The sequence below is a fragment of the Pelodiscus sinensis genome, chromosome 24, assembly GCF_049634645.1.
Source record: "Pelodiscus sinensis isolate JC-2024 chromosome 24, ASM4963464v1, whole genome shotgun sequence".
Classification (NCBI taxonomy): Eukaryota; Metazoa; Chordata; order Testudines; family Trionychidae; genus Pelodiscus; species Pelodiscus sinensis.
The window spans coordinates 7,907,120-7,976,330 of NC_134734.1; the positions used below are offsets into that span (position 1 = coordinate 7,907,120).

Sequence of the window (69,211 nt, forward strand, 5' to 3'; positions counted from 1 at the left end):
CCTCCCCCTTCCCTCACTGCCCCTGCCCCCTTTGCCTTTTTTTCCCTGATGCCCACCCCCTCACCATCCTCTGCCCCTGTTCCCCTCATGCCCCTGTGCCCTCACACATGGCTTGCTCCAACCCCACCTTCCTCATGCCCTCCCCTTCTGTCAAGCCTTCTCCCAGCACCTCCCCCTCCAATCCCCAATGCCCTTCCCCTCTCCTCTTCCAGCATCATCCTGTCCCCCCTCCCACTGACACCTCCCTCCTGCCCTTTTCCTCATTGTCTCCACTTCACCCCTGGCATTTGTGTCTCCTCTACCCTGTCCCTTTGGTGCCTTCCTCTTTCTTCCTCCTCTCCCCTCCCCCTCCATACAAGCCCCTTCCGCCCCTTTCCCTTTCTTCCTCCTCCACCCTCCCTCACCGCAAAGGCCCCTTCCTTTCCCAACCCTTCCTCTTATTTCCTCCCCCACCCCCTTACCTTCAGCTTCTGCCTTACAGCTTGCAGGGCTGGAGTCAGAGTCAGCCCAAGCTGCAGGGTCAGGGAGGGGCGCCCTCGGGGCACTGCACAGTGCTGCAGGGTGGTGCGCCATGCAGTGCTGCCAGGACAGGTGGGGGTGCCCCCAGGGTGTTGCACCGTGCTGTAGGGCCGAGCAGGGGAGCTCCTGGATGCCTCAAGGGCACCGTGCTGTACTGCCGTGCCGGGCAGGGGTGTTCCTGTGTGCCTCAGGGGCGCCGTGCCGTGCTGCTCGGCCACACGGTGCTGCCAGGCTGGGTGGGGCCCAGGATGCAAAAATGGCTCAGGCTAGCCAGCCCAAGACATTAGGGTATGCCTGGGCACACCCGGCACACCCCATGCGCATGTCTATGATGCATAGGTTGGTGCATGATCCGTGGTCAGCAAGGCCCACACACGCTGTCCGTGGGCTCCTTCTCTTCCCCCCCAACCCACCCCACATAAGGGGACAGTGATGGCACTCACATGTCAAGTCCTCCCCAGCCTCGCAAGACAGTAGTGATATGGCTGCAGTTGTGCCTCAGGTGGGGAAGTCCTGCCAAAACACGCTGAGGTTCCCGGGGTAGGAGAGGCGGCTCCCACTCATGCCCTTGGTCACTTCCTACCTGGTTTGCTGGGGTCACCTCCCCTGTACTTACCTGGCTCTCTGCCTTTACAGCAGCGACATCTCCTCTGCGGGCAGCCTCTGCAATGTCCCCACTGGCCTTGGTGTCTCCGCAGGCTTCTACTGGGGTGGCCGGTCTCTGCAGGTCAGGAGCTTCCTCCTCCGGCTGCCAGCCAGACTGAGCCCTTCCCCAGGCTTTTATAGCTGAGCTGCAGCCTGTGCATGCCCAGTAGGGGTGCTGAGGAAGGGCTGTTATAGCCAGGTAACTCTGGCTGAGCCCAGCGACTTCAATGTGGGGCTGCTTTGCCCCGTCACACACCTTCCTCCTTAAAAGGGTCAGCAGTGGGGATCCTGCCGACTCCTCTTCACCTGTCCTTGAAAAGAAATCTGCATTAGTGTGGGCTTTACCCGGACGATGTACTACCTGAAAAACAAAAGGCTGTAGGGATAGGTACCAATGCATAATGTGCGCATTAGAGTCTTTCATGGCATGGAGCCATTTCAGTGGTGTACGGTCAGTTACCAAGATGAACCGGCTCCCGAGCAGGTAATATCTTAGGGTATGTCTACACTACAAAGTTAATTCGAACTAACAGATGTTAGTTTGAATTAACTTTGATAGGCGCTACACTAGCGCTCCGCTAGTTCGAACTTAATTCCAACTAGTGGAGCGCTTAATTCGAAGTAGGTAAACCTCATTCTACAAGGAGTAACGCCTAGTTCGAATTAACTAGTTCGAATTAAGGGCTGTGTAGCCACTTAATTCGAACTAGTGGGAGGCTAGCCCTCCCCAGCTTGCTCTGGTGCCCACTCTGGGCACCATCAGGAAAACTCGTCTGCCCCCCTCCCTGCCCCAGAGCCCTTAAAGGGGCACGGTCTGGCTACGGTGCCCGTGCCAGGTGCAAGCCTGCCAGCACCCAGCCAGCAGACCCTGCACCTGGCACGCCATGAGCCAGCCACCCGCTGCCACCCAACCCTCCGCCTCTTCCCAGGACCAGGCAGGAGGCTCCCGGGAGCCTTCCCGGGGCCACAAGAGGCGGGCGCCCGCCTGGTCTAATGTGGACATTGTGGACCTCATCGAGGTTTGGGAGGAAGCCTCCAACGTCCACGACCTCCTCACTAGGCACAGGAAAGTGGCCGCTACAGCAGGATAGCTGCCAGCCTGGCCACCCAGGAGCAGGTTTGCATGAAAATCAAGGTGGTTGAGTGAGACCCCGACCCTGAGCCCTGATCTTAGAACATAAAAACATAAGAATGGCCATACTGGGTCAGACCAAGGTCCATCTAGCCCAGTAGCCTGTCTGCCGACTGCGGCCAACACTAGATACCCTAGAGGGGATGGACCGAAGACAATGACCAAGCCATTTGTCTCGTGCCATCCATCTCCAGCCTTCCACAAACAGAGGCCAGGGACACCATTTCTACCCCCTGGCTAATACCACTCCATGGACCCAACCTTCATGAATTTATCTAACTTCTCTTTAAACTCTGTTATAGTTCTAGCCTTCACAGCCTCCTGCAGCAAGGAGTTCCACAGGTTGACTATTTGCTTTGTGAAGAAGAACTTTCTGTTATTAGTTTGAAGCCTGCTACCCATTCATTCCATTTGGTGTCCTCTAGTCCTTCTATTATGGGAACTAATGAAGAACTTTTCTTTATGCACCCTCTCCACACCACTCATGCTTTTATAGACCTCTATCATATCCCCCCTCAGTCTCCTCTTTTCTAAGCTGAAAAGTCCCAGTCTCTTTAGCCTCTCTTTATATGGGACCTGTTCCCAACCCCTGATCATTTTAGTTGCCCTCCCCTCTCCCAGCCTCTCTCTTCCCCTCTCCCACCTCCTTTTCCCAGTCTCCCCGAGTTTTGTTCAATAAAGAGAGTTTCTATTTTTGAACACGTGTGTCCTTTATTTTGTACATCAGGAAGGGGGCTAGGGAGGGGTAAGTGGAAGGAGGGGAGGGGTAAGTGGAAGGAGGTGAGGGAGGAATGGGGTATGAGCCCATATGGGGTGGACTGGGGTGGCTGTGCGGGCTCCTCGGGGTGGAAGCTCTCCTGCAGCCCCTCGATTGAAACCCCCCCTTCCCCCGATTGGCAGTCTGCGGCAAGTGCAGCCGGGCTGATGGCCGAGTGCTGTGATGTGCCGAGTGTGGGCACTCAGGGCACTCCAAGACAGGACTGCTTTGCTGTCCCTCATCGAGTTAGACAAGTGAGCGGGGAACCCCTGAGAACTGTCTGTCCAGGGTGGGGGTCGGGTCCCTTTAAGCACAGCCCTCGGCTAGCCTGAGACAGCAGCTCCACGCTCTAAGTCCTAACCTGATGCCCTTCCAGCACTGGTTCCGGCCAGCCTTAACTTCAGTTCAGGGTCCACTGAATGTGGACATGCTAGTTCGAATTAGCAAAACGCTAATTCGAACTAGATTTTAGGTCTAGATGCACTAGTTCGAATTAGCTTAGTTCGAATTAACTAATTTGAATTAAGTTAGTTCGAATTCGTGCTGTAGAGTAGACATACCCTCAGGGACTCTGTGGACCTTTTCACTGCAAGGGCCTCCTGCTCTATTGAGGAGTATTTAGTCTCTTGCAGAAATAGCTTCCAGCTAGGATACAGAATGGGGTGCTCCTCACCCTCTACCACCTGAGATAAAACTGCCCCCATCCCTACTCATCAGTCAGCAAAATAAATGGGTTATCAAAGTCAGGCTGAACAAGCACCAGTTCCCTGGCTAACTGCCCCTTCAATGTCCAAAAGGCAGCTTCACACTCTGGGGTCCACTCGATACAGCGTACCCGAGTATTCTTTGTGAAATCTGTAAGAGGTGCTGCGATGGTCACAAAGTTCAGAATAAAGCAACGATAGTGTCCTGCCAGCCCCAGGAATGGTCTCACCTGCCTCTTTGTGGTAGGTGTAGCGCTCTCCTGCAGTGGTTGAACTTTGTCCACCCAGGGTCGGAGCTGCCCTCCTCCGACTGTATAGCCCAGGTAGCTCACTTCCTGACGTCCCCAGTGTCACTTCACCACGTTGGCTGTGAGGTCAGCCTTTGCTAACGCCTGCAGCACCTGTGCCAGATATTGAAGGTGTTCCATCCAACTGCGGCTGTAAACCACAATATCATCGATATACGCCGCTGCATAATCATTATGTGGACTTTGTTCATGAGCTGCTGGAAAGTGGCTACTGCCCCGTGAAGGCCAAATGGCATTGTTGTAAATTGGAAGAGACCAAAAGGTGTCGAAAAGGCCATCTTTTCCCTTGATGCCGACGTCGGGGGATTTGTCAGTAGCCTTTGGCTAAATCGAGAGTGGATATGACTCTGGCATGACCTAATGGCTCCAACAGCTCATCCACTCGAGGCATCGGGTATTCATCGAAGCGGGAGATGGCGTTTACTTTCCTGAAAACTACACAAAACCTGATCGACCCATCCACTTTCAGTACTAAGACTATAGGGCTCTGGCAGTTGCTTCAAGATTTCTCTACCACTCCAAAGCTAGCATTTGGTTCAGCTCTTTCCAGGCAGTGTCTTATAGTTTCTAGGGAGCAGATGATTGTGGTCCCATACCTTCTGTCCTGGGAGGGTGGCCATGTGGTGGCACATTAAGCTCATCTTCCCAGGCTTGGATGACAGGACCAGGGGAAATTCATTCAGCATCTGGCAGAGTTGCTCCTGCTATTCTGAGTTGAGGTCAGGGCTGACCCTGAAGTGTGAGGGTGCGGAGTCGTCTTTGGCTGCTGGCCCTAACTCCAGTGCCATAGGATATGGGGTAATCAGGGCCTCCTGTTCCTTCCACCCCTTAAGAAGGTTCATGTGATATACCCGCACTTTTCTCCTCCTTCCTGGCAGCTGTACTTCATAATCCACTGGACCCACCTGCCTCACCGCCTCAAATGGTCCTTGCCACTTAGCCAAAAGAGCTTGGATTCTGGGGAAGGGAGCAACAGCAGCGCCTGCTCTCTTGGCTGGAAGGTTCGGGTCCGACCCCCCCTGTTCTAATGAGTCATTTGGACCCCCTGGGCTTCGCGCAAATGTTGTACTTAAAAGAAGTACTCGGGATCTTTTTCAGGGGGATAAGGCAACATGCCACATTTATTGATCACACATGGAATAATTAACAGTTATCATATGCATATGATATATATATATATATATATATATAGATAGATAGATATAGATATAGATATAGATATAGATATAGATATAGATATGTCACTCATGCACTCACACACACACACACAAGCACACTCCGTCTTGCTGTTGTTACCAACAAGTTGCTCCCCTTAACTGCACTGGCCAGGTGAGTTAGATGGGGGAGGGGTGGTGCCGGGCTTCTGCCGATCCGGATCGATGCTCCGATGGTGACAAGACGAAACCCGGGGTCCTCTGCAAGACACCTCACTTTTATAGCATCCCTCTCATATGCAAATATATATCCCAGATTCAAACTCTGGGTCTGTGTCCCTTGGTCCCTTTGTGCTGCAGAGAGGGTGTTTTCCAGAGAAGGTGCCTGCTTCTAATCTCCAAGGCTGTCAATATGTCTGCTCTTCTTTCTTCAGCCCACTTGACACCTTGGGTCTGGCTTCCACCCCCTCTTCAACTGGTGTAGCTGTCTGGAGGTGCTTGGCTCCCAAGTCTTACTCATTCACACCTCATTCATTCAACAGGGCAATTGATTACAGAGTGGGGGGAAGAGAGTGGGGGAAAAATCTTATTCTTCTACAAGTTTTCTATGTAGGGTTCTAATACAAAGTTACAAGGTTATATAGATTAATACAAAGTTTCAAGGTTATATGGAGAGGCACAATGTCAAGTCATATGAAGCAATGTATAATACATAGATTTATCTACATTGTCCCCCTTTTGACCTCTTAAGAACAATTCTTGAGTGGTCACCATTTAAATCTTATGTATCTGCTTTAAAGCTATGTATTGGGTCATGATTTCAGCCTGTGGTTTCAATTTAAAATACATTCGTTTCATCCAACAGCACATGCAGAGCATTAAAACTAGCATAACAGCCAAGATTATTACTAAAATAATAATGGGATGGAGGATTATATTAAAAAATGCTGACCAGGTAGAGGACCAACCCTTAAACACATCATACCAATGATGAATACTTAATTGTTTTGCCTGGTCAGCCACCCTAAGTATTTCTGCTCCCTCATGGAGGATGGCCAAACTTCTAGTTTGGATTTTTCTCCGAGTGGTTTTTGTTAATTTACTAATTTGTTCATTATTATAAATCCACTCATCTAGGCCTGTCCAATTAATACCCAAGGAGAAATTCGGATCAAGGTCCACCAGATCTGAGGTTTCTACATCAATTTGTTTTTCCAGACTTGAACTGATAGGAGTATGAAGATTCCCTGCAGTGTGTTGTTGGCCACTGGTATCTCCTGCGGTGTGTTCCAGCTAGTCCAATTATACCACTGAATTCCCCATCGCAAGTCCCGTTGCTGTTTTGGCTCCAGTGCGTGAATTGCCACCAGAGTTATTGGAATCCAAATGCTCCATGCCTCGAGTACCATTTCCAGGAATGTGGATATCTATAACTCAAGAAAACAGTTTTAATTGTGAGATATGAGCCCATTTTAATTTCCCATCTTTATCTATTTGGGACACCAAAGGACTAAGCCGGTCCACAATGGAATAGGGACCTATCCATTTGGATTCCAAATTGTGCTCCCTTCTATCCAATTTTAAATACATGACCAGATCTCCAGGCTCCCAGAGCTGGGAGTCACCATTTTTCTGCTTATGGAACGTATCGTTTATTTTATTAATGGCCTGGTTCACTCGATATTGCAGGGTCAATTTGTCCTCCTGTAATTGTTTGAGCCATTGAAAATAATCATGCTGCTATGTTACAACATCAGTTTCTCCTGATCCTAAACTTATCTGCGTGGGGTCTATCATCAGCCTCATCGACTGTCCAAACAGGATTTTAAAAGGCTGTATTTTTGTTCTCAACTGGTTGCTGCTACGAATAGCTGCCAAAATTAAAGGTAGCTTATCTGGCCAATTTTTGCCAGTATTGCTCACAACTTTCCTTAGGGCTTCTTTTGATAGTGCGATTCATGCGCTCTACTTGCCCTGATGATTGAGGGCAATAGGGGATGTGAAATTTTCGTTTAATGCCTAAGGCTCGTAACAAGCTAGTAAACATTTCCCCTACAAATGCCCCTCCATTGTCTGAATCTATTATCTCAGGAGTCCCATAACGACAGACCACCTCAGTAAATAACTTTTTTGCAGCTTCTGTGGTGGTGTTTCTTCTAGTGGGAAATGCTTCTACCCAGCCAGAGAAGGCATCTATGATTACCAGTAGATACCGGAATCCCTCTTGACTCCGTGGCAATTTGTCTATGTAATCAATTTGTATTCTGTGCCAGGGACCTACTCGTCTCTGGTGCATAAGGGGCTGGTAATGTGGTGGCCGGGCTTTATCCTGAGCACACCTAATGCAATTTTGAACCCAGGTTTTAACATCATCTTCCATACCTTTCCACTGGGCTACCTCTCTTAACCTCCTCAGTGTCCCTTCCACTCCCTCATGCATGAACTGATGTGCAACATTAACCAGTTCCTGCTTTTCTATCTTTCCCGGGGTCCTGTTTGGGGAGTTTGGACAGTTACTGTCATTAATAATTTCATCCATTGACTGTGGATCCCCCATTACCTTCCCTGCCTGACTCCTGGTTACTACTGCAGCTACATCATACTGCTGTGCTATACCATCTACTTTGTTGTTCCAGAAAGCCTCTGGAGTGTCCTGTCTGCTGTGTGCCTTTACATGTCTGACCTTTAAGCAGCCAGGGTGTTGTAGTACCCATTGGTAAATCCATTTCCATTCCTCTACATATGCCACACTTTTCCCATCTGCTGCCTTCCACCCATTTCTTTCCCAGTCATGCATCCAGTAGTGTATTCCCTTGACACAGAAATCACTATCTGCATAGATAAACACAGGTCTGGGGTTGTTCTCATATTGCTGTAGTACCTGATATATGGCATGGAGTTCAGCATGCTGGGCTGACCCATGATCCAAATATCCCTGTAGGATCTCCTCTTCTAAGTTAATGGCTGCATATTTAATTTTCCTTATACCTTTAATTACCATTGAGCTCCCATCTGTGAACCACACGTGTCCCTCTATCCCGATGGTGTCTAGTTCCTTAAAGGGCGGTGCCTGAACCAGGGCTATTCTCTGCTCTAAGGTAACCTCGGGGCAGTCATGTTTATTGCCTTTTTCAATGAGAGCGTGAGTCAGCATGTCAGGGCTAGACACGGTCTCCGTGGTGACCCCTCTGTTTATCAATGTGAGGGTCCACTGAGCCATGCGGGTGTTTGAGACCTTGCCCCCAACCAGTTTCTCGGACAGAATGTACTTTAAAGGGGTGTGGGTGCTTTGGATCGCTAGGGGAGCCGTCCCTGTCAGGGGTTCAAAGGACTGGACTGCCCACACCGCGGCCAAACATTCCCTCTCACAGGGATCAAAATTTCCTGGATTCGTAAGCTACGGGCACCAGCTTCTCTTCCTCGTTCCTCTGGAGGAGAATAGCTGCTAATGCCCGGTCGTTAGCTGCGAGTCTGATTACAAAGGGCTGGGACTCCTCTGAGAATTGCAGAGCAGGGGCCGTCAGAGCTTTTTGTTTAAGCACTGTAGTGAGCAAAACACTAACTCCTCTGAATTTGTGACCCATGGACCAGGAGCAAAAGGCCCCCGCCCAAGGCAAAACACCAGCATCCCCTGAGTCCGTTAGCAAGGAGGTAGCAAATTGAGAGATTTTTCTACCAAAAAACACAGTTCCTCTGAATTTGCAACCATCCAGCAAAGGGGTAGCAAGTCCTGAGCAGTTATAACGAATGTCATGTTTGTTTGACAGAAACTGTGACCGTCACAAAAACGGAGCGGTTTCACTTTTTGCCTGTACACCGGCATTTCTACCAGGGCTCTCACTTATCGTTGGTCTACCTGCCTCCCTTCCTTCCCTACAACAATGCCTAAATAAGTCACTTGAGACTGGACGAGCTGGGCTTTTTCTAAGCTGACCTTAAAACCAGTCTCTTGAATCAGAGCCAAAACATTCTCAGTTAACTGTTGTACCTGTGCCTCAGTTTCCCCCAAAATTAAAATATCATCTACACAGGAAAACACACAGGCCCAGTCGTGTGGGCTAAGGCGGTCTAGCATATCTAGAACATGTTTATGAGCGATAGCTGGGCTATTATGAAATCCCTGGGGTAAATGCTGGAATGCCCATTGCTGCCCATTTACCGTTGTGGGAGAAAAATCCAATAACTCCAATTGTGTCTAAAGGGGGGACTGTGCAGGAAATCAAAACTCTAAAAGAAAACTGCTGTAAGGGTTAAAAGTTTTCCAGGCCTCTCTCCCTGTAACAGAGAGAAATCAAATTAGCTCTAATCAAGACCCTTACAATGCCTCCTATCTCAAGTTCATGGATACTCCCAGTCTGTCACAATTTGTCATGTAAACCCTTATCTTTGTCACAGTTTGCCTTGTAGACTCCTCCACTCAAGTTCTCATGTGGCTTTGTTCTGTAAAACTTACTTCTAGCACTCCTGGGGTGAACAGAAGTCTCAGAGTACTTCTGCTGAGACTTTGATATGTTAAAGAAAAACAATCCACAAGTGAGCTGTCTGAACATACTGTATAAAGAATCCCTGAATCTGTCTGTCAGGGCTGCTTCACTCTTGGTGTGACAGCCTGCATGCATGCATCATAAAGTTTTCTCTTCTAGGTTTCTCTCCTGCCTCACTGATTTGACCTCCGGCCTCGGACCCTTCTGGGGGCTCTGTACCCCAGGGGAGCGAGATTTCCCCCTCACCATGAAGGCAAATCTATCCTGTGAGTCTGGGTGCAATGGGATGGCGAAGAAGCAGTTAGCCAGATCAATGACTGAGAAGTACTTTGAAGTAGCCTGCACCTTTTGAATGACCTGGGTCATATCAGCTACAATAGGAGCCATAGGGACTGTGCCTTTGTTAACACGCCTGTAGTCAATAGTTAAACGCCAGTGTTAACACGCCTGTAGTCAATAGTTAAACGCCAAGACTTGCTGTCTGCCTTGAGGACAGGCCATACAGGAGAGTTAAAAGGGGAGTTAGTTTTTCAAATGACCCCCTGCTGTTCTAAGACGTGTCTCAGCCTCATCGATAACCTCCCCAATAACACCATCCTTGCCACCATGGATGTAGAAGCTCTATATACCAACATCCCACATGAAGACGGATTACAAGCAATTAGAAACACTATCCCAGAGGACACTACTGCCAACCTGATAGCAGACCTATGTAACTTTGTTCTCACCCACAATTATTTCCAGTTTGAGAACAACTTATACCTCCAGATCAGCGGCACAGCCATGGGTACACGCATGGCCCCACAGTATGCTAACATCTTTATGGCTGACCTAGAACAACGTTTCCTCAACTCCCGTCCCCTTTCACCCCTTCTCTACCTACGGTACATCAATGACATCTTTATGATCTGGACGCATGGCCAAGAAACACTGGAGATATTCCACAGAGATTTCAACAACCTACACCCCACCATCAACCTCAGCCTGGACCATTCTACACGAGAAATCCACTTCCTGGACACCACAGTACAAATCAACAATTGAAAATTAGACACCACTCTCTACAGAAAACCCACCGACTCATACAGTTACCTACATGCTTCCAGCTCCCATCCAAAACACACCACGCGATCCATCGTCTATAGCCAAGCCTTTCGATACAACTGCATCTGCTCTAATCCCACTGACAGAGACCAGAAGCTTCAGGATCTCTACCAAGCATTTATAAACCTCAACTACCCACCCGGAGAAATAAAAAAGCAAATTGAAAGAGCCAGACGAATACCTAGAAACCATCTACAGGCAGTCCCCGGGTTACGTACAAGATAGGGACTGTAGGTTTGTTCTTAAGTTGAATTTGTATGTAAGTCGGAACTGGTACATATTGTAGGGGAAACTCTAGCCAAACATTTTTTTTAGTTTTGGATAGCATAGGGAAAGGTTAACTCCCCTCTAATGTTTGTTTTGCTGTCTGTTCCCCTGTTCAGAAGATTTCACATCTATTTCTGTCCCTGTGACAAACTCAGGACTAAAGGAGTAACTCATCAAATACCAAACAGCTCTGCACCATGCTTTGAGCTAATAGCTTTATTTCCACACACCGCCCAGGGTTCTAGGAGGAGGGTCCTTTTTTTGCTAACACAATGAGGCCAGCACTTTGTTTGTTTTGGTGGAGTCTTTGTTTGCCCAGGGAGCCCAGCATGTATAGGGGGAGGAGGGGCGGAGAGGCTGCTTTTGTCTTCTGTTCGGCAGCCTGTTGCTCAGGGGAGGGGGCAGCCTGTTGCTGGCAGGGGGGGAGGGGGGAGGCATGCAGGATGCGAGGCCGCGGGGGGGGGGGGCGGGCAGCGGGCGTGGGGAGGCACTTTTCCTCTGCCCCGCAGCTCTGCGGGATCCCTGTCCCTGTGGCCAGCTGCTGCAGGCAGAAGCCAGTTGGAGCCGGCCGAAGAGGAGGAGAAGGTAGATTCTAGGACCCAGGTGAGCGAGCCCCGGGGGGACGCTGCTGCGCTCCGGGAGCCCGGCATGTATAGAGGGGAGGAGGGGCAGAGAGGCTGCTTTTGTCTGTTCGGCAGCCTGTTGCTCAGGGGAGGGGGCAGCCTGTTGCTGGCAGGGGGGTGGGGGGGGCAGCGGGCGTGAGGAGGCACTTTTCCTCTGCCAGGCAGCTCTGCGGGACCCCAGTCGGAGCCGGCCCGAGGAGGAGGAGGATCCTAGGACCCAGGTGAGCGAGCCCCGGGAATGCTGCTGCGCATGTGCGGGAGTTGCCTCACCCCGTTCGTATCTAGGGATCCGACGTAAGTCGGATCCACGTAAGTCAGGGACTGCCTGTACTTCAAGACAGACCCAAGAAAACCAACAATAGAACACCACTTGTCATCACCTACAACCCCCAACTTAAACCTGTCCAACACATTATCAATAAACTACAGCCTATATTGGAACAGGATACCATACTCCAAGAGGCTCTGGGAGACAGACCCATAGTCTCCTAGGGTATGTCTACACTACAATGTTAGTTCGAACTAATGGACGTTCGAACTAGAGCTGTAGTATAGACATACCCCTATAGACAACCACCTAACCTCAAGATGATTCTTACCAACCACCACAGGACATACCACACTAATACCAACCCTGGTACCTTCCCTTGCAACAAACCCCGTTGCCAGCTTTGTCCACATATTCTGCTGATACCATTATTGGACCTAACCAAGTGAGTTATAAGATCAAGAACACATATTCCTGCGCATCCAGAAATATAATCTATGCTATCATGTGCCGAAAGTGTCCGTCTGCTATGTACATTGGACAAACATCTCAGACACTTCGCCAAAGGATTAATGCCCACAAAACAGATATCAGACAAGATCACAAAGAAAAAAAGGTTTCTTGCCATTTTAACCAGAAAGGACACTCTCTCAATGACTTACCCACCTGCATTCTGTTACAAAGACCTTTTACATCTGCACTTGAAAGGGAATCCTCTGAACTGTCATTCATGTTAAAATTCGACACTCTCCAAAGAGGATTGAACAAACACTTGAACTATCTTACCCATTATCAAGATAGCTTTCCCAATTATCACCTCTAATACCATTAACTCACAAACATCCCACTCTCCCCACCTCTAATATCATCAATTCACAGACACTTACCTTCCTTCCTCCCCCCCCCCCCCCCGCATCCCCCTCCTGTTCTGCAATGTGATTTGTCCTTTTCATATTTGTTCATTTTTTTTAATTGTATCCTTTGGTATATATGGTTGTGACTACTTTCTTCCACTATTTGATCTGAGGAAGTGGGTCTGGCCCACGAAAGCTCATCATCTAATAAACCATCTTGTTAGTCTTTAAAGTGCTACATTGTCCTGCATTTTCCTTAGGGTAGGGGTATTGTTTCCGAGGGGGCACCACATCCCCAACAATTTTTACACACGCCTGTATTTTCCTACAGTCCGTTTTCTTTTGAGTCCAGACAGTAGGGAATTTTGAGCGCCATACCACAGCTTGCTGAGTTACTGTGGCAGTGGCTACTGGTCCCCCTTTGGTTAAAGGGATCCTCTGTTCCACTTTTCCCTTATGGGGAGGGGGAATGTCCAGTTTCCATAAAGTGTCCCATGGTAAGTCAATCATTATGCAATTTTTAAACAACCAGTCTGTGCCCAGAATCATTTCATCTGTCATGTCTGGTGCAGCGCAAGGAGGTAGCAAATTGAGAGATTTTTCGACCAAAAAACACAGTTCCTCTGAATTTGCAACCAGCCAGCAAAGGTAGCAAGTCCTGAGCAGTTGTACCGAATGTCATGTATGCATGACAGAAACTGTGACGGTCACAAAAACTGAGAAGTTTCACTTTTTGCCTATACACCGGCAGGCGGCTGAGTTCTAATCAGTGAGGGTATGTCTACACTACAACATTAATTCGAACTAACTTAGTTCGAATTAGTTAATTCGAACTAAGCTAATTCGAACTATGGGTATGTCTACACTACCCTCCTAGTTCGAACTAGGAGGGTAATGTAGGCATACCGTACTTGCAAATGAAGCCCGGGATTTGAATTTCCCGGGCTTAATTTGCATAAGCGGGGAGCCGCCATTTTTAAAACCCCGCTGGTTCGAACCCCGTGCAGTGCAGCTACACGGGGCTCGAACTAGGTAGTTCGGACTAGGCTTCCTATTCCAAACTACTGAAACACCTCCGGTTGACCTCACAGCAGGACCAAGCACTCAGGGCTATTCAATACGCATGCTGCCCATGGCCGGTTTGTTTGTGGCTCATGGTGCAGTTTGGGTTTATGTGGGGATCAACACGTGGCCCATGGGTGGGAGCCAAAACAAAAAAGTAGTCAATGTAATGGTCTTCTGTTAAATTCTTGGACTGACATTGCTCGTGAAAAGTGCTGTCATATGGGTGGAAATCAGGTAATGTTTCATTTTATTAATATCAGCAGAACTGACTTAAAGGTGGCCTGTGTGTTGTGTAGTCTTGCCTTAATCTTTGTATTCATGCCCGTCAGTGTGAAGGAAGGTATTTTCATATTTTTGCATATTTATTTGCTTGTTTATGCAACCACACTTAAGTTGAGGCCCTCAGCATTTTCTGTGAGTATCAGTGAGGCCCCCAGGACTTCCAAAGTTGAGTTGTCCTTGCTCAGGGGTCACCAACCAGTAGATCAGGATCTACTGGTAGATTCTGGAGCCTTTGACAGGTGATCCTGACTAGTTTGGCCAAGAGGCCTCAAGTGCCAGCACTTCAGCTGCCTCTCCCCACACTGCTGCACAGCCCCTGCCCTTTGCCTTGGAGGGTGCCCGTGTCAGGGTGCCCTCCCACACTCTGGGTATGTCTACACTTGCACCCTCTTTCGAGAGAGGGATGCAAATGCAGCTGAGTGAAATTGCAAATGAAGCCAGGATTTAAATATCCTGCACTTCATTTGCATATTTGCGCTATGGCGCTATTTTGAAAAACAGGCACTGTTAAAACATGGCTATTGCAAGAGAAAACCCTTCTCTCAAAATAACTGGTAAACCTCATTGTATGAGGAATAAGGGTTATTTTGAGAGAAGGGTTTTCTCTCGAAATAACCGCTTCTTAACAGCATCTGTTATTTCGAAATAGCGCCATACTACGAATATGCAAATGAAGTGCAGGATATTTAAATCCCAGCTTCATTTGCAATTTCAAATGTCTTCATTTACATCCCTCTCTTGAAAGAGGGTGCAAGTGTAGACATAACCTCTGTATCTCATCTCCACAAGGCAGAGAGGGGACACAGCAGGATTTGGGAGGAGTTTGCTGGCTGCTTGTGGGAGTGGTGCAGAGCTAGGGCCAGGTTGAGCCTGCCTTAGCCCCACTGCACCACCACCCAGGAGCCACCTGAGGTCAGCTGGGCCCAGCCAGAGCCCATATCCTGAAACCCTACCCCAGTCATGAACCCCCTCCTGTACCCCAAGCCTCTGCCCCAGCCCCAAGCAGCCCTGCATCCAAACACCCTCCCAGAGCCTGCTCCTGAAACCCCCTCTAGCATCCCAACTGCCTGCCCCAAGCTCAGCTCAGAGCCTCTCTCATACTCCAGATTCCTTAATCCAAGACCAGAATCTGCACCCAACCCTCAGCCCCAGCTAGGTGCAAGAGAGGGAGGATGGAGTGCACCGGGACAGGGGACCTCAGAGAAGGGGCACAGAGAAGGCAGAGAAAGGATATTTGGGTCTGAAGTAGATCTTAGATTGCACGTAAATTCAAAAACTGATCTTGTGCTTAAAAAGGTTGGAGCCCACTGCCCTAGCTCATCCCTGACAGATGTCTGTGTAAGCTGCTCTTGGACATCTCCAGTGATGGAGATTTCACAACCTCCCTGGGCAATTTATTCCAGTGTTTGACCACCCTGACAGGTAGGAAGTTTTTCCTAATGTTCAACCTAAACCTCCTTTGCTGCAGTTTAAGCCCCTTGCTTCTTGTCCTATCCTCAGAGGTCAAGGAGAACCATTTTTCTCCCTCCTCCTTATGACATTCTTTTAGATACTTGAAAGCTGCTCTCATGTCCCCTTTCCAAACCAATTCCTTCAGCCTTGCCTCAGATCTCATGTTCTCTAGACCTTTCATCATTTGTGTTGATCTTCTCTGGACTTTCTTCAGCTTCTCCACATCTTTCCTCAAATGTGGTACCTAGAACTGGATACGATACTCCAGCTGGGGCCTGATGTAGATGGCTCATTCCCTGCCTAGGGGATGTGAGACTAGGTGGGTTAATTTCCAATCCTGTTTATTCTTTTCCTAAGCCAGGAGGGCACAGTGGTTCTGACAGAGGCTCTGCAGAAAGGCAGCCTGCACTGCCCCCTTCTTGAAACCCCTTGTGCAGGTGTTAAACAGCTGTCCAGCCCACCCCAGAGGTGACTGTATTTCAGCGTGCCTGAAGCAACACAGCACTAGCAATGAACAGGGGAATGGCTCCTGGGAATGGCTTGCTCATGACTGCGTCAGTCCCGTCGGATGGGCCTCAGCCCCTTTCCTTCCCCTCCCCCACTTTGCAGTGGGGCTGTAGACTCAGGAGGAGAGGGGTGGAGGCAGGCAGAGGTATCTCCCTACAGCAGATGTAGCTACACCTCTGTATTAATGGCGTCCTGTGGCACCTTATAGACTAACTGAAGTGTAGGAGCATAAGCTTTCGTGGGCAAAGACCCACATCGTCAGATGCTTCATCAGAAGCTTATGCTCCTACACTTCAGTTAGTCTATAAGGTACCACAGGACTCCTCGCCGCTTTTGCAGATTCAGACTAACACGGCTACCCCTCTGATACTCTGTATTAATCATTCTCACAATGAAGTTTTTTACATGGTAACTTTGTATTACATCTTGGTAGAATAGTCCCTAGGACAAGTGAGGCAGAGACTGTCCCTGTGGGGTGGATGAGGTGGGAATGGAGAAGGCGGAAGGCGAGCACCTCTGAGCAGTTGCAAGGATTGGAGAGGGGAGGGAAGCCAGATCCAAGACCAATGCCCTGGGAAGTGGACCCATTGAAAGGAGACTGGACCTGTGGATGCCTTGGGGGTCTGCAGCAAGGGCCTGCTTTGGGAAGCCCCCTCTTTGGAGGTGAATGTGGCAGCATTGAGACACCCCCCAGAAGCAGGCGCCCCAGATACTAACTGCAGATTCATGGGACAGCTCTCACAGATCTTCACATTTATAAAATGATAGATCTGCAGGAGGGGGTAGCTGTTTTGTAGCATGGGGACCGGAGGGGTCAGTTGCCCTGGGCACCATGCTAGGGAGGTGCCAGTTTAATCCCTTCTGCTCCCCCTGTCATCCCTTGGCTCGCCTGATCCTACTCCACCTGCAGCTGGCAGCCAGGGCCTTCTCCCTGCCTCTCTACTCCTAGCTCGACCCTCCTCCATCTCTGCCAGTGGGTTAGTGCATGTGGGAGCCCGGCCCCAAACTGGAGGAGGTGGGGGAAGATGAGGTACAAGTTCCCCTCCTCCCAGGGTCAGGCTCAGCTGTGCACCAGGTTTGGGGCCCTGCCACATGGCGGCAAGGGGGCACAAATTTTTCCTTTGCCCCCGTGCACATAACACTTGCTATGCCTCAGCCGGTGCCCACACTCACATCTTCCCTGAGGGTACATCTACACTACAGCACGAATTCGAACTAACTTAATTCGAATTAGTTAATTCGAACTAAGCTAATTCGAACTAGTGAATCTAGACCTAAAAACTAGTTCGAATTAGCATTTTGCTTATTCGAACTAGCATGTCCATATTGAGTGGACCCTGAACCGAAGTTAAGGCTGGCTGGAAGCAGTGCCGGCAGGGCATCAGGTTAGGATTTAGAGCATGGAGATGCTGTCTCAGGCTAGCCGAGGGCTGCGCTTAAAAGGTCCCGACCCCCACCCCGGACAGACAGTTCTCAGGGGTGCCCCGCTTGCAAAGCAGTCCTGGCTTGGATTGCCCAGAGTACCCACACTGGGCACATCACAGCACTCGGCCATCAGCACGGCTGCACTTGCCGCAGGCTGCCATCTCGGGAGAGGGGGCAATCAGGGGGCTGCAGGAGAGCTTCCACCCCCAGAAGCCCGCAGAGCCAGCCCAGTCCTCCCCATCGGGGGCTCGTGCCCCATTCCTCCCTCACCTCCTTCCACTTACCCTTCCCTAGCCCCCCTTCTTATTGATGTACAAAATAAAGATAACGTTTCTTCCAACATTGACTCTGTCTTTATTGAACAAAACTGGGGGAGACTGGGAAAAGGAGGTGGGAGAGGGGAAGAGAAAGGCTGGGAGAGGGGAGGGCAACTAACATGATCAGGGGTTGGGAACAGGTCCCAGATGAAGAGAGGCTACAGAGACTGGGACTGTTCAGCTTAGAAAAGAGGAGACGGAGGGGGGACAGGATAGAGGTCTCTAAAAGCAGGGGTTGGGTGGAGAGGATGCATTCAGAAAAGTTCTTCCTGAGTTCCCATAAAGAAGGACTAGAGGACACCAAAGGAAAGGAATGGGTATCAGGCTTGAAACTAGTAAGAGAAAGTTGTTCTTCTTGACAAAGCAAAGAGTTAACCTGTGGAACTCCTTGCTGCAGGAGGCTGTGAAGGATACAACTAAAACAGAGTTTAAAGGGAAGTGAGATCAATTCATGGAGGTGGCGTCCATGGAGTAGTCTTAGCCAGGGGGTAGGAGTGGTGTCCCTGCCCAAAGTTTGTGGAAGGCTGGAGAGGCTTGGTCACTGTCTTCGGTCCATCCCCTCCAGAGTCCCTAGGGTTGGCCACTGTCGGCAGACAGGCTACTGGGCTAGATGGACCTTTGGTCTGACCCAGGACGGCCATTGTAAGCTCAGGGCTCAGGGTCGGGGGTCTCAGTGGACCCCCTTGATTTTCATGCACACCTGCTCCTGGGTGGCCAGACTGGAAGCTCTCCTGCCCTAGACGGCCACTTTCCTGTGCCTAGTGCGGAGATTGTGGACAAGGTCCACGATGTCCGCACTAGCCCAGGAAGGTGCCCGCCTCTTGCGGTCCAGGGCAAGCTCCCAGGAGCCGCCAGCCTGGTCCCGGGAAGAGGGGGTGGGCTGGGGGACATCGGGTGGGTTGCTCTGTGCCGTGCCAGGTGCAGGGTCTGCTGGCTGGGTGCTGGCAGGCTTGCACCTGGCACAGGCACCGTAACCAGCCCGTGCCCCTTTAAGGGGTCCGGGGCTGGGAGGGGGGCATAGAGTTTCCCTGGTGTTGGCCAGAGTGGCCACCAGGGAAACCTGGGGAGGGCTAGCCTCCCACTAGTTTGAATTAAGGGGCTACACACCCCTTAATTCGAACTAGCTAGTTCGAACTAGGCTTAATCCTCGTAAAATGAGGTTTTCCTAGTTCGAACTAAGCGCTCCGCTAGTTCGATTCAAATTCGAACTAGCGGAGTGCTAGTGTAGCGGCTATGAATGTTAGTTCGAACTAACGTCCGTTAGTTCGAACTAACATTGTAGTGTAGACATACCCAGAGTACTTCTGCTGAGACTTTGATATGTTAAAGAAAAACAATCAACAACTGAACTGTCTAAGCATTCTGTATAAAGGATCCAAAAACCTGTAACTCAGGGCTGACTGCTATTGTTCTCTGGTAGCTGTCAGACTGCATGCATGCATAATAAAGTTTTTCCTTCTAGATTTCTCTCCTGCCTCACTGATTTGACTTCCAGCCTCGGACCCTTCTGGGGGCTCTGTACCCCAGGGGAACGAGATTTCCCCCTCACTTTGTAGTGTAGACATACCCTTACTGCTGCTACTATGCTCCTCTGGGCTCCCAAATGATTTCCAGCTTCTCAATTCACTGCCTGCAGGCTGTGTGATCTCTGCCTGTCTGGGCCCGATCCTTGTTTTCCTGTAACACTGCTCTGAAAGCTGCCTGTGTATCCCCCAGCTTCATTTGCAATGCAGAGAGCTCCCTATTCGGGCGTTCCACTGTCAGCTTTAGCCGTTCACACTCTCCCGCTTTTGTTTGCAGGGCTGTTGCATTCTGTAAAGCTGAACCTGCACTGGCACACTCAGATGCCTTATACTGAGCCAGATTGTCCTTGAGTATAGCCAAATCAAATTTGTAATCCGCCAGTTGCCTTTCTGGAGTGCTACCAGTATGGAGAGATTGGTGACTGTTTTCCACAATGCCCAGGCTGCTGCTGCTTTGACAGCCTGTTTCTTTGGTTTTGGTTTCATACATTTACCGAATGCTTCAAACCCTTTACAAAGATAATTCAGGGCATCCCTCCCTTGGAACAAATCTTATCCCCATGGGCATGGACACCAATCCGCTACCCATTTAGCAAGGAGAGGGGGCTCCTCAGCTAACACCCACACCTCCTGGTCCCTTTGCTTGGTTTCCATTCCCTCCTGTTGCTTCAGGATGAACATTCTGCCAAGCAGGCGGTGACCCTTAGACACAAAGCCACAAGTACTCTGCTATTACTGTGTTCAGCTAAATCAATTTGGTCCAAACGACCTTAGGCTGCCCACATTCTCCACCAAATTTGTTACCCACATAAATTTCTCTATCCCTGCCACACTTCAGGGACACTCACCCGTACCCAATTCCCAGGGCTCAGGGCAGAATTTCATGCGGGTTTACAGGATCTTTCGCCACTGAGCTGGAAGGGGGAGGCAAGGGGAGGAAGGGAAGGGAAAGCTCAGGGTTCAGGGTCTTGCTGACTCTCTCATTTCTCAGCACTGTGGGTGCAGAGGCATCGGGGGAGAGTGGGTGTGGAGGGTGGGGCAGGAGGGACGGGGCAGCCGGAGGAAGCAGGAGGGGCAGCAGGAGTGGGAGGAGGAGTGAGAGCTGGGGCGGCCGCAGGGGCTGGAGCAGGAGGAGGCAGGAACCTGTCCACCAGGGTTTGGAGGTGGCCTCAGAGGGCACGGCCCTGCTCCTCCAGTGCCTGCAAGCTCTGCTGCTGCAGCCGCAGGTCCTTGTGGACCCAGTGCTCCTGGTTGCGGAGCTGCTGCCCCAGTAGCCACAGGTACTGCCTCTGGTTCTCCTCCTGGTTGCGGGTACGCCTGCTGGCCCGGGTGCAGGTGGCTGGTCCAGGCGGGGTGGTGCGCCCTGCACTCGCAGGTGCTGTGGCTGTGGTGAAACAAGAGCAGTGGTCAGTTCTCCCTGGGGACACGGTGGGTGAAACCCAGCCCGCTCCTGCAAGGCGAAGTCAGCATGTGGGGAACAAGCCAGGGCCCCTGAATGATATCCAGGCTGGGCAGATCATCCAATGCAAAAGGTGCCTGCTGATGGAATCTCTCAGGCAGCAGGTGGCAGAGCTACAGGAGGAGGTGGCTAGGTTGAGGAGCACCCGAATCCACGAGCAATTCCTGGACCATGTTCAAGAGGAGACAGCTGAGGTAGCTGTCCCGGTACACAGGACTGCGGGCACACCACTGGTGGAGGCTCAGGGTGGACACTGGCAACTGGTTACTTCTGGCAGCAGGCACTGCTTCACCCCTGCTCCGAACCCTCCCACCATGGTACTAGGAAACCGTTATGCTCTTCTTTATACAGGAGATAAGGAATCACCCCCTACACCGGAGGAGGAGAAGCCTCGTACCCCCAAGGCTGGGAGGTCTGCTGCCACCACTGCGAATAGGAAACGTAGGGTAGTGGTGGTCGGAGACTCTCTTCTGAGGGGGATGGAGGCGCCCATCTGTCCTCCTGACATTTCATCTCGGGAGGTGCTGTCTGCCAGGGGCCCATATCCGAGATGTTACGGAGGCATTGTCGAGGATTATCTGGCCCTCTGACTTCGACCCCATGCTACTCATCCATGTGGGCACTAATGATACTGCGAGGTGTGACACTGAGCAGCTCAAGAGTGACTACTGGTCTTTGTCTAGACTGCATCCCTTTTCAGTAAAAGGGATGCAAATTAGACACATTGCAATTGCAAATGAAGTGGGGATTTAACCCCGCCCCTGCTTCATTTGCATAAACATGGCTGCCGCTTTTTTCCGGCTCGGAGCTTTGCCGGCAAAAAGTGCCAGTCTAGACGGGGATCTTTTGGAAAATAAGGCCTTTTCCGAAAGATCCTTTATTCCCTTTGATTTTCCAAAAGATCCCCGTCTAGACTGCCGCTTTTTGCCGGCAAAGCTCCAAGCCGGAAAAAAGCGGCAGCCATGTTTATGCAAATGAAGCGGTTGGGTTTAAATCCCCGCTTCATTTGCAATTGCAATGTGTCTAATTTGCATCCCTTTTACGAAAAAGGGATGCAGTCTAGACACAGCCCAGGGGTCTGGGAGTACGGGTGAAGGAGTTTGGAGCGCAGGTGGTATTCTCTTCAATCCTTCCTGTCGAAGGTAGGGCCCCGGGCAGAGACATCTGCATCCTGGAGGTGAATGCCTGGCTAGCAGGGGACCGGACTCGATGACCTCTCGAGGTCCCTTCCAGTCCTAGTATTCTATGATTCTATGATTCTGTGACACCCAACTGCTGCTCCATGGTGGGCAAGGCCCAGGCGCACGGTCCCTGGGATCCCTCTTCCTCCCCCGAAAGGGGACCATGATGGCACTCACCTGTGGAGCCCTCCCCAGCCTAGATGACACAGCTGATGGGCTCTGTGGGATGACTCAGGGGTCCTGGGTGCTGGGCAGGCTCCCTGCAGGCTCCTGGCTGTTGTCCTCCTTGTCTTCCTCCTTTTCCCCAGTTTCAGGGGCTGGGCCCTCTGCCCCGGGGACGATCACCAATGGGGGGAACTGACTGTGTGAGCCCCCAGGATGCGGTCCAGGGCCTTATAATGAGGGCAGGTGTCTGGGTCAGCCCCTGGTTGGGAGCCCCTGGCGTAGGCCTGCCGGAGGTCTTTAATTTTGTAGTGCACCTGCTCCTGGCTGTGCAGGTGGCCTCTGGTGGCCAGGCTGGCAGCCACGTGGCTGTAGACGGCCACATTCCTGTGCTTAGTGCGGAGATCATGGACATTGGAGGCCTCCCCCCAAACCTCAATGAGGTCCACGATCTCTGCACTAGACCAGATGGGCGCCTGTCTTTTTTGGCCTCTGGCAGGCTCCTGAGATCTGCTAACTTGGTCCTGGGAAGAGGCGGAGGGCTGGGTGGCAGCGGGTGGCTGGCTCATGCTGTGCCAGGTGCAGGGTCTGCTGGCTGGATGCCGGCAGGCTGGCAACTGGCACAGGCACTGTGGCCAGAATCTTCCCCTTTAAGGGCTCCGGGGCCGGGAGGGGGGCAGAGGAGTTTCCCAGGTTTGGCCCAGAGTGGCCACCAGGGGAACCTGGGAAGGGCTAGCCTCCAGCTAGTTTGAATTAAGCACTCCGCTAGTTCGATTTAAATTTGAACTAGTGGTTTGTATGTGTAGCCGCTATTAAAGTTAATTCGAACTAACGCCTGTTAGTTCGAATTAACTTTGTAGTGTAGACATACCCTTATGTAGGGTTGCCAGGTGTCTGGTATTGACCTGGACAGCCTGGTATTTTCACTTCCTGTCTGGTAAAAAAAAATTCAGAAAATACTGGACAACTAAAATGTCTGGTATTTTCTCATTTTTTCCTGGCCACAAGGCAAAAACCCCAGGTGCTTACCTGGTTCCGCAGGGGAGCTGTCCGGCCCAGAGCAGGAAGACAAGATGGCGGATGTCCGCCGCCATTCTGTTAGGGCCAAAAAGCCTCACATTTTTCAAAAATTTGTTTGCTTAATAACTCTCGGGGGCTTTTTTTTCTCAAAAACTTTGGTCTCCCCCCTTTTTTTTCCTCAACAGAATTTTTCCCCGGTGTTTTTTTTTTGGGGGGGGGGGGTATTTTTGGTTAAACCATCTGGCAACCCTACTGTTATGTTGCAGCCACAGCCTTGGACTGAGAGCCTTTGAGATTGAATCTAGCAGGCTGCTTCTCGGCAGCTGATTGCCCTAGAGGGGAGAGACTCTGGCTGTGCCTGTGGCTCAGGACTGCAGAACAACCAGCACACAGGAGGAGGCTGTAAGTAAATGGACTCTTTGGGGAAAGTGCTGCCTGGGACAGACCTGAGAGATATAAACTAACTCTGGGTCCAAAGAGAGGCCGAGTGTCCAACCCGGGAACCAGAACTGCTGGCATTTGGTGGAGCCTGGTCCAGTGGCAGAGGGGTTTGCAGCTGGCTGGACAGCTGGGACTAACACACTCACAGCCTACAGAGAACCTCCACTCCAGCTGCAGGTCTTCAAGCAAACCCACACAAAAAAGTGTTGGGGACTCTGAGGCCAGAGGAGTGCACACTCTGGGGTGGGATAAATGGTGGCAGTGCAAATGCCAGCTAGAGAGATTCCTATTACTTCTGTGTACTTTGTTAATTGATTTTATTCAGTGTTAAATCCTGTTCCTTTAAGTAAATGTTCATTTTAATGTAATCAGTTAGCTGTATATTATTGATAATTGTTGTCTTGGAGTTAGATACAGATTATTGCTGGAATAATTTTATTCCTAGAGGGTCACAGGGCACACCATTAAGTGTATAGAGGCCCGACAGGTGGAGGCACCACCATTGTATATTCTTTATGAGCAAGGGACTGCAGCAAGCAGATGGATAAGGAATCCCCAGCTAAACAACATAACCACTGGGGTACTCAGGATCTCCTCCTATGTTAAAACTCACACCTATGAGTGTGACCTGCTCCCAAGTAACCTGAGGAGGAAAAAGGGAGTTACACATAAACAAAGGGAAAGTTTAAACACAGATTTGGCCAGGTCAGGAAACTTTCTGGGCTTGTTTAGTTTAAATGCAGACGGTGACAAGTGGAGTTTTTCCTCTGCCTCGGATTGTTTGGAGGCTGGGCTCAGTCGACATTGGGGGTAAATGTTTGAAAGGAGCAGACAGTTGGGATCCAGTTTCAGTTTCCCAACTTCCCTTCCCAGGGCTTGATAACTCGGAGCTTCTCCGGTGCCTGGAACATCTCAGAAGGGCTGAGCTGGTGCCGCTCTCCTGCAGGCCAGAGACACAGCTGGGCCAGGCCTGCAGCCTGCAGTGTTGAGAGGTGGGGAAGAGTGGCTAGCCCCGCTCAGCCCCTGTAGTTCCATTAGCCGTGTCCCCGACGTGGGGAGACGGGGGGAGGGGCGTTGGAGGTGGGGCCAAGCTCGCGGAGAGCACAGAGGAAGGGGCACCCTGGGACAGGAGGAAGGAGGGTTTGTCCTGGATGGAGGATGGGGCTGGGAGGGATCCTGCCGCTAGCTCGTGAGCCCACGTGGGGTGGGGTGTGCTAGGGAACATGAGGTAGCTGGGGCGCCGCCCTGGCAGACTGAATACCCCGGCCCCACCTGGCACAGTGCAGGGGTGTCCCCCACATCCGCCCCTCAGAGAGAGAGCAGGGCCCGGCACAGCCCTCTCATTCCGGGTGGGAGTGTGAAGGGGGCCTGACCGGGACTGGCCAAAGGCTGGCAATCCCCAGCCCCAGGCTGCACCTGAACATGGCACAGCCCAGGGAGAGCCTGACCGCTTCTCGGCTTCCAGCTCTGGCCAAGCCCCTTGGACGAGACACTCAAGGGACCCAGAGGTACTGGGGAGATCCCCCCTTTACTGAATGCAGCCGCTGCTCAGCAATTCCAAGCCAAAGGCCATGGAGATGCCAGCCCTGCTGGTGGGTTGGAGGGACAGGACCCCGGCCCTTTTGTTGTCCGCTCGTCTCTCCAGCTCATAGAATCACAGAGCTGGAAGAAACCTCAGGAGGTCATCAAGTCCAGCCCCCTGCCCAAGGCAGGACTAATCCCAAATAAATCAACCCGGCCAGGGCTTTGACAAGCTGAGACTTAGAAACCTCTAGGGGTGGAGATTCCACCACCTCCATAGGTAACCTATTCCAGTGCTTCATCACCTGCCTAGTGAAATAGTTTTTCCCTCATATCCAGCCTAGACCTCCCCCACTGTAACTTGAGACCATTGCTCCTTGTTCTGCCATCTGTCACTACTGTGAACAGCCTCTCTCCATCCTCTTTGGAACCTCCCTTCAGGCAGTTGAAGGCTGCTCTCAAATCCCCCCTCACTCTTCTCTTCTGCAGAATAAAAAAACCCAAATCCCTCAGTCTCTCCTCATAGGTCATGCGCTCCGGCCCCCTAATCATTTTGGTCGCCCTCCACTGGACCCTCTCCAATGCGTCCATGTCCTTTCTATAGTGGGGGACCCAGAACTGGACACAATATTCCAGATGTGGCCTCACCAAAGCCAAATGAAGGGGAATAATCACTTTTCTGGATCTGCTTGCAATGCTCCTCCTAATGCACCCTAATATTCCATTAGCCTTCTTGGCTACAAGGGCACACTGTTGACTCATCCGGCTTCTCATCCACTGTAAACCCCAGGTCCTTTTCTACTGAACTGCTACTTAGCCAGTCAGTCCCCAGCCTGTAACAATGCTTGGGATTCTTCCATCTCAAGTGCAGGACTTTACATTTGTCCTTGTTGAACCTCATCAGATTTCTTTTGGCCTAATCCTCTAATCTGTCCAGCTCATTCTGGACCCTATCCCTGCCCTCCAGCGTATCTACCTCACCCCCTAGCTTAATGTCATCTGCAATCTTGCTGAGAGTACAATCCCTCACTCATCCAGGTCATTAATAAAGATATTGAACAAAACCGGTCCTAGAACTGAACCTTGGGGCACTCTGCTAGAAACCGACAGCCAACCTGACATCAAACCGTTAATCACTACCCATTGGGCCCAACAGCCAAGCCAGCTTTCTATCCATTTTACAATCCATTTATCCAATCCATACTCCCTTAGCTTGCTGGCAAGAATATTGTGGGAGACCGTATCAGAAACTTTGCTAAAGTCAAGGTATATCACATCCACTGACTTTCCCATATCCATAGAGCTAGTTACCTCATCATAGAAGCTAATCAAATTGGTGAGGGCATGACTTGCCCTTGGTGAATCCATGTTGACTATTCCTGATCACTTTCCCCTCTTCCAAGTGCTTCAAAATGGATTCCTTGAGGATTCCCTCCATGATTTTTCCAGGGACTGAGGTGAGACTGACTGGTCTGTAGTTCCCCGGATTGTCCTGTTTCCCTTTTTTAAAGATGGGCACTGCGTTTGTCTTTTTCCAGTCATCTGGGATCTCTCCCGATCTCCACTAGTTTTCAAAGATAATGGCCAAAGGCTCTGCAATGACATTTGCCAACTCCCTCAGTACCCTCGGATGCATTAAATCTGGGTCCATGGATTTGTGTATGTTTAGCTTTTCTAAATAGTTCCTAACTTGTTCTTTCCTCACTAAGGGCTGTCCACCTCCTTCCCATACTGCGTTGCCTAGTGCATTTCTCTGGGAGCTGACCTTGTCTGTGAATTCCTTGAAACCCACTTTGTGGACAGGCCCTAAGGGGAGCTGGTGCCACAGGGAGCAGGTGACACATGCATCTGGGAGCGTGTCTCCTCCTCTCCCCATTCAAAAGAGGGAAACTGAGGGAAGGGGCAACTCGGCTGGAATTAGAATTTCAGGGCTGCTGGGGTGTACCCTCCCCTACCCCCTGGTCCTGTCACCCCAGCACCACCAAACCTCTTTCCGGCTCATACGCTGCTACTGCCATTGTCCCGGAGCACAGTCCGGGAGGGAGCTGGCTTCAGGGTCTGTTGGGGAACCTGGGACAGAAAGACACACAGTCAGGTGACCCTCTACCCATGGCAAAGTGGGCATGCACACAGCCTGCCATGCGCTGGGCTGGAGCATGTGACTAAGGAGGAGAGGCTGAGGGAATTGGGCTTATTTTATCTGCAGAAGAGAAGAGAAGAGAAGAGTGAGGAGGGATTTGATAGCAGACGTCAGCTACCATGAAGGGGAGTTCCAAAGAGGATGGAGAGAGGCTGATCTCAGTGGTGACAGAAGCAGAACGAGGAGCAATGGTCTAAAGTTGCAGTGGGGGGGTGGGGGGTCTAGGTTGGATATCAGGAAAAACTATTTTCCTAGGCGGGTGGGGAAGCGCTGGGATGGGTCCCTAGGGAGGGGTTGGAATCTCCAGCCCTAGAGATTTTAAAGTCTCGGCTTGACAAAGCCCTGACTGGGATGATTCATTTGGGGTAGGTCCTGCTTGGACAGGGAGTTGGACCAGGTCATAGAGTCATAGACTGGAAGGAACCTCAGGAGCTCCTCAAGTCCAGTCCCCTGTCCTCACAGCAGGACCAAGCCCCATCTGAACCATCCCTGACAGGTGTCTGTCTAACCTGCTCCTAAAATCTCCAGTGATGGAGATTCCACAGCCTCCTTAGGCAATTTAATTCCAGTGTTTAGCCACCCTGACAGGCAGGACATTTTCCTAATGTCCAACCTAAACCTCCCTATTCTCAGAGGTTCAGGAGAATAATTTTCTCCGTTTTCCTTGTAATGACCTTTGAAATGCTTAAAAGCTGCTTCATGTCTTCTACTTTCCAAACTAAACAAGCCCAATTCTTTCAGTCTTCCCTTAGGGTATGTCTACACTAGCTCGTTAATTTGAGCTAGGTAGGCAAATCAGGCAACCGGAGTTGCAAATGAAGCCTGGGATTTAAATATCCCCGGCTTTATTTGCATGTTCCCGTCTGGCCACCATTTTTAAATCCCCCTTAGTTCAAACGAACTGCCCGCGGCTACATGCGGCAGTTTAAAGTTAATCCGAACTAAATCCTTAGTTTGGATTAACTGTTACACCTTATTCCACGAGGAGTAACAGTTAATCCGAACTAAGGATTTAGTTCAGATTTACTTTAAACTGCCGTGTTTAGCCGCGGGCAGTTCGTTTGAACTAAGGGGGATTTAAAAATGGCAGCCGGACAGGAACATGCAAATAAAGCCGGGGATATTTAATTCCCGGGCTTCGTTTGCAACTCTGGTTGCCTGATTTGCCTACCTAGTTCAAATTAATGAGCTAGTGTAGACATACCCTTCCAGGTCATCTTTTCTAGACATTTAATTATTTTTGTTGCTCTTCTCTGGACCCTCTCAAATTTCTCAACATCTTTCTTGAAATGAGGTTCCCAGAACTGGACACACTATTATAGTTGAGGCCTAATCAATGCAGAATAGAGCAGAATGGTCTGGTGTCTTGCTCACAACACTCCTGTTAATGCAGCCCAGTTTCTTGTTTGCTTTTTTTGCAACAGTATAACACTGTTAACTCATGTTTAACTTATTGTGCATGATGACGCCTAGATTCCTCTCTGCAGAACTCCTCCCTAGACAGTCGCTTCCCACTCTGCATATGTGACATGGATTATTGCTTCTCATGTGGAGCACTTTGCATTTGTCCTTAAACTTCATGCTATTTACATCAGAGCATTTCTCCAGTTGGCGCAGATCACTCTGCATTATAACCATGTCCTCCTGAGCACCAGCAAACCTGCCCATGTCGATCTCTTCCCACCCAAATGTTCCATAGCTCTATGAAAGGAGGGGGGCATTTTGCACCAGAGCTGAGTGGGCCACAAGCTGGGCAAAGCAACAAGTGGGTGAGCCGCTACCCCCTGCTCCGCTCTTAGGGCATCAGCCGGTCAGGACAGTGTGTCTCTGGACTGCCCTATCACTGCCACCCGCTGGCATGGCAGGGACCCCTGTCCTCCTAAACGGCCCCCACGCTGGTGCAGCCGTGCCGAGACCATCTGCAGGGCGCTGCCCCTTGAAATCTCGCAGGGAGGAGACTCATCTGCCACATGCTGCTCCTTTCTGTGCCCCTTCCCCCAGCCTCGGGCTGCTCCCTCACCCTTCCTTGCCCTGCCGTGAGAAGTCCTGGGGGCAGAGGCAACCTGCGTGGGATCCAATGCACTGGGCATGTGTGGAGGGGGAGGGGGCTTAAATAACAGCAGCGCTCAAGCATCATCATAATTTTATTGCAGAATCAAGTCTTGTCAGTCACAGAGAAGCAGAGCAGGGGGAGGGGACACGCCAGCCCTGGCGGCAGGTGCCTGACATGGGCTAAAGTGCATGTGCAGGGCAGGGCCGGCCTGTGGGTGGGTGGCGGGAGGGGCCGTGTTGTGCTCCGGGCACACGCAGTGTTTCCTTTGGAATGGATGCAGGGCAGTGGCTCAGCCCAGGGAGGCAGTGGGGGTTGGGGGATGGGTGGGGAGCCCAGGGAGGCAGCGGGGGTTGGGGGTTGGGTGGGGAGCCCAGGGAGGCAGCGGGGGTTGGGGGATGGGTGGGGAGCCCAGGGAGGCAGCGGGGGTTGGGGGTTGGGTGGGGAGCCCAGGGCAGCGGGGGTTGGGGGATGGGTGGGGATCCCAGGGAGGCAGTGGGGGTTGGGGGATGGGTGGGGATCCCAGGGAGGCAGCGGGGGTTGGGGGATGGGTGGGGATCCCAGGGAGGCAGTGGGGGTTGGGGGGTGGGTGGGGAGCCCAGGGAGGCAGCGGGGGTTGGGGGATGGGTGGGGAGCCCAGGGAGGCAGTGGGGGTTGGGAGATGGGTGGGAAACCGAGGGAGGCAGTGGGGGTTGGGGGATGGGTGGGGAGCCCAGGGAGGCAGCGGGGGTTGGGGATGTGTGGGGAGCCCAGGGAGGCAGCGGGAGTTGGGGGATGGGTGGGGAGACCAGGGAGGCAGCGGGGGTTGGGGGATGGGTGGGGAGCCCAAGGAGGCAGCGGGGGTTGGGGGATGGGTGGGGAGCCCAGGGAGGCAGCTGGGCAGGGTGAACCTGAGCTCACATTCTCCAACTGCCCCAGGGCAAGGTGGGGCAAAACCAGCCCGATGGAGCCCAGCGAGCTCCTGGTGAGCCAGAGGGGAACTGGCCCGGCTCCGTTGTTCCTGATTTACACCTTGAAGAGCGGGGGAGGGGGGAGAGAATTGTCCCCAGTGGAATTACTCCTGATTTACACCAGAGCGAGAGGCGAATCAGCTGCTCCGTTGCCATTGCAGGGGTCTGCGCGAGCCCATCAGGCAGCGCTGCCGAGGCTGCAACAGCAGGGCCCTGACTGGGCCTGAGGACCAGACGGATGTGAAGGGCAGCTGCCGAGGGAGGAGGATGTTTGAGGTGCAGAGGGTCCCAGGAATGACGTTCCAGCGCCAGGCCCAGCAGACCCCACAGTTGTCCCCAGACTGTTCAGCTCCGGCCCCGCCTGGTCTCGCCTCCAGGTTCCCGTCCCCTGGCTGTGGCATTGGGGACATTTCTGCTCTTCTCCGGAGATCTGGGGTGTCTCACGCCGCGTCTTCTGCTCCTCCCGGGTGCTCTGGGGCCTGAGCCCGCTCACAGCTGGGTCACAATGATCTCCGGCCGCTGGATGTGAACCTGCGGTGGCGGGAGAAGTGGGGAGTGAGCAGAGCTGGGCACAAAATGGCCCAAATGGCTGTTTTCTTAGATGAGAATAGTGGTGGGGAATTTTTCATTCCCCACTGCAGGTGAGGGGGGTTGGGCGGGGCAATGGGATATTTTTTCTTTTCTTCATTGAAAATGGTCGTGCAGGAATAATTGTTATTTCCCTTGGGAAAAAATACCCCTCCCCCCACCTCTCTCCCTTTGTGGTCATAGCAAATGATTGCACTAGGCCCAAATTCAGAGGTAAAATCCCCTCTCTGCTACCCCACTTGGTGCATCCTAGCCGTGGGCGACGGGTGCCTGGGAGGGGAGGGGTGCAGGGAGAGCCACACAGAGGAACTGGGAGGGGCACGAGGTGGCATCCCATTTAGCGATTAGCAGGGACGGCCCGTCCATGAAGGTGAACTAGATGGTCGCCTAGGGTTGGAGGTGGGGACGCCAATTGCCTGGCTCGCCTAGGGTGTCACTTGCTGGCAGCTAGTCTAGGGATGCCCCTGGTGATTAGCCGTGCCATTGCTTCAGCCCTTTGAGCTGCAAAGTCACCCTGGGAGCTCATGTCTCACTCATTAGCCAGTCTGCAAATAGCATCCACAGAGTCCCGGCCCCCCTGGAAAGCAGCCACCGCCCAGACAGAGACACGTCTCTCTCCAATCCACCCAAGCAGGTCAGTTGAGTAGCTTTGTCACCAGATGGCTCCCTAGCGCACGTCTTCCTGTTAGCAGAGTGTGCACGCCCCATGGGCTGCTGCAGGTGCCAGGAGGAGGGGCCAATACATCCCTACTTACCGGGACAGTGGAGTCGACAGATGCCAGCTTAATCGTGAAGGAGCCGGTACTGTCTTGGTCTGACGAGAGAGCAGAGTTAGGCAGGGGGAGAATGTGGCTGGTGCACATGGGGCTCTTGAGTACCGAGGTTTTGGGATGGGGGCCACTTTTCCCCTCTGGCAGATGCCCGAGGGGCGTTGCTCCTAGGTCCTGACAATCTTGCCCCCACTCTCCCCAGCTGAAGGCTCTGACCCAGTCTCTGTAGGCCTCTGTCCCTGGCCCAGAGAACCCGTCTTGCCAATCCTGCGATGGAACCAGCATTACCTTTCCCAGGGTCGGCGCCTTTATTCCTGATGCAGAAGCTGCCACTGGTGCTCCACTCGCTGAAGTCATTCTCATACCACTTCTCAACATCGGTGTCGGCTGAGTGCTGGCTGCGGGGGAAGGGGCAACAGTCGCGCCAGTCTGCACCGGGCCAGGCAGCACCCGCACCTGTCTGCACCGGGCCAGGCAACACCCGCACCTGTCTGCACCGGGCCAGGCAGCACCCGCACCTGTCTGCACCGGGCCAGGCAACACCCGCACCTGTCTGCACCGGGCCAGGCAGCACCCGCACCTGTCTGCACCGGGCCAGGCAGCACCCGCACCTGTCTGCACCGGGCCAGGCAGCACCCGCCTGCACCGGGCCAGGCAGCACCCGCACCTGTCTGCACCAGGCCAGGCAGCACCCGCACCTGTCTGCACTGGGCCAGGCAGCACCTGCACCTGTCTGCATCGGGCCAGGCAACACCTGCACCTGTCTGCACCAGGCCAGGCAGCACCTGCACCTGTCTGCACCAGGCCAAGGAACACCCACACCTGTATGCACCGGGCCAGGCAGCACCCGCACCTGTCTGCACCGGGCCAGGCAGCACCTGCACCTGTCTGCACCGGGCCAGGCAACACCTGCACCTGTCTGCACCAGGCCAGGCAGCACCCGCACCTGTCTGCACCAGGCCAGGCAACACCCGCACCTGCCTGCACCGGGCCAGGCAGCACCCGCCTGCACCGGGCCAGGCAGCACCCGCACCTGTCTGCACCAGGCCAGGCAGCACCCGCTCCTGTCAGCACCGGGCCAGGCAGCACCCGCACCTGTCTGCACCGGGCCAGGCAGCACCCGCACCTGTCTGCACCGGGCCAGGCAGCACCCGCACCTGTCTGCACCGGGCCAGGCAGCACCCGTCTGCCATTTGGTGCCCGGGGGCTCATGGGCAGGACATGGAGGCTTCCGCCACCCCACCAGGCCCCTAAGGGCCCTTGACTCGGCCTCCCTCTGGCCCATGGCTGTGGGGCAGCCCCTCTGCTCCCTCCTTCAGCACCTGTCCCTTGAACCAAAGGGGCAGAGCTTGTCTTAGACCAGCCCCAACCCGCACCATGGCTGCTGGGGTCCCCCAGAGCTCGCAGAGACGAGCCTTCCGCAGCAATGCCTCACAATCCTCTCTCTGCCCCACAAAGGCGCATTACCACCCCTTGTGATAGGGAACACTAAGGCATGGACTCGGCAGCAGAGCTGGGAAAAGAGACCAGGTGTCCAGACGCCCGTGTCCCCTGCTCTGAGCCCCCAACTCCGCACTCCACTGCCAGAGCCAGGGAGAGAACCCAGGAGTCCTGGCTCCCAGGCCCTGCTCTAACCACAGGCTCACACTGCCTCCATTGCCAGCCAGGTGTATCCGGCCCACTTACCTGTAATGGGTTTTGGTCTGCTTGGCTCTGAACAGAAAGATGCCGAGGACAGCGCTCACAATCACCAGCCCAGCCACGGCCAAGCCCAGCCCGACACCCAGTTTACTGATGCGGGTGTCACAGCGCTCCGTGGGGTACCAGTACGCCTCCATCTCGGAGCAGCTGTGGGAGAGACGCAGGGGATGAGAACAGCCCCTTCCCTGCCCTGCCCCAGGGCCACATCTCTAATCCCCCGTCCAGTCTGATCTCTGTCCCCAGTGAGCAGTCCCTGCTGGACCCCGGTCTTTTAGCAGGGTCACGAGAGTCACAAGAACGGCCACTCCGGGCCAGACCCACGGCCCATCCAGCCCAGTGGCCTGTCTGCCCACAGTGGCCAGTGCCAGGTGCCCAGAGGGAATGGACAGACCAAGAATCATCGAGTGATCCAGCCCCTGCTGCCCATTCCCAGCCTCTGACAAGTAGGCGGCATCCCTGGGCATCTTGGCTAGTCGCCATGGAGGGGCCATGCAAGTATTTCTGAAGTGTCGCAGGCTGCCCCAGAAGGGGTGGGGCCTCAAGCAGCAGGGGCAGGACCAGGAGGCTTCCTGTGCTCCCACGCGTACAGACCCGATTGGCCTGGGGGTGGGGGCACGTGAAGTCTTTGCCCCCTGCCCCTCCAGCGCCTACAGAGAACCGCCAGCCATTTTGAACAGCTCGTGGCTCCTGCTGCCGCGCACCTCTGGCAGGGGGAGGAGACTTTGCATGCTCCCCAGGTCTCCATTGGCTGGGGGCGGGGGAGTGGCAGGGTGTCAAATGATATGAGTCAATAGGGCACCCTTGTAGCCAAGAAGGCTAGTGGCAGATTAGGGTGCATTAGGAGGAGCATTACCAGCAGATCCAGAGAAGTGATTATTCCCCTGTCAGCGTGCGTATCCACAACTCCTTTCACAGCTACACATGTACTTATGGATACTAATGTTGCGTCTGCACAAGGAAATCCCATCAACTCTGTCCTGTTGAGCTACAGACCCCACTTCAAATCCCTCCCCCAGACAGCCTTCTCCAGGGCTGGGTCCAGATAATACATAGTCCTGCTGCGAGTGCAGGGGGCTGGTCTGAACTAAGGATTTTAACTAGCGAGTCATTTAATAGTCGAGTAGTCGATGGAATTTCCATCCACTGCTCGACCCGTCGATAGGCACTTCCGCATTCCTCCTTAGAACCGTACCAGAGCCCCCGCTGGGCCCCTCCTCGGGCTCTGGTACACTTCAGAGGAGGAATGCAGAACTCTGCCTGTAGCCCGGGCCAGCGGGAAGTCCCACTGACTCCTGCACATGGGTGCCAGCTTTGAAACGTACACGCGTCCCCAGTGGGGGCTCTTGTGCATTTCAGAGCGGAAGTGCCCTCGTGCGGTGCTGGTGCTTTGAAATGCCTTGTGGAGCCCCGGACTCCTGGAACCTGGGATCAGCTGACCCCAGGCTCCACGCAGCACTGCTCCTTTGAAACGCTGTGGCAGTATTTCAAACAGGCAGAATCACATGGAAGCCGTACCTGGGCTGCCGCTTTGAAGTACCCCTGTTCCCCCCACATTCTTTGCTGCCTCTTTCTGATAGAGGCAGCAAAGGTGGAAGGGGGGAATTGACTAGTCGACTGACTATTTGATCAGCTTTTGCTTATTGGCAGTCGAGTAGTCGACTAGTCATTAACACCCTTAGTCTGGACACCTCGGGTACGTCTAAACTACATGCCTCTGTTGACGGAGGCATGTAGATTAGTTTATTCGAAAAAGGGAAATGAAGCCGTGATTTAAATAATCGCGGCTTCATTTAAATTTAAATGGCTGCCGCCTTGAGCCGACAAACAGCTGTTTGTTGGCAGATCGGGGCAGTCTAGACGCGCCGTGGTCGACAGGGAAGCCTTTGTCGACCAGCGCAGGTAAACCTGGTTTCACAAGGCATACCTGCGCCAATCGACAAAGGCTTCCTTGTGACCGCGGCACGTCCAGACTGCCCCGATCTGCCGACAAAGAGCTGATTGGCAGAGCAGGGCAGCCATTTACATTTAAATGAAGCCACGATTATTTTAATCGCGACTTCATTTCCCTCTGCCGATCTGTCTAATCTACACGCCTCCGTCCATGGTGGCACGTAGTCTAGACACACCCCTCTTGTCCTACAGGTCTGTGTCAGCAGAGGCGGGAGTCAGCCTGCCAGATCCTCGGGTGTTTTCCCCTCGCCTCTGGGCTAAAGGTTACCAGGAGGTGTCTCCTCCAGTTGCTTTGCCAGTCCATTGCCAGTCATCCTTTGCTTCCCAGAACAGCCTGGAGCAATGTTCCCTCTGCCCGTTTCCATCCATGAGCGGATACATGTTGTCTGTGCACCGGAAGGAGAAATAAAAGCCTGGCTCTGGGCACTCTGCTCATCAGCAGGGCGGCACTGGAATCTCTCCGGTGCGGCCACCCCATCATCCAGCTCATCAGGACTGGGTCAAAACGAAACCGCTCGCCTTGACTTTCCAAATGATTTGGGGGTTTCTTAAGAGTTGGTGAAAATTATTGTGCAGACTCAACACGTCCTCATGTGTGTGTGTGTGTGTGTGTGTGTGCATGCACACATGTATGTGACCATTTGCACGTGTGCACACGGACATGACTCACAAGCACTGGGGTCCAGCTCGTGTCAGCTGGCACTGCCCGTAGTTGCAGTTGAGGAAGCCGGGCGTGTTCTTGGTGCAGTTGGAGATGCAGGACAGGCTGGACTTGGTGAGGTAGGGGAAGTAGAACTGGCTGTAGCCTTCGGGGGCAGCTTTCTGGCAGAACTCTGGGGAGGAGAGAGGGGTGTCAGGCAGCTGGATGGAGAGACAGCACTGGCCCCGCCCCCAGCCCCGCCCCAGCGCTGCTGGGCAGCCCCGGCTCACTCACCGGTGCCATTGAACTTTGGCTGTTCCCCTTCGGAGACTCGGGCGGAGGAGGCATTAAAACATATCGCTGGAGGACACAGGATGAGCAGTTCTCAGTCGGGAGCAGGAGTGAGAGGTGGGTAAGGTCACCCCTCGGCTGTACACCCCTCTCATGGCCTGTGGGGCGCCCCCGGTTGCATGGCCCTACCATGGATCTGGGGGCTGGAAATGGCCTGCCTGGTGAGCCACCCCCTGTCTGGATCTGTGAAAGGTGCACTCGGCGGGGGGAATAACAGGTAGTTTGAACTAGGGCTTTATTTCGAACGCCCGTTTCACTGCTGCGTGTAGACGTGGGCAGTTACTTCGGGCTTGTTAATTTCAAAAAATGGCGCCTGGCTGGGAAGATGCAAATCAAGCGCAGGATATTTAAATCCCAGGCTTGATTTGCAATTCTGAACTAGCAAATCCTAGTTCGCAGCCCTAATTCGAATTAGGCTGCAAGTGTAGACATACCCTCTGTCTGTTCGTCTATTCCCACATGGACCTTCCACCCTTTGTCCGTTGGTCCATCCATCCATCCCCACATGCCACCTTCTAGTCATCCATCCCCCACCCCTCTCCTCTATCTATCCATCTCAACACACACCCCTAGCAGAGATTGCCATGCTGGTATGGAGACTTTCCATCCAAGGACCATTGTTCTGCCACCCTGTAGTGGGGTGGAGTGGCCGCCCACTGACCCGGAGGAGGAGGAACCCCTCCAGCCGTCATGTTGGGCTGAGGCTGACCTTGCCCAGACACCTGACCGGAAGCTAAGGGTCGGGCCCAGAACTGTAAAAGCCCAGGCAGCAGCCTCAGTCAGGGCTGAGCCTGCCGAGAGACTAGAGACATCCCCTGGGCTCCCAGCCTGGGAAGTGGGGACTGACGCCTGGCCAGGGCCTCCTACCTCCCTGGGCCCAGAAGCCGCCTACCTGCTCCCTGCCTGGGAGGCTGAGGCCCAGCCCGGCCTATCTTCACGGACGGGGCCGAGAGCCCAAAGAGCCAGCCTGATCCTGTGCTCCGGCCCCTGCGGCCTAGACCAGAGACGCCGCCCAGGACGTCCACGAAGCCTGACCCTGAGGCCTGGCCCAGTCGCCCGACACTGCCTGCACCAGGAGCCCTGCTGAGCTCCGCTGACCTGCAAGCTGTGGAGGACTGGACCGGACTGCCCAAGTGGGACGAGACCCTCTTGGACTCTCTGCCTACCCAGGTACTGGACGAGGGGGAGAACGGAAGTGGCCCAGGGGTTAGTGGGGCTGTTAAGACCCAAGGCCAGCGTGTTTCGGGCTGGAGCCCCACTGAGCCTGTAGCAGCCTGCCTTGCTGCTCCTAGGGCCCTGGGCCGGAGCGCAGTGGAGTGGGTGGGCCTGTGCCCTCCCTGCCACCTACCTATTGGGTGGCAGGCTCCCCCCTTGCCACGGCCACAGGCGACCCACCTGCACCCCTCCTGAACAAGGAGTTCCCAACCTGCTTTTGCTTCTTGGCCTGCCCTGACTGAGGGCCAGGTCCTTCCACCACTTACAGTGATTGTTTGTCTGCAGCCACGCCCGGAACCAGGGCCTGGCCTCCCCCCTTTGAATAAACCGTTTGTTCGTTGCCCGCCCTGACTGAGGGCCAGGGTTTTCCCCAGCTGAGAGGGTTTGTTGCTGCCACACCCCGAGCTAGGGCTGGACCTATCTGTAAACTTACGGTGTTTGTTTGGGGCCCGTCCTGAGCCAGGGTTGGTCGTGGGTAAAGACGATGGCGGTATTTGTGCCACCTGCCTGAAGGAAGGGCGGGCGTGCACTGGGGCTTGCCTTAAAGGGGCCGTGGAGTGGCTGCCCACTGACCCGGAGGAGGAGGAACCCCTCTGGGCAGGCAAGCCGACTACACACCCTCACACCCAGAGACTCACACGAGTTGTCGTTGCTGTTGCAGTTCTGGTTCTGAGCTGCCTCCTCTATTTTTTTCTCCACCTGCTTAGTCACTTCTGCAAACTTTGTGTTGAGTTCCTCAGTTACAGGTAAGGCCAGGAGCACGTAGTGATCCACCACGACGCTGCCCTTCCTGTGGAAACAAACCCAGCATGGGTTAGTGTGTCGGCTTCCTGGGGCAATCGCATCACTGGGGCAAGCTCCCGAAAATGGGAGCCGCTGATGCCTTAGAACTGTGACCTTGCCTGCCCTCTGCCCTGAGGCCCCGCCCTCGCCCCACCTCTTCCCATGCTGGCTCCGCCTCTTCCCCTGAGGCCCCGCCCTCACCCCACCTCTTCCCATCTTGGCTCCGCCTCTTCCCCTGAGGCCCCGCCCTCACCCCACCTCTTCCCATCCCTGCCCTGTCTCTTCCCGTGAGGCCTGACCCTCGCCCCACCTGCTCCCACCCCTGCTCTGCCTCTTTCCATGAGGCCCCACCCCCACCCCACCTCTTCCCATCCTGTCTCCTGCCTCTTTCCAATAGGTTCCACCCTCACCCCGTGTCTTTCTGGGCCCCCTCCACAAGCACCCAACAACAAAAACAAAAGTCAGCGCCTGTGAATCCACTGTCACTTGGAAAACCATTTGCCCTATTTCTAAGTTACATTTATTGGGCTTTAACTTGATTCTGGCCCTGTCTTTTGTCATGAACTTACAGAGCCCCCTACTGCCCAGAGTCTATTCCCCATGGAGGCACTTAGCTACTTCCTAAGTGTGCTGGCTACGTGCCCCTGGCTCGTCTTACTGACGTACTAAACAGCACAAGCTCCAGGTCTCTCACAGGGCCAAGCATTTTCTCTGGCCTCTAAAATCACTTTAGTGGCTCTTCTCTTCACCCTGTGCAATTGGTCAATTTCCTTTTGGAAATGCAGATTCCCAGAATTGCAGCCAGTGGCAGCAGAAGTGGGATTTGGGCAGCCACACGCCTCACCTTCCCGCTTTCAGGAAGGGAGGCTCTGCCCAAAGCATACCACTTCGAAGCTGTGTGGGCTGAGGGGGCAGAGGCTCCTGGCTGCAAAGGCAAGAACTAAGCTATTGACATGTTGGTGATGGGTGCCGGAGGCAGCAGAGCCAGGAGAAGCAGGCATGAGGAGTGTGGCCCTGAGAAGAAGGGAGAGAAGATACTGTCTGGGCACAGAGCCCGTGGGGCAAGCAGACATGGGGATTTCTGAGCAAGGGAAATACCTGCAACTGCCCGTTGTTACTGCTTTTAGGGAAGCTGGACTGGCCGGGCTTTTTTCCCTTGATGGAGAAACAGGACGGCACCAAGAACAGACCTGACAATGTCTCCTCCTGAGAGACATGGCCCAGAACGGCTCCGTGCTTGGCAAACTGCTGGTGCCAAAGAGCCAAGCAGGCCACCAAAACACCCCACCCCAGCTGCAGACAGTCTCCCAGGAGTGGGGTGTGGCCTGCAGCAAAGCTCAGGTTGCAGGCGGAGTTTTGGGGGTACCAAGTTCTGGGGCATTCCCAATACTCACGTCAGCTTCAAGATTACCACGTCTTTGTACCCCTGGACATTGAGGTAAACCACCTTCATCTGGAAGGGAAAAGGCACATGTCACTGGCAGGGGCTGCCCTGAACCTCCACCCCACTGAGATGGTTCTGGCAGCCCCGGGGACTGGTGAGGTGCCCAGACAAGGCACCGAAGCAGCCAACCTGGTCCCACCTGGCTGCCACCAGGATATCAGCACACAGCCCTGGGACTATTCCCCTCTGGCAGGCTGGGAAAGCCCTGTTCCTACTTCCTGCCCTTTCTATGGGACCATCCCTGAATCTCTTGGGAAGCTCCCCTGTATCCCCCGACCATCTGCCTCATCAGCCTTCTCTGGGAGCCTCGCCCACACCCCTCCCTTCCCAACCTCTCCTCCAGGTCCCACCTGCAGTTTGAATGAGGCGGTGAACTCTTTATACTCTTGAGTCGTGTTGTCGGTCAGCCCGGAGGTGAATTTGTGGCTGGTGACCTGCAGCTTCACGTCCACCTTCACGTCCACCTCTTCGTGGGGGGTCGGGGGAGGGAGGGGTAGAAACACAGTGAAAATCAGCCAGACATGCGGGAACACAGGAAAGAAAATGTCATCTCCCCCTGAGAGCCTGAGGATCCCTGTCCGTTCTCCCATGCTCACATCCCAGGCCCCCAGCCTATGGGGCGAGGGCAAGGACTCCCCTGCCCTTCGGGGGCCAGCACGCCATTTGTTCCTTAGCCAGAGAGGGGCAGCGAGGAGGGACACTCATCTCCTCACCCGCCCTTCTGCAGTCGAGCTTCTTTCCACCCTGCCCGCCCCAGTCTGGGAAGAGAACTGGCTCAGAACGGGGTCCTGGCTCACAGCCACACGGCTCTCTCAGATGCTAACAGGGCTCCTGCGTGGGGCCTGCCAGCCTGGCTCCTGCCCCGGGTGGGGTGTCCCTGTTCAGGATTCCAAGGGTCTCAGGCGTCGCCACATCGTGGGGTGCTTAGAAACCTGCCTTCGCATGAGAGACTCCAGGAGCTCGGTCTAGTGAGCTTACCAAGGAGACGGTAAAGTGGAGACTTGATCACAGGGAGTGAGAACCCATATGGGGATTAAATATTTAATAATGGGGTCTTCAGAACAGCAGAGGAAGGGCTAAGCCAATCCGAGGGCTGTAAGATGGAACTAGACAGGTTGCAAATAAAGCATCAATTTTTACCAGTGAGGGGCATTGATCATGGGACCCATCCCTAAGGGTGGTGGCGGGTTCTCCACCAGTGGCAATTCTGAAATCGAGAAGGGATGTTTTTCCTAACAGCTCTACTCTGGAATTCCGTAGGGCAGGTTTCTAATCTGACTAGATTGTCACAAAGGCTCATCTGGCTTTAATGTGGACAAACACGGAGACAAGGGGGATCCAGTGGCTATAATGTACTTAGATTTCCAGAAAGCCTGTGACAAGGTCCCTTATCAAAGGCTCTTGCAAAGTGAGCTGTCATGGGATAAGAGGGAAGATCCTCTCATGAATTGACAACTGATTAAAAGAAACAAAGGGTAGGAATAAATGGCCAGTTTTCAGAATGGAGAGAGGTAACCAATGGTGTCCCCCAAGGGTCTGTCCTGGGACCAATCTTATTCATATTCCTATTTATAAATGATCTGGAGAAAGGGGTAAACAATGAAGTGACAACAATTGCAGATGATACTAAACTGCTCAAGGTAGTTAAGAACAAAGCAGACTGTGAAGAGCTTCAAACAAATCTCACAAAACCAGGTGATTGGGCAACAAAACGGCAAATGAATTTTAATGGACATTAGAAAAAAACGATCCCAGCTAGATATAAAAAATAATGGAGATTAATTTATCCATAACCACTCAAGAGAGGGATCTTAGGGTACGTCTAGACTACATGGCTCCGTCAATGGAGCCATGTAGGTTTGTTTGTTCAGCAAAGGGAAATGAAGCTGCGATTTAAATAATCGCGGCTTCATTTAAATTTAAATGGCTGCCCTGCTCTGCTGATCAGCTGTTTGTCGACAGATCAGGGCAGTCTGGACGCTCCCCTGCCGACAAGAAAGCCCTTTATCGACCTCCCCGGTAAACCTCATCCTACGAGGAATAACGGGGAGATTGATAAAGGGCTTTCAGGTCGGCACGGGAGCATCCAGACTAGTGCGCTGAGCCGACAAACAACTGATCAGCTGTTTGTCTGCTCAGCGCAGCAGCCATTTAAATTTAAATGAAGCCGCGATTATTTAAATTGTGGCTTCATTTCCCTCTGCCAATCAGCCTAATCTACATGGCTCTATCGATGGAGCCATGTAGTTTAGACACACCCTTAGTGTCATTGTGGCTAGTTCTCTGAAAACATCCACTCGATGTGCAGCAGCAGGCAACAAAGCCAATAGAATGTTAGGATTAATTTAAAAAGGGATAGAGAATAAGACAAAGAAAATCTTATTGCCTCTGTATAAATTCTTGGTACGCCCACATCTTGAATACTGCGTACAGATGGGGTCACCTCATCGCAAAAAAAAAAAAAAAAAAAAAAAAAAAAGATATCTTGGCATTGGAAAAGGTTTAGAAAAACACAACAAAAATGATCAGGGCTTAGGAACAGATCTCATTTGAAGAGAGATTAAAAAATTGGCACTTTTAAGATTAAATAGGAGGAGACTAAGTGGGGATATGATAGAAATCTATAAAATCATGACAGGTATGGAGAAAGTGAATAAAAAGTTATTTACTTGTTCCCATAAGAACTAGAGGTCACCAGGTGAAATTAATATGTAGCAGGTTTAAAAGAAACAAACACAAGTTTTTTTTCACATAGCACACAGTCAACCTGTGGAACTCCCTGCTAGAGGATGTTGTGAAGACCAGGATTTTAACAGGATTCAAATAAGAGCTAGATACATTCAAGGAGGTTAGGTTCATCAATGGCTACTAGCAGGGCTCACCAAACGGCGGCAAGCCCTGCTCGCCAGCTGTGTGGTTCAGCACGCTGCGCATGCGCCAACCACGCTGTGTATGCACAGATCACACTGCGCGGCTGTGCCAGCTTGTAATCTACTTGCCATGGGCGAGTAGATTACAATAATTGTCGAGCCCTGGCTATGAGCCAGGATAGGTAGGACTGGTGTCCCAGCCTCTGACAGGGGTTGGAAATGGGTGACAGGGGAGGGATCACTTGCTGATTCCCTGTTTTGTTCACTCCTTGGGACACCTGGCATTGGCCACTGTCAGATGACAGGATACTGGGCTAGAAGGACCTTTGGTCTGACCCTGTGTGACTGTTCTTGTCATGGCCCATGGCTCTCAAACCCAGGTTTGCAGCATTCATGAGAAGCCACACACCAACATGGCTCCTGGTTTAGGGCCCTGATTTCCTGGCTTCCCAATCCAGCTTGACTCCAATACTCTGACTTGTAGTTCCTGAGCTCTTGTTTGTCTCTTGCCTCTCTCCATTGTGAATAATGGTTACAGTAGCGGGGAGCCACTGGGCATCTCTCTCTTTCATTAATTAAATGGGTGAAAATCTTTATGAGCCTTCTTTGTGTAAAGCTTTTCCACAGGCTAAGATGGATTGATTTGAGTTTGGGTCCCTTTGAGGGTTGATATCCACGATGCTGAGCCGTCTCAAAGCTGATCTGGTTCGGGGTCTGCGCTGCTCTGGAGGGGAGCAGTAACCCCAGCTCTGTGCGTTGGCAGCACACCAGAGCATCTGTCCCAATAGGACAGGGTGGTGGGGAACCCTAGAGGACAGTGACATGATCAGCACACGGGCACAACCATAAGAAAATTTCTGTGCTCCAGAAGCTGGATATGAATCAACAGGGCACCCTTATAGCCAGGAGGCTAATGGCGTATTAGGTTACATTAGGAGGAGTGTTGCCAGCAGATCTAGAGAAGTGATTATTCCCCTTGAGTCGACTCTACAGAGGCTATAGCTGGCGTATTGCATCCAGTTCTGGCCCCCACTACAGCAAGGATGTGGACGCATTGGAGAAAGTCCAGCATAAGGCAACAAAAATGATTTAGGGGGCTGAAGCACAGGACTTACAAGGAGAGGCTGAGGGATTTGGGCTTATTTAGTCTGCAGAAGAGAAGAGTGAGGGGGGATTTGACAACAGCAGTCAACTTCCTGAAGGGAGGTTCCAGAGAGGAGGGAGAGAGGCTGATCTCAGTGCTGACAGGTGACAGAACGAGGAGCAATGGACTCAAGTTCCAGTGCAGGTCTAGGTTGGATATTAGGAAAAATTATTTCCCTAGGAGGGTGGTGAAGCACTGGGATGGGTTCCCTAGGGAGATGGTGGAAACTCCATCCCTAGAGGTTTTTAAGTCCAGACTTGACAAAGCCCTGGATGGGATGATTTAGTTGGGGCTGGTCCTGCTTTGGGCAGGGGGCTGGATTCAATGACTCCCGAGATGTCTTCCAGCCCCAGGAGTCTAACCCATTGCACGATTTACAAGGTTTTCATTACCGGCTTTGACCTCAATGACTTCCGCAGCGAATTCACACCTTGGTCCCTGGAAACTGGACGGACATTTACATCGACCGTTGTCCCAGATTCCTCCATTCTGACATTCGGGGGTGTGGTCTTGCTTTGTTGTACTTTGAGTAGTGGTAGTGGTGGTACGTGGAGTGGTGGTTGTGGTTGTACTTTGGGGGGCGGTAGTGGTAGTTCGCGGTGTGGTGGTTAAGGTGGTGGTATGTGGTGTGGTGGCACTTGGGGACGTGATGAGAGAGGACACAGTGCTTGGGGAGGAGGTGACCAGTGAGGCAGTGGGTGGCCTGGTCGTGGTGGAGCTGGCAGTGCTGTTGGACTGTTCACATCGGGGACCGTAGTACGCAGGTGGGCAGATGCATTCAATTCCCACGGGAGTGCCCCCGTTCTGGCAGTCTCCGGAGGCATTGTAGAATTGACACAGATTGCCGTAGTGACCTGGCGGGCAGATGCATTTGGTGCCGATGGGAGTGCTGCCATTCTGGCACGCCGTGCTGTTGTCACTGGTGGCACACGTGGGACCAACGAAACCAGGGCGGCAGATGCACGTGACCCCATTGTACGTGCCACCATTCTGGCAGGAACCTGAAAGGGACAAACACACCATGACTGGGAGTGGGAGCCAGGAACATCTCCCAATGACTATCTTGGGTACACATGAATTTGCCAGAGAAGGGGAGGCAGAATCCTGAAATCCCAGCTTGCAGACCCCCACTCTAACCCACCAGCACCCACACTGCTACCAGAGCCAGGGAGAGAACCCATGAGTCCTGGCCCCTGCCCTCCACCCCCACACTCTAACTACTAAGCCTCAGTCTCCTTTAGCCTTTTCTACATTAAAGATGTTTGCCCCAGTTTACATTATTAGGGTCTCATGTCAGGGAAGTGTAACTACAGATGGAATCTGCTCCAATTCCATTACACTCCTCTGCTTATACCGATGGATATTTCCCTAGTGTAGACAGGCTCTTAAGCTCATGGTAGGGATCTGATCTCAGTTCCAGCAGGGTACAGTGCAGCAACAAGCAACCACTCCAAAATTTACCCCAACGTAAACAAAGATTCAAAACCCCTCACTGACCCTCAGTGTGTGGTCTGCTGTCCTGTTTAAAAGGGGATGGAGAATTTCACCTTGCACTAATGTGACCTCAATAGTGGCATCCAAATTGAATTGGAGGGCGCCGAGACACAGAGATGCTGCCACTGGCCTTGGGAGAAAGTTCTCATGGTTCATTGTTAAATCTCTGGGTTGAATTTGCCTGGCTGGAGCTGTAGCCAGCTAATGAGGTTCTTGACACGTTTCTGCAAAGCTGAGCTTTTAGCTCCAGAAATGTTTTCCTCTTCAATATGCTCCTCAGTGAGCACCAGCTCTGGATTGAAAATGAGCTAGTGATTAAAAGGGTTGCAGACTGGTAGAGGGTAACTGCATTTACTAGAGCAAGATGCTGCCCTAGACACAGACCAGGGAAAGATTCAGGTTACATTAATGTCAGAGAAGACTTGCTCAATATCATATATATAGTAGCCCAGTGTCTGAGAGTCTGTAACGCTGAAATGCTGGCTGTTCCCTCTGGGCGGCGCTGTTGCCTGAAATGCTGGCTGTTCCCTCTGGGCGGCGCTGTTGCCTGAAATGCTGGCTGTTCCCTCTGGGGGGCACTGTTGCCTGAAATGCTGGCTGTTCCCTCTGGGGGGGCGCTGTTGCTGAAATGCTGGCTGTTCCCTTCAGGCGGCACATGCTGCATGGGGAGCGCAGGGCCCAAATGGCTGCTTGCGCCGCTTGCTCCCCGACAGCGGCCCAGATGAGCGGCGCAGAAGTCAGCCGAGCGCCACGGCAGTAGGTGAATGGGGGCAGAGCGGTGATGTGCGGCATGACAGCAGCTCCAGGCCCCACCCCCTGGCCGTGAACGTCATCATCCCGCCCCCTTCGCCTCCCACCGTGGCACTCGGCTGACTTCTGCACCGCTCAGCCAGGCCGCTGCGTGGGAGCAAGTGGCGCAAGCGACCATTTGGGCTCCACGCCCCCCATGCAGCATGAGGAACGTGGAGCCCAAAAGGACATTTGGGCTCCACGGTCCCCCGAGTGAGAAGCAGGAGGGGGAGGAGAAGAGAAAGAGAGAGACAGAGAGAGAGGCAGAAGGCAGAGGAGAGCTGAGAGAGAGAGGGGGAGGCAGTAGGAGGAGGAGAGAGAGAGAGAGAAAGAGACGGAGTGAGAGACTTGAGGCTCAGGAGAGAAGACCAACGTGGATGAGAGACCTGAAAATTCCATCTTATGACGGGCTAATTGGCTAGTCGTATATATAGTAGCCCAGTGTCTGAGAGTCTGTAACGCCGAAATGCTGGCTGTTCCCTCTGGAGGGCGCTGTTGCTGAAATGCTGGCTGTTCCCTCTGGAGGGCGCTGTTGCTGAAATGCTGGCTTTTCCCTCTGGGGGGCGCTGTTGCTGAAATGCTGGCTGTTCCCTCTGGAGGGCGCTGTTGCTGAAATGCTGGCTTTTCCCTCTGGGGGGCGCTGTTGCTGAAATGCTGGCTGTTCCCTCTGGAGGGCGCTGTTGCTGAAATGCTGGCTGTTCCCTCTGGAGGGCGCTGTTACTGAAATGCTGGCTGTTCCCTCTGGGCGGCGCTGTTACTGAAATGCTGGCTTTTCCCTCTGGGGGGCGCTGTTGCTGAAATGCTGGCTGTTCCCTCTGGAGGGCGCTGTTACTGAAATGCTGGCTGTTCCCTCTGGGGGGCGCTGTTGGTGAAATGTTGGCTGTTCCCTCTGGGCGGCGCTGTTGCTGAAATGCTGGCTGTTCCCTCTGGGGGGCGCTGTTGCTGAAATGCTGGCTGTTCCCTCTGGGTGGCCCATGCTGCATTGGGAGTACGAGGCCCAAACGGCCGCTTGCTCCCTCACAGCGGCCTGGCTGAGCGGCGCAAAAGTCAGCCGAGTGCCACGGTGGGAGGCGAAGGGGGGCGGGGCAGTGACATGTGGCATAACAGCGGCTCCAGGCCCTGCCCCCGGCCATAAATGTCATCGCCCCGCCCCCCTTTGCCTTCGGCCAGGCTGCCGCGTGGAAGCAAGTGGCACAAGCGACCATTTGGGCTCTGTGCTCCCCAGGCAAAAAGGGGAGTATTGACCCCAAATGGCCGTTTGGGCTCCACAGTCCCCTGAGTGAGAGGCAAGAGGGGGAGGAGAAGAGAAAGAGAGAGGCAGGAGGCGGAGGAGAGCTGAGAGGGGGGGGGGAGGCAGTAGGAGGAGGAGAGAGAGACGGGCTAATTGGCTAGTTTATCAATAAGAGTTCAAATGAAATAAGATCACAGGAGACTCACTCTGGGTGTGTCTAGACCACATGGGTATGACAGAGCTATGTAGATGAGTTTACAAGACATAGTACCTTGTGAAATGAGGTTTACCGAAGTGGTCGAGAAAGGGGGAGGAGGGGCGGGGAGGTGAAGTATACAGCCAGGGCGTGGGGCTGTCTATGTCACTGCCCCCCGCCTCCCATGGCAGCCCGGCTGAGGGGCGCACCACGCAGCGCCACGGCGGGAGGAGGAATAGGGGGCCGTGATGTACACGGCCCCTCCCCCTGGCTGTGTACATCACCGCCCCGCCCCCCTTCCTGTCCCACTGGGGCTCAGCTGAGCGGCACAGCGACAACGCCACTCAGCTGGGCCGCGGTCGGGGAGCAAGTGGCAGCAAGCGGCCGTTTGGGGTCTGGCTGCAGCCAGTGGCTGCACCCCTTCCCGCCTTGCCAGGTCTGCTTCCCGCCCCCCTCCTCCTGTCCAGCCCCACGGCCCCCGATCCTCCCCAGCTCTGCTTCCCGCCCCCCTTCTGGCAGGCTCCACCCCCTTTCCCCTCCCTGCATGGCACCCCGCTCCCCCTTCCCCTTCCTCCATAGCACACTGCGCCGCTCAGCTGAGCCCTGCTGAGCGGCGCTCCCGCGCGGCAAGCAACCATTTGGGGGTCCATGCTGCACCCCCCCTTTGCCAGGTCTGCTTCCCACCCCCTCCTCCCATCCAGCCCACAGCCCCCGGACACCCCCTGCCAGCGCTGCTTCCCTCCTCCCTTCCTCCGGGCCCCCCCATCCTCCACTACAGCCCCCCAGCCCCCACCCCCCCAGCTCTGCTTCCCGCCCCCACTTCCTGCTGGGCAGCCTCAGGGCCCCCTGGACACTCCCTGCTTCCCCCCCCCCCCGCCAGCGCTGCTTCCCTCCCCCCTTCCTCCGGGCCCCCCCATCCTCCCCTCCGGGCCCACAGCCCCCGACCCCCCCAGCTCTGCTTCCCACACCCCTTCCAGACATCCCCTCCCCCTTCCCCTCCCTGCGTGGTGCCCCGCCCCCTTCCCCTTCCTCCATGGCATGCTGCACTGCTCAGCTGAGTAGCGTTCCCACCGGGTCCTGGCGGAGGAGCAAGCGGTGATTTGGGGACAAGAGCCGCTCAGGTGGGCCCAGCGGGAGCACTGCTCAGCTGAGTGGTGCAGCACGCCATGGACAGACGGGAAGGGGGCAGGGCTGACCTTAAGGGGGGTGGAAAGCAGAGCTGGGTGAGGTTGGGGGCTGAGGGGATGGAGCGGAGGATGGGGGGGCCCGGAGGAAGGGGGAAGGGAAGCAGCACTGTTGAGGAGGGGTGTCCGGGGAGCCTTGGGGCTGGTTGAACGGCTATGGAGGGAGGAAAAGGGGGGAGGAGCACTGACGTACATGGCCAGGGGGTGTGGGCATGTACATCAGCGTTACAGACGCACAGACAATGGGCTACTATATATATGATATGTACAAACTGATACCTCAAAGTCACAAAAACAAATGTCCAAAAACTGCTCTTTGGTACTTCAACAGGGGTAGACACTAAGGGTACGTCTAAACTACATGGTGTGACGTAGTGGGGGTACCTGGCTGGTTTCTATGCTGCTGGCTCTGGGGTAACCCCCACTGGCTGCCGTGGGTACCACGACCCAGCAAAACAGGATGAGTCACTATGCAAACCAGTATGGCCAGACACCCCCCATGGAGAGGAACAAAGGAAGGTGGAATGCTGCCCTGGCTGGGGGGCAGGGCTGGAAGAGAGTTAGTTAGTTCCTGTCTGGAAAGCAGGGGAGAAGGAGCTGGGCTGGGACTCCCCCATCTCAAGGGGGGGCACTGAGGCCTCTTAGCCCCAGTTCCTGTAACCAGATTACATCTGTGCTATGCAGTATCCTGGAGGAGCAATAAACCACCCTCAATTCCACTGGCTGGTGGAGTCTGTTTGTGCCATTTCGGGGTGCAGGAGACGGGGGACCCCAACGCGCTGTCACACTGGTGTCAGGAGCGGGATGCACTGCACCCCGTGGATGGAGCTTCCAGCGGCGAGCGACAAGGCGCTGTAGAAGCAAGAACCCTGGAGCCAGGCGTGCTGGAGACAGAGCGAAGCGGTTCCTGGGAATCGTGGGGCGCTGCAGCACTAGACTGGTGAGTCTGCACCGAGGGGACCAGCGGGCAGATGGCCTACGCCCGACTCTTGAAAGCAGAGCTGGTGGGGCTGTGCAGAGAGAGGGGCTTGCCTGTGCAGAAAGCAACCAAGGCCCAGCTGATTGCCCAGCTGGAAGGGAATGACCAGCCACAGGTCCAGGATCTTGTCCCCAAGGGAAGCAGCCAGACCCCCCCCTGAGAGTGTGTCAGGCTCAGAGAGTGGGAGGAGTGCTGAAACCCACCGGAGAGATGAGACAGCGTCTCCTGGGAGGCCTGCAAGCCGTAGCCCATCTAGGGCAGGGGCCAGCCCAGCGGAGCTGCGGCAGCTGGAGATTCAGCTGTGGATAAAAGAATTGGAAGCAGAGGACCGAGAGAGGGACCGCCAGGACCGAGAGAGGCAGCGACAGCATGAGCTGGCCATGGCAGAGCGGAGAACCAGCGGGGCACCGGCTGCGCCAAGTGCGGATAGGCCCCAGGGTCCCAGGACCGCCAGATGCTTGGAGAGGCTCGTGGTGGCCCAATTGAAGGACATGGGCGACATAGACGGGTTCCTCAGTGCCTTTGAGAGGGCCTGTGGACTGCAACGGGTTCCCCCAGCTGACTGGCTGCAGGAGCTCGTCCCCGCACTGAGCCAGGAGGCAGCCGGAGTGCTCAGTCAGCTGGAGGACCTACAGCCAGGGGATTACAACCGAGTCAAGGAGGCCCTGCTGCACAATTTCGGGCTGACCCCCGAGATGTACAGGAAGAAGTTCCGGGGGGTACAGAAAGGGCCACGGGAGACCTATGTGGATCTGGCCTCCCGCCTGTCGCAATACGGCCGCAAGTGGGTGTCTGGAGTCGGAGCCCAGGCTGCAGAGGAGCTGCTCAAGCTGGTCCTGATGGAGCAGTTCTATGAAGCGTGCCCACCCAAACTGAGGCTGTGGCTCAAGGACCGGAGACCAGAGAACCCCCAGGAGGCCGGGAGGCTGGCGGATGAGTTCACGGAGAGCCGTTCTGGGTGTGAACGGGAGTCCCGGAGAGAAAGGGAACCGCGCAGAGACCGGATCTCGGCTGAGCGACGGAGGGAGTCAACTACGGGGCGAGACCAAGGAACAGGTCGTCTGTGCCCCAGAGAACCAGCCAGGGCCTGGACAGAGACAGCCCAAAGCCTAACTTGCCATCGCTGTGGGCAAAAAGGCCACAAGAGGGCTCAGTGCACCAGGTCCCAGGACCAGGGACCTTACAGGGTTAACTGGCTGGGGCGGGAGGAAGGGCAGGCTGCCCCAGAGGCAGGGGCTGGCAGGCAAACCTCAGATCAGAGAGAAGGGAAGGATGCTCAGTGCACCTCCCCTGGGAGGTCTGATTCTCAGGAGGCGGATTTCTCTGTGTACCGGGTGGGGGTAGGACGGCCCCTGCGGAGCGAGTGCCTCATACCCCTGGAGGTGGATGGTAGGAAGGTGACAGGCTTCTGGGACACGGGGGCAGAGGTGACTCTGGCCCGATCCGACATAGTGGCCCCAGAGCGGATACTACCCCACACCCAGCTGACCCTGAAGGGCATAGATGGGTCCCCATTTAAGGTGCCTGTAGCCCGGGTGCATCTGAAATGGGGGGCGAAGGAAGGCCTCAAGGAAGTGCGGGTGCACCCGCACTTGCCCACCGAGGTGCTGATGGGGAATGACCTAGAGGAGTGGCCCCATGAATCCCAGCGGGCTCTAGTCACTACCCGGAGCCAGAGCCAGCGGGGGGCTGACAACGTGGGTCCAGGGAAGGACTCCCGGCAGCGTCCTCAGGGTCCCATCCCAGTGGACACGGGGTCCAGCCAGGCTGGGACTCCGGACCTAGGTAAAGGTGGGGAACAGGTCCTGATCCCTGCCTCAGCAGCTGAATTCCAGGCTGAGGTGCAGGCAGACCCCTCCTTGCAGAGGCTGAGGGACCAGGCTGGCCTCCGTGCAGCTCAGCCCCGGGGGAGAGGTGGCCAGGAGAGATTCCTGCGGGAGCGTGGACTCCTGTTCCAGGAATGGCTTCCCCCCAGGAAGGTGAGGGTATGGGGGGTCCAGCGGCAGCTGGTCGTCCCCCGAAAGTATCGCCTCAAGCTGCTGTATTTGGCCCACGACGTCCCCGTTGGGGGCCACCGGGGGATCCGGAGCACCCGGCTGAGGCTGCTCCAGCACTTCTATTGGTTGGGAATCTTTACAGCCGTGCAGCGGTACTGCCGGTCCTGTGACTCCTGCCAGAGGGGCGGGAAGGCCCAAGACAGTAGGAAAGCGGCTTGGGGGTCTCTACCCCAGATAGAGGACCCTCTGGGCTCGCTGAGAGAGCTATGGGAGGGGAAGACCTCCCTGGATGGAGCATCGGGGGTGGAAGCCGCACTGGCTGCCCAGAGAAGGCTCGCTGGGCTCATGGCCCCGGCCCGAGAGACCCTGGCCAGGGATCAAGGCCAGTGGAAGGGTGGGTGTGACCCCCGAGGACAGGCCTGTGCTAGTCGCCATGGAGTAGGGCGGCGAGTGGACAGAGGGAAGACAGCTCATGTGGGGCCTCGCCACGGCCGGCCTGAGTCAAGGGGAGCACCCATGTCCCCAGGGCAGGTTCCCACGCAGAGGACCCGAACTTCCCTAGGTCACGAGCGGAGTGACCCTGCTCAGTTCGCTCTTGGAGGGGGGAGAACTGTGACGTAGTGGGGGTACCTGGCAGGTTGCTATGCTGCTGGCTCTGGGGTAACCCCCACGGGCTGCCGTGGGTACCACGACCCAGCAAAACAGGATGAGTCACTATGCAAACCAGTATGGCCAGACACCCCCCATGGAGAGGAACAAAGGAAGGTGGAATGCTGCCCTGGCTAGGGGGCAGGGCTGGAAGAGAGTTAGTTAGTTCCTGTCTGGAAAGCAGGGGAGAAGGAGCTGGGGAGGAGGGCTGGGACTCCCCCATCTCAAGGGGGGGCACTGAGGCCTCTTAGCCCCAGTTCCTGTAACCAGATTACATCTGTGCTATGCAGTATCCTGGAGGAGCAATAAACCACCCTCAATTCCACTGGCTGGTGGAGTCTATTTGTGCCATTTCGGGGTGAGGGAGACGGGGGACCCCAACGCGCCGTCACACATGGCTACATGGTAGATTAGTTGTTTTGGCAAAGGCAAATGAAGCCGTGATTTAAATGATCTTCATTTAAATTTACATGACTGCCGCACTGAGCCAACAAACAGCTGATCAGCTGTTTGTCCCCTCAGCGCGCTAGTCTGGACGCTCCCCTGCTGACATCAAATCCCTTTGTCGGCAGCCCCGGTAAACCTCATCCCACGAGGAATAACGGGGCTGCCGACAAAGGGCTTTGATGTCGGCAGGGGAGCGTCCAGACTAGCGCGCTGAGCGGACAAACAGCTGATCAGCTGTTTGTCGGCTCAGCATGGCAGCCATGAAAATTTAAATGAAGCCGCGATCATTTAAATCGCGGCCTCATTTGCCTTTGCCTATGTGTCTAATCTACGTGACTCTGACGACAGAGGCATGTAGTCTAGACACACCCTAAATGTGCAATACACCAAAAAGACACATAGGCAAGAGCCCAAGACATAACTAGAGTTTGGACTCACCTGGGACAGCGCTACCCCAGCTAGGTGTGCTCCAATCCTCAGTAGGGACAATACATGTGGGCATCACACAAGAAGAGGTCACAGGACAAGAAACCGTGGGGGTGGAGGTGGAGGTGGAGGTGGTGGTGGTGGTGGTGCTGGAGATGGAGGGAGTGGTGGTTGTTTCAACAGTTGATGTGGAGGGAGTGGTGGTTGTAGCAGTGGAGGTGGAGGTGGAGGGGGTCATGGTTGTTCCAGTTGATGTGGTGGTTAAGACAGTGGTGATTGTTGCAGTGGTGCTGGGAGTGGAGGGGGTGGTGGTTCTGGGAGTGGAGGTGGAGGTGGTGGTTGTTCCAACAGTTGCTGTTGACGGGGTGGTCATTGTAGCAGTGGTGCTGGGAGTGCAGAGGATGGTGGTTATAGAAGTAGAGGTAGTGGAGGTTGTAGAAGGGGAGGATGTAGTGGAGGCGGTTGTGGTTGTTCCAGTTGACATGGTGGTTAAAGGAGTGGTGATTGTTGCAGTGCTGCTGGGAGTGGAGGGGGTCAGGCTTGTAGGAGTCGGCATGGGGGTGGAGGAGGTGGTGGTTAAACCGGTGGAGGTTGCAGTGATTGTAGGAATGGAGGTGAAGGTGGTGGTGGTGGAGATGGAGGGAGTGGTGGTTGTTTCAACAGTTGATGTGGAGGGGGTGGTGGTTGTAGCAGTGAAGGTGGAGGTGGAGGTGGTCGTGGTTGTCCGAGTTGATGTGGTGGTTAAGGTAGTGGTGATTGTTGCAGTGGTGCTGGGAGTGGAGGGGGTGGTGGTTATGAGAGTGGAGGTGGAGGTGGTGGTGGAGGGGGTGGTGGTTAAACCGGTGGAGGTTGCAGTGATTGTAGGAATGGAGGTGAAGGTGGTGGTGGTGGAGATGGAGGGAGTGGTGGTTGTTTCAACGGTTGATGTGGAGGGAGTGGTGGTTGTTGCAGTGAAGGTGGAGGTGGAGGGGGTCGTGGTTGTTCCAGTTGATGTGGTGGTTAAGGTAGTGGTGATTGTTGCAGTGGTGCTGGGAGTGGAGGGAGTGGTGGTTATGGGAATGGAGGTGGGGGTTGTGGTTGTTTCAACAGTTGATGTGGAGGGGTTGGTGGTTGTAACAGTGGTTCTGGGAGTGGAGAGGATGGTGGTTATAGAAGTGGAGGAAGTGGAGGTTGTAGAAGGGGAGGGTGTAGTGGAGGGAGTGTTGGATATTCCAGTTGACGTGGTGGTTAAGGGAGTGGTGATTGTTGCAGTGCTGCTGGGAGTGGAGGGGGTGGTGCTTGTAGCAGTCGGGACGGGGGTGGAGGAGGTGGTGGTTAAACCGGTGGAGGTGGCGGTGGTTGTAGGAGTGGAGGTGGAGGTGGAGGGAGTGGAGGGGGTGGTGGTTGTTTCAACAGTTGATGTGGATGGGATGGTGATTGTAGCAGTGGGGGTGGTTAAAGGGGTGGCAGTTGTAGGAGTGGTGCTGAGAGTGGAGGGTGTGGTGGTTATCGCAGTGGAGGGGGTGGTGGTGGTAGCAGTGAAGGTGGAGGTGGAGGGGGTCGTCGTTGTTCCAGTTGACGTAGTGGTTAAGGGAGTAGTGATTGTTGCAGTGCTGCTGGGAGTGGAGGAGGTGGTGGTTATGGAGGTGGAGGGGGTGGTGGTTGTTTCAACAGTTGATGTGGAGGGAGTGGTGGTTGTAGCAGTGAAGGTGGAGGTGGAGGGGGTCGTGGTTGTTCCAGTTGATGTGGTGGTTAAGGCAGTGGTGATTGTTGCAGTGATGCTGGGAGTAGAGGGAGTGGTGGTTATGGGAGTGGAGGTGGAGGTGGTGGTGGAGGGGGTGGTGGTTGTTTCAACAGTTGATGTGGAGGGGGTGGTGGTTGTAGCAGTGAAGGTGGAGGTGGAGGGGGTCGTGGTTGTTCCAGTTGATGTGGTGGTTAAGTCAGTGGTGATTGTTGCAGTGATGCTGGGAGTGGAGGGGGTGGTGGTTATGGGAGTAGAGGTGGGGGTGGTAGTTGTTTCAACAGTTGATGTGGATGGGGTGGTTATTGTAGCAGTGGTGGTGGGAGTGGAGAGGATGGTGGTTATAGAAGTGGAGGTAGTGGAGGTTGTAGAAGGGGAGGGTGTAGTGGAGGGGGTGGTGGTTGTTCCAGTTGACGTGGTGGTTAAGGGAGTGGTGATTGTTGCAGTGCTGCTGGGAGTGGAGGGGGTGAGGCTTGTAGGAGTCGGGATGGGGGTGGAGGAGGTGGTGGTTAAACCGGTGGAGGTGGCGGTGATTGTAGGAGTGGAGGTGAAGGTGGTGGTGGTGGAGACGGAGGGAGTGGTGGTTGTTTCAACAGTTGATGTGGAGGGAGCGGTGGTTATGGGAGTGGAGGTGGAGGTGGAGGGGGTCGTGGTTGTTCCAGTTGATGTGGTGGTTAAGGTAGTGGTGATTGTTGCAGTGGTGCTGGGAGTGGAGGGAGTGGTGGTTATGGGAGTGGAGGTGGAGGTGGTGGTGGAGGGGGTGGTGGTTGTTTCGATAGTTGATGTGGAGGGAGTGGTGGTTGTAGCAGTGAAGGTGGAGGTGGAGGGGGTCGTGGTTGTTCCAGTTGATGTGGTGGTTAAGGCAGTGGTGATTGTTGCAGTGGTGCTGGGAGTGGAGGGAGTGGTGGTTATGGGAGTGGAGGTGGGGGTGGCAGTTGTTTCAACAGTTGATGTGGACGGGGTGGTTATTGTAGCAGTGGTGCTGGGAGTGGAGAGGATGGTGGTTATAGAACTGGACGTAGTGGAGGTTGTAGAAGGGGAGGGTGTAGTGTAGGGGGTGGTGGCTGTTTCAACAGTTGATGTGGAGGGGGTGGTGGTTGTAGCAGTGAAGGTGGAGGTGGAGGGGGTCGTGGTTGTTCCAGTTGATGTGGTGGTTAAGACAGTGGTGATTGTTGCAGTGGTGCTGGGTGTGGAGGGAGTGGTGGTTATGGGAGTGGAGGTGGAGGTGGTGGTGGAGGGGGTGGTGGTTGTTTCAACAGTTGATGTGGAGGGGGTGGTGGTTGTAGCAGTGAAGGTGGAGGTGGAGGGGGTCGTGGTTGTTCCAGTTGATGTGGTGGTTAAGGTAGTGGTGATTGTTGCAGTGGTGCTGGGAGTGGAGGGAGTGGTGGTTATGGGAGTGGAGGTGGAGGTGGTGGTGGAGGGGATGGTGGTTGTTTCAACAGTTGATGTGGACGGGGTGGTTATTGTAGCAGTGGTGCTGGGAGTGGAGAGGATGGTGGTTTTAGAAGTGGAGGTAGTGGAGGTTGTAGAAGGGGAGGGTGTAGTGGAGGGGGTGGTGGCTGTTTCAACAGTTGATGTGGAGGGGTTAGTGGTTGTAGCAGTGAAGGTGGAGGTGGAGGGGGTCGTGGTTGTTCCAGTTGATGTGGTGGTTAAGGTAGTGGTGATTGTTGCAGTGGTGCTGGGAGTGGAGGGAGTGGTGGTTATGGGAGTGGAGGTGGAGGTGGTGGTGGAGGGGATGGTGGTTGTTTCAACAGTTGATGTGGACGGGGTGGTTATTGTAGCAGTGGTGCTGGGAGTGGAGAGGATGGTGGTTATAGAAGTGGAGGTAGTGGAGGTTGTAGAAGGGGAGGGTGTAGTGGAGGGGGTGGTGGCTGTTTCAACAGTTGATGTGGAGGGGTTGGTGGTTCTAGCAGTGAAGGTGGAGGTGGAGGGGGTCGTGGGTGTTCCAGTTGATGTGGTGGTTAAGGCCGTGGTGATTGTTACAGTGGTGCTGGGAGTGGAGGGGGTGGTGGTTATAGAAGTGGAGGTAGTAGTGGTTGTAGAAGGGGAGGGTGTAGTGGAGGGGGCGGTGGTTGTTCCAGTTGACATGGTGGTTAAGGGAGTGGTGATTGTTGCAGTGCTGCTGGGAGTGGAGGGGGTGAGGCTTGTAGGAGTCGGGATGGGGGTGGAGGAGGTGGTGGTTAAACCGGTGGAGGTGGCGGTGATTGTAGGAGTGGAAGTGAATGTGGTGGTGGTGGAGACAGAGGGAGTGGTGGTTGTTTCAACAGTTGATGTGGAGGGGGTGGTGGTTGTAGCAGTGGAGGTGGAGGTGAAGGGGGTCGTAGTTGTTCCAGTTGATGTGGTGGTTAAGGTAGTGGTGATTGTTGCAGTGGTGCTGGGAGTGGAGGGAGTGGTGGTTATGGGAGTGGAGGTGGAGGTGGTGGTGGAGGGGGTGGTGGTTGTTTCAATAGTTGATGTGGAGGGAGTGGTGGTTGTAGCAGTGAAGGTGGAGGTGGAGGGGGTCGTGGTTGTTCCAGTTGATGTGGTGGTTAAGGTAGTGGTGATTGTTGCAGTGGTGCTGGGAGTGGAGGGAGTGGTGGTTATGGGAGTGGAGGTGGAGGTGGTGGTGGAGGGGATGGTGGTTGTTTCAACAGTTGATGTGGACGGGGTGGTTATTGTAGCAGTGGTGCTGGGAGTGGAGAGGATGGTGGTTATAGAAGTGGAGGTAGTGGAGGTTGTAGAAGGGGAGGGTGTAGTGGAGGGGGTGGTGGCTGTTTCAACAGTTGATGTGGAGGGGTTGGTGGTTGTAGCAGTGAAGGTGGAGGTGGAGGGGGTCGTGGTTGTTCCAGTTGATGTGGTGGTTAAGGTAGTGGTGATTGTTGCAGTGGTGCTGGGAGTGGAGGGAGTGGTGGTTATGGGAGTGGAGGTGGGGGTGGCAGTTGTTTCAACAGTTGATGTGGACGGGGTGGTTATTGTAGCAGTGGTGCTGGGAGTGGAGAGGATGGTGGTTATAGAACTGGACGTAGTGGAGGTTGTAGAAGGGGAGGGTGTAGTGGAGGGGGTGGTGGCTGTTTCAACAGTTGATGTGGAGGGGTTGGTGGTTGTAGCAGTGAAGGTGGAGGTGGAGGGGGTCGTGGTTGTTCCAGTTGATGTGGTGGTTAAGGTAGTGGTGATTGTTGCAGTGGTGCTGGGAGTGGAGGGAGTGGTGGTTATGGGAGTGGAGGTGGAGGTGGTGGTGGAGGGGATGGTGGTTGTTTCAACAGTTGATGTGGACGGGGTGTTTATTGTAGCAGTGGTGCTGGGAGTGGAGAGGATGGTGGTTATAGAAGTGGAGGTAGTGGAGGTTGTAGAAGGGGAGGGTGTAGTGGAGGGGGTGGTGGCTGTTTCAACAGTTGATGTGGAGGGGTTGGTGGTTGTAGCAGTGAAGGTGGAGGTGGAGGGGGTCGTGGTTGTTCCAGTTGATGTGGTGGTTAAGGTAGTGGTGATTGTTGCAGTGGTGCTGGGAGTGGAGGGAGTGGTGGTTATGGGAGTGGAGGTGGAGGTGGTGGTGGAGGGGATGGTGGTTGTTTCAACAGTTGATGTGGACGGGGTGGTTATTGTAGCAGTGGTGCTGGGAGTGGAGAGGATGGTGGTTATAGAAGTGGAGGTAGTGGAGGTTGTAGAAGGGGAGGGTGTAGTGGAGGGGGTGGTGGCTGTTTCAACAGTTGATGTGGAGGGGTTGGTGGTTGTAGCAGTGAAGGTGGAGGTGGAGGGGGTCGTGGGTGTTCCAGTTGATGTGGTGGTTAAGGCCGTGGTGATTGTTACAGTGGTGCTGGGAGTGGAGGGGGTGGTGGTTATAGAAGTGGAGGTAGTAGTGGTTGTAGAAGGGGAGGGGGTAGTGGAGGGGGCGGTGGTTGTTCCAGTTGACATGGTGGTTAAGGGAGTGGTGATTGTTGCAGTGCTGCTGGGAGTGGAGGGGGTGAGGCTTGTAGGAGTCGGGATGGGGGTGTAGGAGGTGGTGGTTAAACCGGTGGAGGTGGCGGTGATTGTAGGAGTGGAAGTGAATGTGGTGGTGGTGGAGACGGAGGGAGTGGTGGTTGTTTCAACAGTTGATGTGGAGGGGGTGGTGGTTGTAGCAGTGGAGGTGGAGGTGAAGGGGGTCGTAGTTGTTCCAGTTGATGTGGTGGATAAGGCCGTGGTGGTTGTTGCAGTGGTGCTGGGAGTGGAGGGAGTGGTGGTTATGGGAGTGGAGGTGGAGGTGGTGGAGATGGAGGGAGTGGTGGTTGTTTCAACACTTGATGTGGAGGGGGTGGTGGTTGTAGCAGTGGAGGTGGAGGTGGAGGTGGAGGTGGAGGGGGTCGTAGTTGTTCCAGTTGATGTGGTGGTTAAGGCCGTGGTTATTGTTGCAGTGGTGCTGGGAGTGGAGGGAGTGGTGGTTATGGGCGTGGAGGTGGAGGTGGTGGAGACGGAGGGAGTGGTGGTTGTTTCAACAGTTGATGTGGAGGGAGTGGTGGTTGTAGCAGTGGAGGTGGAGGTGGAGGTGGAAGTGGAGGGGGTCATGGTTGTTCCAGTTGATGTGGTGGTTAAGGCAGTGGTGATTGTTGCAGTGGTGCTGGGAGTGGAGGGAGTGGTGGTTATGGGAGTGGAGGTGGAGGTGGTGGAGATGGAGGGAGTGGTGGTTGTTTCAACAGTTGATGTGGAGGGAGTGGTGGTTATGGGAGTGGAGGTGGAGGTGGAGGGGGTCGTGGTTGTTCCAGTTGATGTGGTGGTTAAGGCAGTGGTGATTGTTGCAGTGGTGCTGGGAGTGGAGGGAGTGGTGGTTATGGGAGTGGAGGTGGAGGTGGTGGTGGGGGTGGTGGTTGTTTCAACAGTTGATGTGGACGGGGTGGTTATTGTAGCAGTGGTGCTGGGAGTGGAGAGGATGGTGGTTATAGAACTGGACGTAGTGGAGGTTGTAGAATGGGAGGGTGTAGTGGAGGGGGTGGTGGCTGTTTCAACAGTTGATGTGGAGGGGGTGGTGGTTGTAGCAGTGGGGGTGGAGGTGGAGGGGGTCATGGTTGTTCCAGTTGACATGGTGGTTAAGGGAGTGGTGATTGTTGCAGTGCTGCTGGGCGTGGAGGGGGTGGTGCTTGTAGCAGTTGGGATGGGGGTGGAGGAGGTGGTGCTTAAACCGGTGGAGGTGGCGGTGGTTGTAGGAGTGGCGGTGGAGGTGGAGGTGGTGGTGGAGGTGGAGGGGGTGGTAGTTGTTTCAACAGTTGATGTGGATGGGGTGGTGATTGTAGCAGTGGGGGTGGTTAAAGGGGTGGCAGTTGTAGCAGTGGTGCTGAGAGTGGAGGGTGTGGTGGTTATCGCAGTGGAGGGGGTGGTGGTTGTGGAGGCGGAGGTGGAGGGTGAGGGGGTCGTGGTTGTTCCAGTTGATGTGGTGGTTAAGACAGTGGTGATTGTTGCAGTGGTGCTGGGAGTGGAGGGAGTGGTGGTTATGGGAGTGGAGGTGGAGGTTGTGGTGGAGGGGGTGGTGGTTATGGGAGTGGAGGTGGTGGTGGAGGTGGAGGGGGTGGTGGTTGTTTCAACAGTTGATGTGGACGGGGTGTTTATTGTAGCAGTGGTGCTGGGAGTGGAGAGGCTGGTGGTTATAGCAGTGGAGGTGGTGGAGGTTGTAGAAGGGGAGGGTGTAGTGGAGGGGGTGGTGGTTGTTCCAGTTGACGTGGTGGTTAATGGAGTGGTGACTGTTGCAGTGGTGCTGTGAGTGGAGAGGGTGGTGCTTGTAGCAGTCGGGGTTGTGGTGGAGGAGGTGGTGGTTAAAGCAGTGGAAGTGGAGGGGGTGGTGGTGGTGGGAGTGGAGGTGGTGGGGGTGGGGGTTGTTTCAACAGTTGATGTGGAGAGGGTAGTGATTGTAGCAGTTGGGCTGGTTAAGGGGGTGTTGGCTGTAGTAGTGGTGCTGGCAGTAGAGGGGGTGGTGCTTGTAGCAGAGGATGTGGAGGGGGTGGTGATTGTAGCATTGGGGGTGGATGTGGAGGGCGTGTGGGTTGTGGCAGTGGAGGGTGTGGTGGTTGTAGCACTTGAGGTTGAGGTGGAGGGGGTTGTGCTTGTAGCAGTGGAGATGGAGACCGTGGTGATTACAGTAGTGGGGGTGGAGGTGGAGGAGGTGGTGGTTGTTATAGAGGTATTGGTAGTTAAAGGGGTGTTGGTTGGCGGAGTAGATGTCCCACAATATTCACATCGTGGGCCCCAGGTCCCTGGCGGGCAGACGCAGTCTATGCCGATGGTGGTGCCTCCATTGTGGCAGTCCTGGCAGCTGTCCCTGCAGTCACAGCGCTCCCCCGCGAAGCCCGGAGGACAGAAGCAGCGGTGTCCGATGGCTGTGCCACCATTCTGGCAGGCCGTGGTGGGGTCTTCGTACTCACAGCGGTCGCCCCACCAGCCCCAGGGGCAGATGCACGCTGTGCCGTTGGGAGTTCCACCGTGCAGGCAGGACACTGGAAGAAACAACCACCTCATTTTTACCATGTGGTTGAAGTAAACAGGCCTCTTCCTGACCTGGAGTGAACCCAGGAGTCCAGCTCCCAGTGCTCTGACCCTCCTGCTTCCACTGCCTTCCTTGAGCTGAGTGAGAACCACGGCGCCCTGGCTCCCAGCCCTCCCCACTGTAACGCACCAGCCCCCAGTCCCCTCCCAGAGCTGGGGAGAGAACCCATGTGGGTGAGCTAAGGAATGGATCTCACTGCCATGCCCCCTTGGCTAGTGCCTGCAAATCCACATAAATCCGCTTTATAGCTGGGAATGCCAGTGCCCACATCCAGTGCTCTTTTTTGCTGGTTCAGATCCACATTTTGTATCCGCCCTGGGCTCTCCCCTTGTGCTGCTTTGTAGCATGGAGCACATGTGGTGCCCAAACTCCACTACCCAAGGCAGAGTAACTGGGTAACAATGTCTGGCTGCCAGAGCCGACCTGAGCGATTCTTGCACCCTGGGCAGAAATTATAATTTCACCCGGTGGCGGGGGGCGGGGGGCGGGGAGTGGAACACTCTTGCCTCGGGGAGGGGGCACTTGAGGGCCTGGGAAGCCGTTCCCACCACGCCCCAAGACCAGCATATGCCGGAGTCATTTGCATGTGCGGCCCCCCCTCCCAGCTCAGGAGCACCGCGCAGTGTCCCTTACAATCAGGTGCCCCAGGCTAGGGCCCGGTCAGACTGTAGCCTGGGCTGGCCCTGCCGGCTGCTTCCACTCACCTACCGCACCCGGAGTGCCAGTGGTGTTTTCTGTGCCTGCTCCTTTGGCTTTACCCTCACTGGCCCCTGTCTTTGCTGAGCTCATAGCAAGGACGGTTAGGTCGAGAGCAAGGTTGTGTCCATCACCCGTTCCTTTGTCTGCACGGATCCTGGCCTCCCAGCCCTGCCCTGGTGTTTCTCTCCTTGTCTCTTGGGTGTCTGCCGTCCATCTGCCTTGGAGCGCTGCGGAGAGAATGTGGCACAGTCTGTTAGCAGACTCTGGTGCTGAGCACCGGCCATAGCCCTAGTAGCTCACTGTGACGTTAGCGCTGCAACCACTTTGATAAATTTGCACCAAATCTTGGGCAAAGTGGGCTGGGGGGTTTCTGTGAAAAGCTGTTTCTGTTTGTGCTGTTTGTGGGCATGTGTCATGGTCGTACTTGAAGACCTGATCACTGACTTGTGTCTGTATTTGAGATGTCAGCCCCTGGGTAACCCCCACCCAGCAGCTCCTCAGTGTGCCTGGGAAAGTCTGTTCAGAGAGATTGGCCTCGCCAGGGACAATTCAATGGGAGACACCAACAGCACCGAATGCAAACCTTCAGTCTGGACTGTGGGCCCTGGCCTCCGCCTGTAAAGGCCAGAGCCAGGCATGGACAGTGACTGCCTCGTGTGACAAGCTCCATCTTGGAACGTACAGAAGAGCAATGGGCTCTGGCTGCAGCTCCAGCCCTGGGGGAGGGTCTCCCAGTGCAATGGAATAAACAGAGGCACTGACTCTTTCACAGCGATGTCCCTTTCCCACAATATACACCATTGAAATTACTGTTTACAGTGAATTAAAGTTAAGTAACAGGAAGAGCAAAATTTTCAGCCACTCGCTCTCAGACTCTAAAAACCCCGACTTTCCTAAATGAAACAGCTGGAAAGGGCCCTTGTTTGCTGAGCAGGATCAAGTTTTCCGTTCAGCTCCTGTGGGTGTTTAATCTCTGCCTGGGGAAAGGCCTGTCTGGCCCCTCAGGCTGAGGGGCTGCAATAACCATGTTCTATGGCTAGGCCTGACAAACAGGAAACAGATTATTCTAGAGTAGTTGGCCACTTAGCTCCCACCATGGAGCTGCTACCTAGCAACGGGCATGGCCAGCGCAGCTAGGTGTCTGACACCGGTCTGGAGGGCAAAGGCGAAGGGGCGTGTGAAAGCTAGAATACCACAGGCATGAGTCACGAGAGAGGAAATGGGATTGTTCAAGTAAAGAGCAGGAAGGGCGATGGGATTTGTAGCGAAAGCTTCTACAAACAGAATAGGAGCCATCGAAGCAAACAAACGAGTTAGGCCCAAGTTAAAAACAGGAGAACAATGAAGTAGGGCTCAAGCACAGCACATGACAGGCAAGAGCTGAAAGGAAACTAAACAAAGATTTTTCTGCAAAAGGTGAAATGAAAGGGTGGGGAGGAAAGTGCATGTGGCCTCTCTCCCTGCTCTGTACAATCTCTGGATAGATTCAGCTCTTGCAGGCAGGAGACCAGTCTCTGACATGTCTAAAGTACGTGGTGCTATAAAACCCTGCCCACTAAAACTAGCAGCTAAAGATTCTTTTCTATTTCCCCACCTCCTCTGATGAGGTACCCACGAAAGTTCATGATCCTAGACCAGGGATGGGCAATAATTTTTGACAAGAGGCCAGGACGCTTCTGTGCTTCTCCACTCACAGACTGATTGGTCTGGGGGTGGGAAAGTGTGCAAAGTCCCCCTCCCCTCCCAGAGAACTGACTGCTATTGTGAACGGCTAGGTACCTGTGCCCCTGGTAGTGGGAGGAAACTGAGTGCTCCCTGCTGCTGCCTACTGGTCAGTCAGGGCCTACCTGGGGAGGGGGAGCATGAGAAGTCTCATGCTCCCTGACCCTGCCCTGCTGAGTCAACTACTACAGAGCAGCAGTGTGTGGTTGACTGAGTGCTGAGCCCCTTGCAGGGCGGAAGGAGCACCCCCTCGCTCCTAGCAGCATGGGGGCAGGGCAGAAGGGGACTTTGCGCGCTTCCCCTGCTCCAGGCCAATCAGGGCCTGGGGATTGGGGGGGGGGGGAGAAATGCATGAAGTCTCCTTCTGCCCTGCAAGGGGCTCAGCACTCAAAGTCAACCACACACTGCTGCTCTGTAGTAGTTGACTCAGCAGGGCAGGGTCAGGGAACAAGAGACTTCACATGCTCCCCCTCATCAGGTAGGTCCTGACTGACCAGTAGGCAGCAGCAGGGAGCACTCAGTTTCCTCCCATCTGCAGAAGTGGGTCTGGCCCTCGAAAGCTCATCATCTAATAAACCATCTTGTTAGTCTTTAAAGTGCTACATAGTCCTGTCTTTTGTTTCACTCCCACTACCAGGGGCACAAGTAGTGGCAGAGCAGCTCTGCCTCGGGCTTCCTGTAGTCAGCCGCTGGTCAGTTTCAACAGCGGCTGAATCTGGACACCAGTTCTGACTTACATACAAATTCAACTTAAGAACAAACCTACAGTCCCTATCTTGTATGTAACCCAGGGACTGCCTGTACTGTCAAACAGCATCTGTCCCCACACACAGAGAGGAGGCTTCCAGCAAATGGTGTAACAGTAACGCTGCCCAACTCATACAAGGAATCTTCAGAAAAATCATCAGACACTTGTTTGGATTGGAGCCATCAAAATCTGCAAGAGCTGCCTGCCCTTAGAGATGATTTTCAAGAAATGAGCATACAGGAACACAGAGTTGGAAAACATTGTGTAATGGATCCAAAGCAAAACTAAAACTAGAACTGCCCAAGGAATGACCCAGCACTAGCTAGCAGGAAATGCGTTTTATCGCAGGGGGAGGCACTTGCGTTTTATCGCAGGGGTAGAAACTTGGTGGCTCAAGAAGCATATCTGACCATTGATGAAAATGCAAGAGACCAAACCCTTACAGCATTTCACAGAGTTCAACATTAACCTTTCCCAGCCAATTCAACTCAGACTGCTCTGTGAAGCGTGGACACCAGCCATTCTACCGGGCTACGTCTAGACTGGCCCCTTCTCCGGAAGAGGCATGCTAATTTCTAACTTTGGAATAGGGAAATCCGTGGGGGATTTAAATATCTCCCGTGGGATTTAAATAAACATGTCCGCCGCTTTTTTTCCGGCTTGGGGAAAAGCCGGAAAAAAGCGTCTAGACTGGCGCGATCCTCCGGAATAAAGCTCTTTTCCAGAGGATCTCTTATTCCTACCTGAAGCAATAGAAGCAAGACATGAGACATCATTCCTCCACTCTACTCTGAGCTATTTAGGCCTCAGCTGAAGTATTGTGTCCAGTTCTGGATGCCACCTCTCAGGAAAGACTTGGAAATTGGAGAGGATCCAGAGAAGAACAGCAAAAACTGATGGAAGATCTAGAAAACATGTTGGCTGTGTCTAGACTTGTCAGCTGTCTACACTGTCTGCTTGAATTTCCACAAGAACACTGACGATCACATGTAAGAAATCAGTGCTTCTTGCGGAAATGCTATGCTGCTCCCATTCGGTCAAAAGGTCCAGTGTAGACAACTCAGATTTGTTTTGCGCAAAAAAGCCACAATCGCGAAAATGGCGATCGGGGCTTTTTGTGCAAAAACAAGTCTAGATTGGCACAGGTGCTTTTCCGCAAAAAGTACTTTTGCGGAAAAGCATCCCGTCAATCTAGACGCTCTTTTCCGCAAATGCTTTTAATGGAAAACTTTTCCATTAAAAGCATTTGCGGAAAATCATGCCAGTCTAGACGTGGTGGCTTTGTGGGGCAAGAGTGAAAGTACTGGGTTTGTTCAGTTTGGAAAAAAGAAGACTGAGAGGGGACATGGTAGGAGCTTCCAAGTAACTAAGGATATGTCTACACTACAGCACTAATTCAAACTAACTTAATTCGAATTAGTTAATTTGAAATAAGCTAATTCGAATTAGTGCATCTAGACCTAAAAACTAATTCGTATTAGTGTTTTGCTAATTCGAAATAGTATGTCCACATTGAGTGGACCCTGAACCGAGGTTAAGGATGGCTGAAAGCAGTGCCAGCAGGGCATCAGCTTAGGACTTAGAGTGGGGAGCTGCTGCCTCAGGCTAGCTGAGGGCTGTGCTTAAAGGGACCCGATCCCCACCCCAGACAGACAGTTCTCAGGGTTCCCCACTTGCTTGTCTAACTCAATGAGGGACAGTAAAGCAGTCCTGTCTTGGAGTTCCCTGAGTGCCCGCACTCGGCACATCACAGCACTCGGCCATCAGCCCGGCTGCACGTGACGCAGGCTGCCATCCGGGGGGGCTGAAACAGGGGGCTGTCAGGATCCAGGAGGCCCTGCAGGAGGGTTTCCACCCCGAGGAACCCGCACCCGGTCCTCCCCATCGGGGGCTCATGCCCCATTCCTCCATCACCTCCTTCCACTTACCCCTCCCTAACCCCCCTTCCTGATGTAAAAAATAAAGGACACGTGTTCAAAAATAGAAACTCTCTTTATTGAACAAAACGGGGGGAGGGGATTAACTTCTGGGGAGACTGGGAAAAGGAGGTGGGAGAGGGAAAGAGAGAGAGGATGGGAGAGAGGAGGGGAAACCTGGAAAGAGGGAGCTGGAAGGGGGAAGCCAGGGAAAGAAGGAGGAGGGGAAGTATAAAACTGGTACGCCATATCTTCAGTACTGTGTACAGATGTGATCTCCTCACCTCAAAAAAGATATTTTGGCCTTGGAAAGGGTTCAGAAAAGGGCAACTAAAATGCGTCGGGGTTTGGAACAGGTCCCATATGAAGAGAGGTTAAAGAAACTGGGACTTTTCAGCTTAGAAAAGAGGAGATATGATAGAGGTATATAGAATCATGAGTGGTGTGGAGAGAGTGAATAAAAGAAAGTTCTTCATTAGTTCCCATAATATAAGGATACCAAATGAAATTAATGGGAAGCAGGTTTAAAACTAATAAGCGAAAGTTCTTCTTCACGCAGCACATAGTCAACCTGTGGAACTCCTTGCCGCAGGAGGCTGTGAAGGCTAGAACTATAACAGAGTTTAAAGAGAAGTTAGGTAAAGTCATGGAGGTTGGGTCCATGGAGTGGTATTAGCCAGGGGGTAGAAATGGTGTCCCTGGCCTCTGTTTGTGGAAGGCTGGAGATGGATGGCATGAGACAAATCACTTGATCATTGTCTTCAGTCCATCCCCTCTGGCGTACCTGTCGGCAGACAGGCTACTGGACTAGATGGACCTTTGGTCTGACCCAGTACGGCCATTCTAAGCTCAGGGCTCAGGGTCAGGGGTCTCACTGGACCAACTTGATTTTCATGCAAACCTGCTCCTGGGTTCGCATGTGGCCTTTGGTGGCCAGGCTGGCAGCTATCCTGCCCTAGACGGCTGCATTTCTGTGCCTAGTGCAGAGATTATGGGTGTTAGAGGCCTCCCCCCAAACCTCGATGACGTCCACAATCTTCGCACTAGACCGGGCAGGAGCACACCTCTTGCGGCCCTGGGCAGGCTCCTGGAAGCCACCAGCCTGGTTCTGGGAAGAGGGGGAGGGCTGGGTGGCAGTGGGTGGCTGGCTCATGCCATGCCAGGTGCAGGGTCTTCTGGCTGGGTGCTGGCAGGCTTGCAACTGGCACAAGCACTGTAGCCAGACCGTGCCCCTTTAATGGGTCTGGGGCCAGGAGGGGGGCAGAAGAGTTTCCCCGGTTTGGCCCAGAGTGGCCACAAGGGCAACCTGGGAAGGGCTAGCCTCCCACTAGTTCAAATTAAGTGTCTACACAGCCCTTAATTCGAACTACTTAATTCGAACTAGGCGTTAGTCCTCGTAGAATGAGATTTATCTAGTTTGAATTAAGCGCTCTGCTAGTTCGATTTAAATTTGAACTAGTGGTTTGTATGTGTAGCCGCTATTAAAGTTAATTCGAACTAACGGCTGCTAGTTTGAATTTACTTTGTAGTGTAGACATACCCTAAAAGATTGTTAGAAGGAGGGAGAAAAGTTATTCTCCTTAAGCTCTGAGGCTAGGACAAGAAGCAATGGACTTGCAGCAAGGGAGGTTTAGTTTGGACATTAGAAAAATCTTCCTTATTGCCTGGGGCTATACCTATGTTATGGGGTTTTTCTGGGATAATCCCGGAAAATCTCTGCTACATCCAAGGAACATGTCTGCTCTTTTGTTTTGATTTTTGCAGAAGAGCAGACGCGTTCTTTCAGAAGGCCTGTTGTCATCCTCCCACGAGGAAGAAGGGCTCTTGTGAAAGAGGAGACTTTTCCAAAATTTGGCCCAGTGTAGGTGGGCCAAATTTCGGAGAAGCCTCTTTCAAAAAATTATTGCCAAAAGATATTCAAATTGCAGAGAGCAAGATAGCTAAGGAGAGGAGGCGCGTGGGGACGGGTAGAGGGGGTGCATGGGGTTGGGCAGAGGGGGTGTATGGGGATGGGTAAAAGGGGTGCATGGGGACCACAGGTAAAAGAGGTGCATGGGGATGGGCAGAGGAGGTGCATGGGGACAGACAGATAGATGGATGGATGGATCCCGGGATGCCTGGGGATAGATAGACCAGTAGGCAGGGTATCTGGGCACTGACAGACATGTGGCATCGGAAGCGCCCTGTGTCTGTCTGTCTGTCTGTGTGTGTGTGTGTGTGTATTACATTTCCCATGGCACACACACTGAATCAGCTGCAGCTGCTCCTCTGGGAAAAAGCACCCCGCTCCAGGCTGCCACGTCTCTCCAGCCCACGTGGTCACAGCATTCAGGATGCAAAGGATGCTAACACAAGCCTGAGGGGACTCCAGGAAGGCTTGAATGTGGCTAGGAGAAATGGAAAACCCAGGCTGGACCAGGCACCCCCTGACAGTTCACACCTAGTCTGCAGCGGCCTCTCCCAGCACCATGGCAGGCACCAGCAGCATCACCTGGCAGCCGCCCTTGTGCTTTCCAGCTGTGTCACTCTCCCAGGGCCAGGGCAGCTCATGCCAGGAAAAGGTGGGGGCAACGGGGCAGGGAAGCCTCAGTGTGAACCTTGATCCACATTAGCCAACGAGCCAAGGAAGGCGAGGCCCAGACAAGAGAGCCCAGCTAACGAGTACACGAGTCTGTCGGCTAGTGAGCCCTTCATTTTCTATGTCCACGCTCAGAATGAACGTTGTTATGTGCACCAATGTGCAGGTGACGTGCAGTATGGA

The 69,211-nt window shown here is 54.0% G+C and overlaps 3 protein-coding genes across 3 annotated transcripts in view; all 3 read right to left on the reverse strand.

Annotated features, from left to right (window-relative positions):
- Window positions 1-30,123: 30,123 nt before the first annotated feature.
- Window positions 30,124-44,871, reverse strand: LOC102444203 (mucin-17-like). The gene is made up of 9 exons (XM_075907302.1): window positions 44,163-44,871; window positions 40,107-40,222; window positions 39,707-39,765; window positions 38,168-38,319; window positions 36,258-36,323; window positions 35,994-36,156; window positions 33,359-33,520; window positions 31,658-32,070; window positions 30,124-30,845 (listed from the first exon to the last, which is right to left on the reverse strand). Exons 1-8 carry the CDS (start codon window positions 44,791-44,793, stop codon window positions 31,734-31,736), a joined length of 1,686 nt encoding a protein of 561 aa, XP_075763417.1. The 5' UTR covers window positions 44,794-44,871; the 3' UTR covers window positions 30,124-30,845; window positions 31,658-31,733.
- An 11,595-nt stretch (window positions 44,872-56,466) lies between these two features.
- LOC142819707 (uncharacterized) lies at window positions 56,467-58,769 on the reverse strand. Its single transcript, XM_075908274.1, has 3 exons — window positions 57,823-58,769; window positions 56,634-57,750; window positions 56,467-56,559 (listed from the first exon to the last, which is right to left on the reverse strand). The coding sequence occupies exons 1-3, from the start codon at window positions 58,767-58,769 to the stop codon at window positions 56,467-56,469; spliced, it is 2,157 nt and encodes a 718-aa protein (XP_075764389.1).
- Window positions 58,770-60,405: 1,636 nt separating this feature from the next.
- LOC142819708 (uncharacterized) overlaps window positions 60,406-69,211 on the reverse strand; it is a 16,068-nt gene continuing 7,262 nt past the window's right edge. Inside the window, exons 2-4 of the mRNA XM_075908275.1 lie at window positions 62,070-62,291; window positions 60,567-61,315; window positions 60,406-60,447 (exon numbers count right to left, since the gene is read on the reverse strand). Coding sequence (XP_075764390.1) covers window positions 60,406-60,447; window positions 60,567-61,315; window positions 62,070-62,291 — 1,013 coding nt within the window. The remainder of the gene's footprint in view (window positions 60,448-60,566; window positions 61,316-62,069; window positions 62,292-69,211) is intronic.

Coding starts and splice junctions, on each gene's coding strand:
- LOC102444203 (XM_075907302.1), bottom strand. CDS start 44,793: ATGGTGTGTTTGTCCCTTTCAGGTTCCTGCCAGAATGGTGGCACGTAC. Junction 39,766..40,106: donor CCGCCTCATTCAAACTGCAG/GTGGGACCTGGA, acceptor TTTCCCTTCCAG/ATGAAGGTGGTTTACCTCAA. Junction 38,320..39,706: donor GTGGTAATCTTGAAGCTGAC/GTGAGTATTGGG, acceptor TTGTTTCCACAG/GAAGGGCAGCGTCGTGGTGG.
- LOC142819707 (XM_075908274.1), bottom strand. CDS start 58,769: ATGTCAACTGGAACAACCACCGCCCCCTCCACTACCCCCTCCCCTTCT. Junction 57,751..57,822: donor ACTGCTACAATAACCACCCC/GTCCACATCAAC, acceptor CTCCACTCCCAG/CACCACTGCAACAATCACCA. Junction 56,560..56,633: donor CCACCCCGTCCACATCAACT/GTTGAAACAACC, acceptor CTCCACTCCCAG/CACCACTGCAACAATCACCA.